We start from the raw sequence: 60948 nt of genomic DNA, 5'->3' as shown, positions 1-60948 counted from the left end.
GTCATGAAAATACTAACATCCCCCAGCTCTCTTCATAGAAATAGAAAAAAGAAACAATACCTGCATTCACATGGCATCACAAAAGACCCAAATAATCAAAGCAGTCTTACAAAAAGAGAACAAGCTGGGGTATCTATAGAACCTGAGTGTAAGACATATTACAGGCCTACAATAACCAAGAGAGCATGGTACTGGCATAAAATCAATACAGAAACCAAAAGAACATAATAGAGATTCCCACAAATAAGTCCACACATCTACAGACAAATGATTCTCAATGCTACAGCCAAGAAATACATTAGAATAAAGGCACTCTTTTCTCATGAATTCTGCTGGAGAAGCTCCGTATCCTTACACAGTGTTGGAAATGTGACCCCTATCTTGCTCTGTATAAAAATCAACCCCAAATATATCAAAGACCTAAAATGTTAGAAGAAAATACAAGAAACACTTCATCATATTGGCACAGGTAATGATTTTCATTGCGTACAAAATGTCAAATTTCAAAGCACAGGAAATTACGAAAACTATAGAAATAGTATTACATCAAACTAACAAGATTCTGCACAGCAAAGAAAGCAGTCATCAGAGTAAGAGACAACCAACTGAACTGGAGAGAAAATATCACTAAAATATGCATTTCAGAAAGCCCAGAGATTCAGAACATATAAGGAATTCAATTCAATGCAGAAAAACTAAATATGAGAATGGAAATAACCAAATTGAAAATGGATGCAGGACTTCAGTAAATATCTCTTTAAAGAAGGAAGATGGCAGAGGAGAAGCTGGAGGCTAAACAAGCTCTCACATAGAAAGCAGTTTTAGTGTTCCATTGAACAGTCCTAGGCCAGTACACCAAGTGTGCCATCACAGTACATAGAGTTTGGCCAGAGAGGGAAAATCCAGGCAAAGAGACAGGTCTGAGCACTTGCTGGCAGCTGTGGTGGCAGCAGCCGCGGTGGCTGCTGTAGCCATACCTGCAACACAGAGAGTCTGAGACAAAGGCGCCAGACACTGTGGGTGAGCAGAATCTACTCAACACCAGCAAGAACTGACAAGGAGCAGATCACAGACCAGAGATGACCCAGGAACCAAGACTCTGGCGGCGTGAGTAGAAGCCTGACATCCTCACTCCTTCTCAGGGAGCAGAGGAGGGAAGGCACCTATCCCCCACCCCACTACCGGAGATCTCCATTTTTTTTTTTTTTTTGGTCGTGGGACCTGAACTCTGGGCCTGGGTACTGTCCCTCAGCTCTTCAGCTAAAGGCGAGCACTTTACCATTTGAGCCACAGCACCACTTCCGGCTTTATCTGCTTATGTGGTGCTGAGGAATCGAACCCAGGGTCTCATGCATGCAAGACAAGCACTCTACCACTGAACCACCTTCCCAGCCCCATGGAGATCTCAAGCTTTGATACTGACAAAGGCCTGGCTGAGCTGCCAGCCATAACTCAGGCCTTGGGAGAAAACGAGAGAGTCATTTAGCAGGTCACAGGAACCTGCCCAGACCTGACAAGCTCAACTCCACCCAGGAAAAAGTCACCCCCAGGCAGAGGAAAATCTGCCCCCAGGAGTGGTATTCTTCACTGGGTAAACAGAGCCAGAGGCTGCCCCTCCCTACAGCAGCCTAGACAATTAAAATTCAGTAAACATAAATCCTGAGAATGGCTCCAGGCTGGGCTCTGTGAGTGTCTCAGAAGCTAACCCCTCAGGGAAAAGCTACTGTTCGCTGATAGGCCTCAACTCTACCAAGAACCTAGCCTCATCTCATTATCTCCAAACTAGAGGAAACAGCCATCTTCCTCTTTTGCGATACTCAAAACAGATCCCGCTCCCATTGAACTAAACTGGGAGGAGGATCACAAAATTCTGGGTAAAGCAGAGCATTTTTCTGTCTGCCCAAACAAACTGACTTAAGTAACCAATCAAGCCGCAAGAAAACCAAACACCACAAGCAGACCAGAGACCCCACCAAGGGACTGGTTATGGAAACAAGAGAAATACAGAATCTTCCCATCCCCGCCCCTCCAAAAAAAAATCAAAGAACTTTCTCTTTTTTTGTACCTTATCTTTAATTTTTTAAAATTTTTGTTTTCTATTATTTTTTTCTTTTCTTCCTCGTATAATTTTTACTTTAGGTGTATATGTGTGTGTGCTTTTTTTTTTATCTCTACTGACCTTTTGATCTTCTTTCTTTCTTTTTTCATTCTTTTCACTTCTTCTCTTTCATTCTTTTCTGCTTGAGTTAATTGCTCTTCTGCTCAACCTCAAATATACCCATCATTGATTATTAGATTTTATCCTCCATTGTGTACACACTTAATCCAGAAATTTATTACTCAATTCAAAACCACTTAGACTTAAATTCCTTAATAGTATTACCTCTTTATACCCATATAATATTTTAAAGCATTTTTATTTTTCTAGTTTTTCATGTCTCTTTTCTATCCCTCCCCTCCTCTCATCCCATCCCCATTCTTCTCTGAATACAACTCCTTCAAACTTGCAGTTTTTAAGGGTTTCACTTTTTAATTTTAAATTTTTGTTTTTCCATTTTTTCTTGTCTCTTTTTTCTTTTTCTTTTTCTTTTTTTCTTTTTCTTTTTTTCTCTCTCTGCTATCATTCTGTCCAATCCATTTCCCTCTTTGAGATAAGGACATGGTTAATTCCACTCTCCCTCAACTTCCCACATCCCTCTAATCCTATTTTTCCCTACATTTTCCCTAAACCTAATAATTTCGGTTGCCAATTTCTCCTTTGCTGTTCTTAGGCCATTAAGACATAGTTGTTTGATGTTCAGTAGATTGTATCTCTTGAACCAGATTGTATCTGCAGACTTTTGACTGTGCAACTACAGACTTTGGTTGATGCTTACCTTAAAATAGTGTTCTAGCACAAAACTGGTGTTATTCTCATCCCAAATGGGCAGAACAAGCCGGAAAAACACAAGAAAAATGGCAAGTCCGGGGATCTCAACTCCCACTCATGACAATAAGGGGACAGAACAGATAATGAATGATCCAGAGGAGAGCTCCCAAAAAGCTCTACAAACACAACAGGTAAACAGGGTAAATGAAAAGAGTGAAACCTGCAAAGGTCTCAGTGTGAGCATGATAGGGAAAGAGAGGAGGCAAACCAAAGATCAATACAGGAGTCTCATGAGCATGAGGAAGTTACTCAAAGATTGATACAGGAATTTCATGAGCAGATTGAGAACACTCAAAGAGAAATAAAGGAATTGAGTGAGCAGGTTGAGATCAGTCAAAGAGATAGACAGGAATTGTGTGAGCTGGCTGAGAACAGACAAAGAGAAAGTCAGGAATGGCATGAACAGGCTGAGAACACTCAAAGAGAACTACAGGAAATGCGTGAATGTGAGGATGCTAATCAAAGAGAAATACAGGAACTGAGAGGTCAGGATGAGAATAGACAAAGATCAATGGAGGCATTCATGGAATACATAAACAGAGAGCTGAAAGAAATCAGGGAGACCACAAAGGGAATGCTCAGTGGAGCCCAACAGAAGGAATGGGAGTCCAAGGAAACCATAACCAATCAACTTAGTGATTTGAGAATAAACACAGAACACCAAATTAAGGAAGTAAAGAAGTTATTACAAAATCTAGAACAAAATTCCAACAAAGAATTTGAAGCCATCAAAGCCAACCAATTGGAAAAGAAATAGAAAACAAAGTAGAAAGTCTTGACAGCAGGTTAGACCATGCAGAAGATCAAATCTCAGGGATTGAAGACAACCTAGATATTATAGAGAAAGAACATACAACCATCCAAGACAACTCCAAGAAATATGATAGATCTATTCAACATTTGGAAGACACCATCAGAAGGCCTAATCTGAGGATAATGGGTATAGAAGAACACCTAGAGACAGAAGTTAATGGTCTAGAAAATTTGTTTAACAGGATCCTAGCAGAGAACTTCCCAAACATGCAAAAAGATAGGCCTATTCAGATACAAGAAGACTTTAGAACCCCAAATAGACCAGACCAGAACAGGACATCCTACTGTTACATTATAATCTGCACAGGATCAATTCAGACCAAGGAAAAGATCCTTAAAGCTGTCAAGGAGAAAACAGCAATCACCTATAAAGGGAAACCAATTAGAATCACCTCAGATTTCTCAGCAGAGACAATTAAAGCAAGAAGAGCCTGGAATGATGTATGCCATGCCCTAAAGACAAACAACTATCAACCAAGAATACTGTACCCAGCTAAACTCTGCTTCATAACCGAAGATCAAATAAAAACCTTCCATAGCAAAGAAAAATTAAAACAATATATCTCCACCAAACCAGCCCTACAAAAGATACTTAAAGATGTCCTACACATAGAAAACCAACAAGGCCACAATAAAGGCCAAGAAACCGCACCCAATCTGAGAATCCAAGAACCATAGGAAGAACCCAGTTGCCGCAGCACCCAAGAAGGTGGATAAAATGGCAGGAACTCCCAAATACCTCTCAGTCCTATCTCTTAACATTAACGGACTGAACTCTCCAATTAAGCGACATAGACTGTCTAGTTGGATTAAAAAGCAAGATCCTTCTATCTGTTGCCTTCAGGAGTCACACCTTGCCCATAAAAACAAACACATTTTGAATGTGAAAGGCTGGAACAAAATCTACCAAGCAAATGGCCCCCATAAACAGGCAGGAGTTGCAATCCTAATATCAGATAAAATAGACTTCAAATTAAAATTAGTGAGAAGAGATAAAGAAGGTCGCTACATACTAATTAAGGGATCCCTCCTTCAGGAGGATATTACAATTCTAAATCTCTATTTGCCAAACAATGGAGAACCCAAATTTATCCAAGAAACACAACTTTCTCTCAAATCTCATATAGATCCAAAGACATTAATTGTCGAGGACTTTAACACACGACTATCCCCACTAGGTAGATCAACTTGGAAAAAAGTCAACAGAAAAACCGCAGACTTAAACAACTGCATAGATCAACTAGATTTAACAGACATCTACCAAATATTTCACGCAGCAGCATCAGAATACACGTTCTTCTCAGCAGCACATGGAACATTTTCCAGAATAGAACACATTTTAGGTCACAAAGCAAATTTGTCCAAATTCAGAAACATTGAAGTTATACCTTGCATTCTCTCAGACCACAAGGGAATAAAATTAGAACTCAACACCAAAAGCCACCAAAGAAAGTCCTGTAACACATGGAGACTGAACAACACACTGTTGAACCACCACCAGTGGGTCATGGAAGAGATTAAAAATGAAATTCAAGTGTTCATGATATTCAACAAAAATGAGCACACAAACTACCAGCCCCTCTGGAACACAGCAAAGGCAGTACTTACAGGCAAGTTTGTAGTTCTGAGTTCCTACATCAACAAATTGGAGAGATCTGAAACCAACAATTTAATGAGACAGCTGAGCCTCCTTGAAAAAGAGCAGCAAGATAAACCCCAATCCAGTAGACAGAAAGAAATAATTTAAATTAAATCAGAATTAAATGAATTAAAATCCAAAAAAAATACAAAGAATCAACAAAACAGAGTTGGTTCTTTGAAAAAATTAACAAAATAGACAGACCCTTAGCAAATCTTATCAGAAAAAGAAGAGAACATACCAAAATAAATAAACTCAGAGATGAGAATGGAAACATCACCACAGAAACAACCAAGATTCAGAACATTATAAGGGAATACTTCTCAAACCTTTTTGCTAATACGTTTGAGAACTTGGCAGAAATGGACATTTTCCTAGCAAATATCGACATGCCGAAACTAAACCAAGATGAGTTAAACCATCTTAACAGGCCCGTGTCAAGCATTGAAATAGAAAGCGCAATAAAAGACCTCCCATCTAAGAAAAGCCCAGGACCAGATGGTTTAACAGCGGAATTCTACAAGGCATTCAAAGCAGAACTCACACCAATACTCCTTCAACTCCTCAATGAAATTGAAAGGGAAAGTTCACTACCAAATTCATTCTATGAACCTATAATAACCCTCATCCCAAAACCAGGCAGAGACTCCTCAAAGAAAGAGAACTATAGTCCTATATATTTGATGAACATTGATGCAAAACTTCTCAACAAAATTTTGGCCAATGGACTTCAACAATTCATCCAAAAAAAAAATCATACACCACGATCAAACAGGATTCATCTCAGGGATGCAAACAAAGCTGGTACAATGTACGCAAATCAATTAACATAATTCATCACATCAACAAGAGCAAGGATAAGAACCACATGGTTATCTCAATAGATGCAGAAAAAGTATTTGACAAGATCCAACACCCCTTTATGATGAAGGTTCTGGAAAAACTAGGAACCATCCCCAATACAATAAAGGCTGTATATGACAAACCTACAGCCAGTATTTTACTCAAAGGTGAAAAACTATAGCCATTTCCTCTAAACTCAGGAATGAGACAAGGATGCCCACTCTCTACACTACTCTTCAATCTAGTATTAGAATGCCTAGCTACACCAATAAGACAAGATGCAAACATAAAGGGGATCCAAATAGGGAAAGAAGTAAAACTCTCCTTATTTGCAGATGACATGATCTTGTATTTAAAGAATCCCATGGACTCCACTCCCAAATTACTCAAGGTGATTCAAAACTTTGGCAAAGTGGCAGGGTATAAAATTAACCCTCAAAAATCAATGGCTTTTCTATATGCCAACAATGAGAAAAGTGTGGCTGAAATCAGGAAAGCAACTCAATTCTTAATAGCCCCACCAATAAATAAAATACCTAGGAATTAACTTAACCAAAGAAATGAAGGACCTCTATGATGAAAACTTTAAAAACCTGAAAAAGGATTTCAAAACAGAACTTAGAAAGTGGCAAAAACTCTCATGCTCCTGGATTGGAAAGATCAACATCGTGAAAATAGCAATACTTCCCAAAGCTATCTACAAATTCAATGGGATACCTATCAATATTCCAACCTCATTCTTCAAGGAAATAGAAGAGGCAATCCAAAAATTCATATGGAACAATAAATGACCCCGAATAGCAAAAACGATCCTTAATAGAAAGAACAGTGCTGGAGGAATATCAATACCAAATTTCAAACTCTACTAGAAAGCCATAGAAATCAAAACAGCTTGGTACTGGCACAAGAACAGACCTGAGGACCAATGGAATAGACTTGAAAACCCAGAAATGAACCCACAGACCCATAACCATTTAATCTTCCATAAGGGAGCTAAAAAAATTAGAATGGAAGAAAGACAGCCTCTTCAGTAAATGGTGCTGGCAAAATTGGTTAACTACTTGTAGAAAACTAAAGCTAGATTCTTATATATCACGTTGCACCAGACTCAACTCCAAATGGATCAAAGACCTCGGAGTCAAAGCAGACACTGAAAACATTACAGGATGCAATAGGAGAAACCCTAGGTCTCCTTGGCACAGGCCGAAATTTTCTTAATAGAGACCTAGAAACACAACAAATCAAAGAAAGGGTGGATAAATGGGATTGCATGAAGCTGCAGAGCTTCTGCATGGCAAAGACATAGCTAGCAAGATCAATAGAAAGCCCACAGATTGGGAGAAGATCTTCACTAGCCATACAACGGACAAGGGTCTCATATCTAAAATATACCTGGAACTCAAAAAATTGAATCCCCCAACAACAAATCCTCAAAGAAACAACTGCCCAATAAACAAGTGGGCTAAAGACTTAAAGAGAAACTTCTCTGAAGAGGAAAGAAGGGTGGCCAATAGACACATGAAGTAAAGGAAATGCAAATCAAAACAACATTGAGATACCACCTCACCCCATTTAGAATGGCTATAATCAAGAACTTTTAATAACAACAGATGCTGGAGGGGATGCGGACAGAAGGGAACCTTACTGCATTGTTGGTGGGAATGTAAACTTGTTCAACCACTTTAGAAAGCAGTATGGAGGTTCCTGAAAAGACTCCACACAAAGCTCCCCTATGACCCAGCAATCCCACTTTTGGGCATTTACCCAAATGATCACAAACAAGACCACACTAAAGCTACCAGCACAATTATGTTTATTGCAGCATTATTTACCAGAGCTAAGATATGGAACCAACCCAGATGCCCCTCAGTAGATGAATGGATCAAGAAAATGTGGTATATACATACACAATGGAATTCTATGCCTCCATCAGAAAGAATGACATTGCCCCATTTGTTAGGAAATGGAAAAACTTGGAAAAAATTATATTAAGTGAAGTAAGCCAGGCCCAAAGAAACATAGATCCCATGGTTTCCCTTATTTGCAATAACCAGTATATGTCTGAGTCAAGCAGAAAAGGTCAGATAAGTTGATGTTAGTGGAATGAACCCCAAGATAAATATTCAAATGTTTTTTTGTTTTTTTTTCCTTTCATGCAATTGTTTCTATCATATTTATAAGATGATTCCTATGTTGCTTTGTATGTTCCTCCCCCACAGTATAACCCATACTTTCACTGTATTTGATGTTGGTATAATTTGTGGAGGGGAAAGGAAAAAAACAAATCATTTAACTAGGGATATAGATGGACCCATTGCAACAATGAGATGTACAAGTCATTATGTGGAAAAACAAACTTTACAACTTTGGTGGGGGGTGGGGGATGGGGGAGGATTGGGTGGGGGGTTTGGGGGGAGGATTGGAAGGGATGGGAAGGGGAAACAATGAGGAGGCAACAATGCTTGATAAGAAATGTACTCATTATCTTGCCTAAGTAATTGTAACTCCTCTGTACGGTATTCTCACAATTAAAAAAAAAGATCTCGCCGGGCACTGGTGGCTCACGCCTGTAATCCTAGCTACTCAGGAGGCTGAGATCTGAGGATCGCGGTTCAAAGCCAGCCAGGGCAAGAGAGACCGTGAGACTCCTATCTCCAATAAACCACCAGAAAACCGAAAGTGGCGCTGTAGCTCAAGTGGTAGAGCGCTCGCCTTGAGCTGAAGAGCTGAGGGACAGCGCCCAGGCCCAGAGTTCAAGCCCCACGACCAACAACAACAAAAAAGAAAAAAAAAAGAAAAAAAGATCTCTTTAAAGAAGACACAAATGGCCAACAAATAGATGAAAAAAATGCTCAGGACTAGGTGAAGTGGCTTATGTATGTTACTAAACCGACTTAGGATGCATAGATCAGGAGTATTGCAGTTTGAAGCCAGCAAAAGCAAAAAGTTAGAAAGACTCCATGTTAATAAATAACCCAGATATAGTGGCATGCACCTGTGATCTCAGTTACACAGGAGCCCATAGACAGGAAAGTGTGCTCTAAAGGCAGCTCTAAAAATTGTAGGCCAGAGGTTCTAGAGGCATGGCACAAGTAGTAGAGTTTTTGTCTAATGAGCTTAAACCTCTGAGAATGCAAACTCCAGTACTGTAAAAAAAGAAAATGTTCAACATCATTAATCGTAAATCATAAGGGAAAGAAAAATCAGTGGTTTTCCCTAATCCTACTATGAAAAAAGCCTGAAGATGATAGATTCTGGCAGGAATGCTGAGAAAAGGAGTCTGTAATATTAGTGGGAATAAAAATTAGAATAACTACTGTAGAGAATAGTATGAATGACCCTCCTCAAACTATATGTTTACCATCTGTTCCAGCTGTCTCACTTCTAATTTATGGAAAGGAAATATAATCAAAATATTAAAGAAGAATACTAGCTACTCAGGAGAATAGGACTTAGGTTTACAGTTCAAAGCCAGCCTTGGCAGGAGAGTCCTTAAAGACTCTTATCTCTAATAAAACCTCAAAAATGGCCAGAGGTAGAGCTATGGTTCAAGTGGTAGAGCTCTGTATTAAGTAGAAAACCCAAGCTCTGAACTGCCCAAGTACTAAAAACAATTATTAAACAATCAATTAGAAGCCTGGCCCAGTGTTCATGCCTGTCATCCCAAATATTCAGAAGGCTAAGAATCGCTGTTCGAAGCTATACCAGGCTGAAAAGTCCATTAGACCCTTATATCAAATCAACCAGCAAAAAATCAGAATTAGAGATGTGATTCAAATTGTAGAGTGCCAGTGTTGAGTGAAAAAGCTAGGCAGCAGTACCTAGGCCCTGATTTCAAGTCAAAGAGAGAGATTCAATGAGAGGGAGGGAGAGAGAGAGAGAGAGAGAGAGAGAGAGAGAGAGAGAGAGAGAGAGAGAGAGAGAGAGAGAGAGAGAGAGAGAGGATGAATAGATCAAGAAGTTCTATACTGCCATCAGAAACAATGACATTGCCACATTCATATGGAAATGGAAAGACTTGGAAAAAAATATGTTCAATGAAGTAAGCCAGACCCAAAGAAATGTAGGTTGCATGGTTTCTCTCATTTGTAATAACTAGAACAAGTCTATGATATTCTTTTTTATTAATATACGTTTTTATTGTAAAGATGATATACAAAGGGGTTACAGCTACATGAGTAACTGTATCCTATCGAGCACTGTTTCCCCCTCCTTTGTTTATCCTCTAAATTTTAGCTTTTTTTGTCAGTCATGGAGCTTGAACTCTGGGCCTGGGCGCTGTCCCTCAGCTCTTTAGCTCAAGACAAGTACTATACCACTTGAGCCACAATGCCACTTCCAAGTCTATGCTATTCTTTTTTTTTTTTTTAATTTAATTTTATTTGTGAACATACTGTACAGAGGAGTTACAATTACATGGGCAGGATAATGCGTACATTTCTTACCAAGCATTGCAGCCTCCTCCTTTGTTTACCCTTCACATACCTTCCCAACCTCCCCCCTCCCCCCATCCCAATCCTTCTCCTTCCCCCCCTTCCCCCCCCACTGACGTTGTAAAGCTCGTTTTGGACATGACAACTTGTACTTCTCATTGTTGCAACAGGTCCACCTGTATCCTTAAACAACTGGTTTTTCCCCATCTACTCCACAAGTTATAATGACATCAAATATAGTAAAAGCAGGGTTTATACTGTGGGGGAGGGACATACAAAGCAACAAAGAGATAATCTTATAAATGCGTTAGAAACACATGCATGAAAGAAAAAAACATTAAAATACACATCTAAGGGTTCATTTTCCTGACATCACATTATCTGACCATTTCCGCTTGACTCATACATATACTAGATATTACAAATAAGGGAAACCATGGGACCTATGTTTCTTTGGGCCTGGCTTACTTCACTTAATATAATTTTTTCCAAGTTTTTCCATTTCCTAACAAATGGGGCAATGTCATTCTTTGTGATGGAGGCATAGAATTCCATTGTGTATGTATATACCACATTTTCTTGATCCATTCATCTACTGAGGGGCATCTGGGTTGGTTCCATATCTTAGCTATGGTAAATAATGCTGCAATAAACATAATTGTGCTGGTAGCTTTAGTGTGGTCTTGTTTGTAAACATTTGGGTAAATGCCCAAAAGTGGGATTGCTGGGTCATAGGGGAGCTTTGTGTGGAATCTTTTGAGGAACCTCCATACTGCTTTCTAAAGTGGTTGAACAAGTTTACATTCCCACCAACAATGAAGTAAAGTTCCTTTCTGTCCACATCCCCTCCAGCATCTGTTGTTGTTAGAGTTCTTGATTTTGCCGTTCTAACTGGAGTGAGGTGATATCTCAATGTTGTTTTGATTTGCATTTCTTTTATGGCTAGGGATGTTGAACATTTCTTCATGTGTCTATTGGCCATCCTTCTTTCTTCTTCAGAGAAGTTTCTCTTTAAGTCTTTAAAAATATGAAATGCTTCACGAATTTGCGTGTCATCCTTGCGCAGGGGCCATGCTAATCTTCTCTGTATCGTTCCAATTTTAGTATATGTGCTGCCGAAGCAAACAAGTCTATGATATTCTTAACAGGGGATCTCAATAACCCAATTGCTATGTGCATGGGACCATATATAATGAAATGTATCAATATGAACTCCAAGAATTGGAAAATAGAAGTTCTTATTATATTTTGTATGTAGTTATTTCTTTCTCTTTTTCTCTTTTTTTCCTTTCTCTTTTTTTTCTTTATTAGTTTTCTGTACCCTGTGTCTTGTATATAAGTTTATTTGATCCGTGGTAGGGAAAGGGAATCACAAAAACAGCAATACAAATGATGAGTAATGCACCATTGATATTCACTTGGCACTATGTTAGAAATGAACATTACAATGTAAAGGCTGGGATAACAGTTTGTAAAAATAAATGTACTGATTGCATTACTTGTGTAATGTAATCATCGCCTTTTTAATAATGATAAAAAATTAAAATCTTTTCACCTATGGAAAAAAAAACAGAAAAAAAGAAAGAGACCACTATTCACAAACATCAATATATGTTTTGTCTAGAGGTATTCATTGATGTGTAAGTAAAGCAAAACTATAACACACACACACACACACACACACACACACACACACACACACACACACAGAGGGGGGAGGAGAAGGGAGGAGGGGGAGAGGAGAGGAAGTCAAAGCCTCCAAACAGGGAAATGACAAGGAGGCAGAATTCCTTATTATACTAATTTCATCAGTACACACTTGATCCACGAATGGCAAATTCACACAGACACATTAGTACAATCAAGTGTTAAATAAAAGCATATGTATGTATGTATGTATGTATGTATGTATGTATGTATCTATCTATCTATCTATCTATCTATCTATATTTATATCTATATCTATATCTATATCTATATCTATATATATATTCAATGAAAAGTTATTTAGCCTTAAAGAGAACAAATTGTGTTGTGTCATCTTTGGCAAAATAGATGGACCTAGAAGGCAATAAATGAAGTAAACTACAGACAAATGGACAGATTTATCTCCCTCATAAGAAAAGCTAAAAGGACCCAGTGCAAGTGGCTTAAGTCTGTAATCCTAGCTACTCAGGAGGCATACATCTGAGGATCACTGTCTAAAGAGATTCCAGGCAGGAAAGTCTGTGAGACTCCTATCTTTAATTGACTGCCAAATATGCCAGAAGTGCAGCTGTGGCTCAAGTGATAGAGTGCTAGCCTTGGTCAAAACCGCTCAGGGACAGCACCCAGGCTCTGGGTTCAAGCCTCCTCAGGATTAGAATAAAAAATGAAGAAGAAGGAAAAGCTAAAGGCTGATATCAAAATAAAAGAAAGTGAAATAATAATTATGAAAGCTGGGATGGATAGGTGGCAGGAGCTATACAAAGATGTTCGACAATGGCTAATAAAACCTATAAATGACAGAGTAAAGAACTATTTGAGTATTATTAAACACAATGGATGATTACAGTTTAAAGTAACCTATACTTGTGAAGGTCAAGTAGAGAGGAACTCAAAGCCTCCAAGCAGGGAAATGACAAAGAGGTAGAAATCCTAGTTACATTGATTTCATCAGTACTCACTGGATCCATGGAGGGCAACATTATACCACATTAATAAGTATAATCATTAGGTGTTAAAAAGAAAAAGGAAAATAAAATGATAATTAGGAGAGGACACTGAGAAGACTTGGAAATGGAACAACATAATGCCTGACCTGTGACTGGGAACAGGACTTTTAGAGAGCACACAAGAAGGACAATATTGGGACCATCAGCACATGTTTCCTGTGGTCATGTGTTAGGGTTCTATACCACTTCAATATTCAATATTTTTCTTGTAATTACTGCATGAGATTTTCTAGAAGACTTTTTTGTGTGAGAGTGCTTGTCCTGGGGCATGAACTCAGAGCCTGTGCACTGTCCGAACCTTTTTTGCTCAAAGCTAGTACTCGACTGCTTGAGACACTACTCCACTTCTGGCTTATTGGTGACTAATTGGTCATAAGATTCTCAAGGAATTTTCTCTCTGGGCTGCATTCAAACCTCCATCCACAGATCTCAGCCTCCTGAGTAGCTAGGATTATAGGCATGAGCCACTGATGGCCAGGTTGAACACTGTTCTTAAGACAAACACTGAAATATTTAATGATAGTGTCTCATAACACTTCAAGTAACCCTCGTGATTCTAGATATAATTTAAAGCAGACCATTTAGTTCCCTGAATGAGAAGAGTTAAGTAACAATAAAAACTGTATTCTGAAGAGAGAAAGAGAGGAAAGTGCTGGAAATCATTAAAGAGGAAGCAGAACAACAGGAAAGCTCATAGTGGCCAAGAAAACAGAAAAACTGCAAACAGTTCCAAGTCCATCTCTGTTTTCACTGCAAGAAAAAGGAGGCTGACGGTGTGATTACAAGGTGAGATGGACAATGCAAAAGATTGGAAATTCTAGCAACACAACAAGCCCACATCTCTCATAAGCCTTTAACCTACTATGTCACTGGTGAGACAGACTGCTCCACTCTGGAAGGCTAGCCTCAGTGAAGAAAGACATTCTGCCATTTAATGGGCCTATGGCTTAAGACAGAGATGGTCTGGGAATGTAAAAACACAAATCTTCATTGCTCTGGGAGACTTGGGACTCCCTAGCCACTAATCTGTGTGAGAGATGGCCATGATAGTGGGTCCAGGAGAAAGTGGGTCCCACAGAGAAGTTTCAGCATCAGGCCACTGTGGCAGCAGTGAAGGGCACTTAGTGGTCAGAGGTCACACCCTTCTTGGCCAAAAGCAACTCCCGTTACAAAAAGTAAAAAATAAAAATAAAGCAACTCTCATTTTTTGATTGAGGCAGAAGCAAAGACCAATCTTCTGCTGGGCTTTGTCATCACTCTCCAGGGCCTGCCTCCTGGGTGCATGTGTAGAAGATGATGTGAGCCAGGGACCTGCCCCCAGACCTTCTGAATTCCACTATCGCCATAGCCTCCTCTTCTCCACAGGCAGGAAGACTGAGCATCTGTTCTGTAACTATGGAGACTGTAAGCACAGAGACCAGCAGGCAAATGATTTGTCACTCAGTTCTCCATCAGCCAGTACACAACTCCCTGCTGCCTCTGCTCTCCCAAGTTAGATGCCTTTTAGTATTACCTTGGGCTCAAATGCTTGATAGCCTTTAAGACAGAAGCCAGGAAATGTGTTGAATAAATGGGAGCCTAGCCATCCCCTAGGCTGTAAAAGTCCCTTTAACCAACAGCTGTTACCAGGACATAAGGAGTCATGCCATTTGCAGGAAAGGGATGGAACTGCAGATCAAAAGACAAATATGACCTGTGTTGATTTACATGTAGCATTAGAACTAAAATGCTACCAGTGATGATGCTATCTCTACTATTGATGATAATGATGATGATAAAGATGACTAGACATGAGTATAATTGGAGCCTGTCAATGGGCATCAATAGGAGTAAGGAGAAGGAAGGAGATGGTACTTGGTGGGGTGAAGATGAGTCAAGAATAATAGAAGAACTTTTGTGAAGATAGTCAGATGAAACTCACTAAACGCTGTCTGAAAAAGTAGAGGATGGGAAACAAGGGTTGAATGGAATATAAAAACTTGTTTTAAGTCTATTATATTGTACACATCTATAGAATTACTATAATGAAATACCCATGTAATATTAACAAACATTAATAAAAAATTAAAACACAAAATAGCCGTTACCAGTGGCTCAAACCTATAATGCTAGGTGTGAAATATTAGAATCCCAGCTTGAAACAAACCTAGGCAGAAAAATCCAGGAGGTTCTTATCTCCAATTAAGTAGCAAAGAGGCAGAAGTGAAGCTGTGGCCAAAATAGTAGAAAGGAACCTGTTAGTTAAAAAGTGGGATGACAGCTTGAGACCCACATTTCAAGCCCCAGTACCAGCAACACACAATAAGGATGCAAATGCATGAACGCATACACACACACACACACACACATACACACACACACACACACACACACACACACACACACACACACACGGAAGAGAGAGTGAGATAGGGATAAAAGAGTTGTAATAAAATGCTACCACTTGTGAAACTAATGTGTAGGAGGTAATTGCAATACCTTTCTAAGTATCCTGGAGGCCAGAGATTTTGAGGGAATATAGAGTAATATGACCACTTTGTTGCAACTTAAAAGTACAGAAATAGTCAAATATTCTAAAAATATCACTTAAAATCCTGATGCATGTAGGAAGAAAACAAATTATTTCATGAGCATAATAAAAATATATAAGTAGGCAAACCTTCTGTTGTGGCATGTGTGTTGTGGACAGTAGAGCTGGAATGAAATTTAGGGCCTCCTGTGCATCAGAAAGTACTCTACCACACAACAAACACAGTCCCTCAATAAATTTAACCAACAAATGACACATTTCCTCACTGAATTCTCAAGATATTCTCCAAACAAATAGTTTCACTTGAATCCTATAAAAATTTTAAAATAAAAGATCCTCTATATGCAGTAAGTAGTAGGAAGAACAATTATACCAAATCATAAGTATACCTTATGAGAGGAATATCTCTCGTCAATCACAAACTTCTCACATAGAAGCAAGAGCAAGAACCAGACTATCAACAAACTAATTCTCACAAATGATAGAACCAAAATTTGTGATATTGTATGACTAAATAGAAATTATCACTGTACACATTTAAATTGCTTTAGAAAATTAGACGTTTAATTCTGCACAATGAAAATTAGAGGCAAGCAAGGCACTAGTGACTCACATCTGTAATCTTAACTACTCCGGAGGCTGAGATCTAAGGATCCTGGTCCAAAGCTAGCCCAGTCAGAAAAGTCCATGAGACTCCTATCTCCAATTAATCACCAAAAATCCAGAAGAGGCACTGTGGCTCAACGTACTAGAGCACTCGACCTGAGTGAAAGGAGCTCAGCAACAGGACCCAGGTTCTGAGTTCAAGCCCAGAGAATGAAAAAAATATAGAGGTAAAAGAAAATTCTCATATTTAAAGAGGAAATTTCTATACCCATCTGAGATGTAATTCTTACAATCATGAATGCATATATATATCAAACAATAGTATTAAAAGGGTACTGCTATGGACCCACCACCAACATCTAGTCAGCATTTAAATTCCTTATGTCTTCTGAATGGGAACCTCTTTGCTCTATCGTTCAGCCCTAGACAATACTGGATTGGTTTCCTTCTTGGGAGCTCATATGGGACTTCTGAAGGTACAGGGCACTGTGGACCAGGGCTGCCAACGTTGGGTTTTATACTCTGAGTGATGGTTAGCAGGACTTGTACCCTCTAGGGCCACCAGACCTCCATTCCCATTACGGATATTAGAACAGTACACACTGGAATAACAGCCCAGGGAGGGCTCCCGGGGCTAAGCTGAAGGCCACAACTTACAGAATGGACCACTTCAAGCAGGTAGCTTTGTTTTTCTCTAAGAAGAGGATAAGGATAATGAGGAAATGTGGATGGGAAAAGGAGTTCTTGGAGGTGGAGGACAGATGGGCCTGATGTGGATGGAAGTCAACCAGGAATGTGTGACAGCAAAGACTAGAATATGTGAGTGTCACTTACTAGGACAATTTCCTACTGGGAATAGGGCCTCACAGATGCCAGAGGGAAGCCAGCAAGGCGCTGGGCCTTTGGATAGTCTGGGAGAATTGGTCTGACTCATTGTTGTTGACTGGCTTGCTGGCTTCAAGGACACTTGGGCACTAGCTGGAGACTCAGGAACACATCATGTTTTGTGCCAGCACAGTAAAAGATCACGTTGGGAAATAAAGTCCAGGGAGCCCGGGCAGCTGGTCCAGGTGGGACTTTGGGGCTCTACGGTACCTTGCACTGAGGGCAGGCAAGGCACATCGCCCAGTCAACCTCACTGTGTGCTCACTCTGAGCCAAATAGTAGGAGGCAAGGCAGGATCTGAACTGTATAGGGCAGTCCCATTTTCTTTGCCAGCCACTTGGGAATATTATCCCACATGTGCCAAGAATTAAAAAAGTTAAACAGACCTATAGCCATCTAATTTTCGATAAGGGAGCTAAAACAATAGAATGGAAGAAAGACAGCCTCTTCAGTAAATGGTGCTGGCAAAATTGGTTAACTACTTGTGGAAAACTAAAGCTAGATCCTTATATATCACCCCGCACCAGAATCAACTCCAAATGGATCAAAGACCTTCAAGTCAAAGCAGACATTCTGAAAACATTACAGGATGGAATAGGAGAAACCCTAGGTCTCCTTGGCTCAGGCCGAAATTTTCTGAATGGAGACCCAGAAACACAACAAATCAAAGAAAGGTTGTACAAATGGGATTGCATGAAGTTGCAGAGCTTCTGCATGGCAAAGGACATAGCTAGCAAGATCAATAGAAAGCCCACAAATTGGGAGAAGATCTTCACTAGCCATACAACGGACAAGGGTCTCATATCTAAAATATACTTGGAACTCAACAAATTAAATCCCCCAACAACAAATCCTCAATGAAACAACTGCCAAACAAATAAGTGGGCTAAAGACTTAAAGAGAAACTTCTCTGAAGAAGAAAGAAGGATGGCCACTAAACACATGAAGAAATGCTCAACATCCCTAGCCATAAAAGAAATGCAAATCAAAACAACATTGAGATACCACCTCACTCCAGTTAGAATGGCAAAAATCAAGAACTCTAACAACAACAGATGCTGGAGGGGATGTGGACAGAAAGGAACCTTACTTCATTGTTGGTGGGAATGTAAACTTGTTCAACCACTTTGGAAAGCAGTATGGAGGTTCCTCAAAAGACTTCACATAGAGCTCCCCTATGACCCAGCAATCCCACTTTTGGGCATTTACCCAAATGTTTACAAACAAGACCACACTAAAGCTACCAGCACAATTATGTTTATTGCAGCATTATTTACCATAGCTAAGATATGGAACCAACCCAGATGCCCCTCAGTAGATGAATGGATCAAGAAAATGTGGTATATATACACAATGGAATTCTATGACTCCATCAGAAAGAATGACATTGCCCCATTTGTTAGGAAATGGAAAAACTTGGAAAAAATTATATTAAGTGAAGTAAGCCAGGCCCAAAGAAACATAGGTCCCATGGTTTCCCTTATTTGCAATATCTAGTATATGTATGAGTCAAGCGGAAAAGGTCAGATAATGTGATGTTAGGAAAATGAACCCTTAGATATGTATTTTAACGTTATTTTCTTTCATGCATGTGTTTCTAATGTATTTATAAGATTATTTCTTTGTTGCTTTGTATGTCCCTCCCCCACAGTATAACACCTGCTTTCACTATATTTGATGTCAGTATAACTTGTGGAGGAGATGGGGAAAAACAAGTCGTTTAAGGATACAGGTGGACCTGTTGCAACAATGAGAAGTACAAGTTGTCAATGTCGAAAACGGGCTTTACAACGTTGGTGCGGGGGGGGGAGTATTGGGGGGTGGGGGGAGGCTGGGAAGGGATGTGAAGGGTAAACAAAGGAGGAGGCTGCAATGCTTGGTAAGAAATGTACGCATTATCCTGCCCATGTAATTGTAACCCCTCTGTACAATATGTTCACAAATAAAATAAAATAAAATAAAAAGAATTTAAAAAGTTAAACATCATCTTGTGTGAATTTAAATATAAAATACTGTTGATGATGATATGATGATAAGGACCTTGGTGACAACTATGGCTTTTTAAAAAGATTGTTTTTGTACAAAGAGGTTGAAATTCTCTATTTCAGGTTGTGAGTGCATCTTGATCAATGTCACCACTTCTTCTCCTCCATTTGTTCCCTTCCTGTCTCATAATATCTTGGTGAAAGGACACAAGTATTACTAAAGGACTGTCTGTTGAACAGTAAGAATGATGAGGAAAGGACAAGATACTGGTAGGTGATGCGGATCAAAATACACACATGTATTTTATACATGTATACATGTATATTCCTGTGAAAATGGTGGTGGTGGCAGCAACTGTGGACATGGGCAAGTGGCCTCAGCGGGGACAGTGAAGGGCAAGCTGTGGGAAGGGATGCTAAGATAGAGGCAATCTGTGGCAGGAGGAACAAGAAGCAGCAGAAATGGAGGTGGTGGGGGAGGGGCAGCTTCTGCAGCAAGCAGAGGCAGTGGAGGCAAGCAGAGCCTTCAGCTGCAAGCCACAGTACCATGGAGATGCGCCTAGTCCATAGCCTTCTAGCTGCTTCAGGCCTGCTGGGCCTCTTCTTGCTGCCCTGCTCTCACTGCACCTTGTTCCACTGACACCTCACCCCACCTCGCCCAAGCTGCACCCACTATGCCTGCCCAATAACGGAAAGAAAAGAATCACTGGTTTAGAAAAATTGGACAATGGTTGAAGGGGAATAAGGGAATACAAGAAAAAAGGAGAACTTGCTCAAAATACACTGTACTCATACCTGGAACTATCACCATGAAAACTCCCTTCTACTGTTAATGGATGCTAATCAAGGACTAAAATAATAATAATAATAATAATAATAATAATAATAATAATAATAATAATAATGTTGAAAATGAACTACAGTATACAACTTGTGGGTGAGGAAGAAAAAATCAAGGTGGATAAAGAGGGAGAAAGTAAGGGAAGTGGTAACATTGACCCAAAAAATAAATTCTTTACCTAATGAAACTGTAACTGCTCGATATGTCACCTTTATAATAATAACTAAAAAATTAAAAATATAAGAATTACTTAAACTTTCTAACAAGAGGGAAATAAAAAATAACCACCAAAAGAACAAACATTCCAATTAATAAATAGGAAAATGAATTGGACAGATCCTATCAGAAACCCAAAACCATAGTAAATAGTTAAATGAATAGTCAACATCCTTAGCCACAAAGGATATGCAGATCAGAACCACAATGTGATTCCATCTCACACAGGCAGAATATCCATAATGAAGAAAATAAACTCCTTGGCCCTAGCTGGAATCCCAGGAGGATATTAAGTTTTCTCCTAGTAAAATTAAAGGACATGTTGAGAAGCCAAGTCCACGGAGCCCTGGCACCTGGTTCAGGTGAGACTTCGCTTGGGCTACTCAAGGGCAGGCAAATGATACTGAAACACTGCCAGCCACACCTTGATCGGGTCCTTTGTCTCTGTGGTCTTGAAGAATGAGTCTTCACACACAACTGGAGAAGTAAAACAGCAAAGATTTATTGAAGAAAAAGATAAGCAAGCCAGGAGCAAGGAGCTCAAGTCTGTAATCCTAGACACTGAATGCTCAGGAGGCTGAGATTTGAAGATTGTGGTTTGAAGCTAGCCTATTTGGGAAAGTTCCTGACACTTCTGTTTCCCATTAGCCAGCAAAAGGCCAGATATAGAGCTGCAACACAAGTGGGAGAGAGCACCAGCCTTGAGCAAGAAAAAAAGCTAAGGTATGGCTCCCAGATCCTGATTTCCAGCCCCACTACCAGCATAAAAATAAAGAAGATAAGCAGAGTTCCCACTAGATGGGAGATGTCATAAGGGTGGGCACCTGGAGTGTGTGGTGGAGGGGTTAATAAGTTGTCTCCAGGAGAGAGCTACTTGGCTGTCAAGATCATTGCACAGCCTTCAGGATGAGTCTATGCCAAGTCAGAGGCTACACATAATCTGCATGAGCTCTTTCTGTGGCTAGATGCCCACTCCAGTGCACACCTTTGGGACCCACTCAATCTGTTGTCCATGGTCAGACCATCCAGATGCAATTATCATGATGTGATGCCCAGGGACCTGCACGTGCACCTGCACAAGGCCTTGGTGATGTGATGCCTAGGGGCCTGTGTGGAGAACTGTTCAGGCCACAGTGAGGGCTGCAGGCCTTTGCCCTGATTGTCTCGCCAGCCGGGCTCCTTTCCTACTCTCACAAAGAGCCCTGCCAACCTCACTCTGCACTCATGTGAGCTGAGTTGTATCGTAGGAGGCAGGACATGACCTGGGGCTCAGTAGGGAAGTCTCACTTGTGGCTGGGAGAGGACATGATGGAAAGGGGTCTAGATACAGAAAGAAGTGAGAGTTCCCACATCGTTCTGTCTCAGGAGGTCCGGATGGGCTACTCTCACCTGAGACTGATTCTGACCCTTACTCCTGTCCAGAACAAAGGCTCAGCTCAGACTACTGCCTGTGCTGAGCACCCTACAGTAACTTGAGAGTAGTCTGAATACGGTGCAAGGAGACCATGTCTTTGAAGGGAGATGGCAGGGCTGACAAAACTCGTTCCCAAGGATTCTACACCATCCTTGTCACCAGTTAGTAATTGCCCCATGCCTTCCAACGTAGGGCCCAGCCTGGAGCATAGCCTACTTGCAACTAGCCCAGAAGTCTGGTGGCAGAGCCTCGGTGCCAGAGTCTGTGTCAAACGACTTCACTCAGACATCAATCTTCTGTGTAACCTTTTGAGGAGTTAACCACCTGGAGAGAGGTCAGTCATAGCTTACATGATCAGGCCCACCTTTCTGGTAGAGGATTAAAGTGAATGGCTAATTTATTCTGGCTCTGAAGTGATGATTTGTCCTACCCAATATTCAGGGTGTGACTTTCTGAGACACAGGGACCAGAAGGGACACAGAGTGAATAGATAGGCAGGGTGGTACCGAGCCTGACCCATGCTCCAGGGCCCATCCTACCTGTTACCATTTCCCTCTGGGTATGGTGGTCTCCCATGGGAACATTCTACTACAAACAACAGGGGAAACAGCTGCTCTGAGGAAGTCAACCTGCACATCATCATGCATCCACCAGGAGGACTTAAACATCCCATTCAACCAAATATGCCACAATGCCAACATTTTGAAATCACTGAACTTCTCCTTGGGTTTGAAGACTTCAGCTTCATCCTACCCCATGCCTTTCATGTTTTATAACTTGGAAGTATCCACGGGTAAAAGACAGATGTCATCCACGCACCCAGTTGATCTCTTAAAGATTGAAAGCCCTGTCTCTACTCCCTGTCCTCCTGAATCACATCTTTCCCTCTAAGAGTGTCAAATTTTTATTCACAAGTACACTCATCCATGCCAACAGACCAAGCAACATGGAATGCTTGTCTTTTTATGTTGTTTGTAACCCCCAGCCTGTGGGAAAGCAAGGTGGCAAAACTGCTACTTCCCTCCTCCCCCTTGACTCTACTCACTCAGACATGGATTTGTACTAACTCTCAGATCTATACAGCCAGAGGCCAGGGCTGAGGAAGCCATCTCAACTGTCTAGTGGTAAAGGTGATACCAGTACATGGAGCTCAGAATAAACATCTGTGTCTAAACTCACATGGCTCACGCCTATAATCCTACTGACTAAGAGGCTGATATCTAAGAGTTGCATTTTAAATACAGCCCAGGAAGAAAAGCCCATGAGACCTGACCACCAATTAACCACCAAAACCTGAAAATGATACTGTAGCTCAAGTGGTAGAGCACTGGTCTTGAGCACAAAACTCAGGAACAGCTTCTAGGCCCTTTGTTTAAGCCCCAGGACCAGCACACAAAAAAGGAAAAATTTAAATATTGTCTGTTATAGGGTGAATGAATAGAGTGGTAATAGTGGGCAAAGATACAAACCTTGTATTAAACTGAAGCAGAGTGTTGTTCACTACTGACCAGGATGGAAAAAGGTCAATGAATGGAGTTAGGGCACATTTGTAAACTATCCTGCCCTAAAACATAATCCTGGTTTGAAGCCTTGATCCATAGCCAGTAGCTCTAGTGTTTGAGCAGTTATTAAATTTATATAAGCTCTGTGTTAAGGAATACAGTGATTCCCTGATGAATTCATAACTTGATGGCATTACTGGGAGATGGAAAAAAGTTTCATAGGTAGGGACTAGTTGGAGGTGGTTGGTTACTGAGGTTTTGTCTTAGAGGTTAGAATCTTTTCCCAGAGTCCTTTGTCTTACTCTTTTTATCCAAGATGTTATATGGTGAGGAGCTCTGCTTCACCACACCCATCAGGCTGTCCTTCAACACAGAAACCATGGAGCCAATCAGCCATAGACTGTAACTTCTGAAACCAATAGCCCAGATAAATCATGTAGATTGCTTCTCTGTGCTATGTGTCACACCAACCAAATAGTTATTACTTATGGGTACAGAGTTAAAATTAGACAGGAGTAGGAAATTGCAGTGTCTCATGGCAACTATAAGTAACAAGTATGGACTGTACTGTGTATCTAGAGAAACAAAAGGGACTTTGTTCTTGGCCACTGAGCTGGCAGAAACTGAGATGCAGCTGAGAGCATCATCTTGTGTTGCCCGGTCTGGTGCCCACATGGTGTTTAGGAAGCTCATCATTTGACAAGGAAATCCTAGGTAACATTACCTTGGAGGATAAGCAGTGTCTTGTTGTGCCCAACATTTCCTGTCTAGCACTGAAACTTTCTGGCATTTTTATTGACATTTATATCATCATCCCCCACCCCACCCCAATACACATATACTGTAGATTTTTGCAGCAGCTGCTAATGAATGTCTTGTTGGACCTTTGGTTACTTCTAGGGAGGAAAGTACTCTTACCTGGGTCGGGGGACAGGGTTATAGTAGGGATTGAATGTACAATGTTCATGCTTTTGTCCCTGTTTTAAAATTCAATAAAAAGAAGAGGCCCAAAGAGATCTGAAGTGTTACCTTCATGAAAGTGGTGAGGTGTACAGTGTTGCATGCTTTTGTCCCTGTTTTAGAATTCAATAAAAAGAAGAGGCCCAAAGAGATTTGAAGTGTTACCTTCATGAAAGTGGTGAGGTGTACAGTGATGCATGCTTTTGTCCCTGTTTTAGAATTCAATAAAAAGAAGAGGCCCAAAGAGATTTGAAGTGTTACTCTCATAAAAGTGGTAAGGTGAAACACAGTTACTTAGCTCCATTATTCCATTCTACAATGTATATGTACTCCAAAATAGCGTGCTAAACAACAAAAATACAGACAGTATTTGTGAATTTAATACATTTGAATAAGATTAAAAAAAGTGAAGCAAAGTAAGTTTTCCTTCTTCAAAAATATTGGTGTAGCCAGGTGCTGGTGGCTCATGCCTGTAATCCTAACTACTTAGGAGGCTGAGATCTGAGGATTTCAGTCTGACACCAGCCTAAACATGAAAGTTCATGAGACTCTTATCTCCAATTAACCCCCCCTCCCAAAGTACAAAGTGGAGCTGTGGCTCAAGTGGTAGAATGCTAGCCTTGAGCATACAGCACCCAGATCCTGAGTTCAAGCCCCAGAACTGACACACAAAAAAAATATACTTGTGTGATATATTGGTGCCCTCCTCAAGTATAGTATCCCCCAAATATTTCCTTGTTCCATTTTCATAGGTGCAAATAACCAATTTAGACACTATCAAACCTCCCTTACCTTCCCCACCAGCATGACCACCTCCAACTAGTCCTTATCCACCTACTGGCTATTTCTCTCCCTATCTACATGTTTCCCTCATATGTACTTAAAATGTATTGCAAATAATTCACACTCATTCGTTTTCCATTCTTTTCTCTCCCCAGAGCAATCTCTTAGCTTCGTTGATAATATGTATTCCATAATCTAAGTGATTATGTATATTATATACTTGCACATTTTTTAAGAAAGAAGGAAAGAAAGAAAGAAGGGAAATGGGAGAGGGAGGAACAAAGGAAGGAAGGAGCAAATGAAGGAGGGGAGGAAGGGAAGGAGGAAGGAAGTAATATTCTAGCTTAGATGAAACCAACTTTATTCCAATTTTTGGGTACCAGGACCGGAACTCAGGGCTTTATACTTCATAGCACATGATCTACCACTTGAGCCATGTAACTATCCCTGTTATCATCTGTTTCTACTACTTGAACAGACTAACAGGAACTGAGTAATTTATTAAAAACACAAATTTATTTTTGTTTTGAGGATGGAAATCACATGCATTTTTCCATTTCCTGTTATGCTATCTGTGATTGGATACTAATGAAGAAGTTTATTTTGCTTATTTTTCTGGAGGCTGGAAGTCCAAAGTCTGGTGGCCTCATTTGGTGGTTTGTTGTAAAAAGGCAGAAAAAAATTGCACTATTGGATGAATGCAAGGCAAAGTATGAGATGTGTCCTCACTTCATAACACTCTGCTCTCATGGCAACAAGTTCAGCACTGTGAGAATTAAGCCACTCCACACAAGGCACTAATCTTTTTTACCTACTTAGTCACCTCTCAAAAGCCTCCTTCCCAATACTACCTAGGGCAAAAACGATCAAATTTCAACATGATTTTAGGATAAACTATGTTCAAATAAAATCTGGATATCTGAGAAAAGTCAGAACCTATTAGGAATTCAGAAAATTCAATTCCAAAAACTAAACAAACAAAAATAACCAAATTAAAAATTGTCTCAGTACCTAAGTAGGCATTCCTCCAAAGATCACACACAAGGGGTTGGATGTGAGACTAACTTGGTAGAGAGCCAGCAAACTGAAAAAGCATCAGGTACTGAGTTCAAATCTTGGTCTCCCAACAACAAAAAGAAGACACACAAATGGCCAACAGGCATATGAAAAAATACTTAAGGCCAGATGAGGAGGTTCACACCTGTTATTCCAACTACTTGGGAAGCAGATCACCCATCTTAGTAAATAACCCAGATCTAGTGTCATGTACTTGTAACCTCGGCTACACAGAAGGCCACAGATGAAAAGGTTATTGTTTACAGTCAACCCTAAAATTAATCTGAAAGCACAAAAGGCTGGAGGTAGAGTGCTTGCCTAACAAGCTCTGAGGTCAAACCCCAGTACTATTTTTAAAAATGTTCACCATCATTAATCATCATTAATCATACAAAATTGGAGTACTCTCTGCACTGCTAGTGTGGGTATAAATTAGCTTAGCTACTGTGGAAAACAGTTTGAACCTTCCTCAAAACTAAGTTTATACCAGGTACCAGATGCTCATACGGGTAATTCGAGCTACTCGGGAAGCTGAGATCTGAGGAACATGATTCAAAACCAGCTCCGGCAGAAAAGTCCATGAGACCCTTGTCTCTAATAAACTACTCAGAAAATGCTGGAAGTGGGGCTCAAGTGGTAGAGCGCTAGCCTTGAGCACAAAGAGGCTCAGGGATAGAGATTAGGCCATGAGTTCAAGCCCCAGGACTGGCAAAAAAAACTTGCAAACACACCCAAGCCATTCCTGACTTCCTAGGACGGGAAACAAAAAATGAAAGTACCATTACTAAGTAGAATGAATGAGTTTGGTGAAAAACTAGCAATTCTAAATGCTAGATAAACAACACTCCTCATAGACCTTAAACCCATTGTGGGCATTAGTGATACAGTGACTGCTCCACTCTAGAAAGCTAGTCTTGGTGAAGAAAGACCTTCTGTCAATGCCCTTACCTCAAAGGTGATGGTAAACAACCATCTGAGAGTGGGTCTATGGATTAAGAAGAGGAACCAAAAAACAAGAAATGCTCATGGCTGAGGGCTGCATGGGACACTCAGACAAACCCTCTGTGTAAGAGACAGGTGAAAGGTGGTCCAGGAGTGGGAGAAGGTCCGATGTGCCCTACAGAGAAGTTTAAGACACAGGCAGAGGTAGCAGCAGTGACAGGCATGTTGGGGGTTGGAAGTCACACCCTTCCTGACAGGTCAGGAGAACCAAGGAGGAAAGGAGAGACTAGAGCTCTGGAAGGGGCTCATTAGGCTCCTGTGCAAACAGGGAATAAGATGGAAGATTCCCAGAGAAGGAAGGCAAGGGTAGGGAGAAGGCCTACGGGAAGATTGAGGAAATGTAAGTTTAACCAGGCCAAGTACATCCAGAACCCAGACTGAGGGAACCAAGGTAAGCCTGAGTGCAGGGCTCCACTCAGGGTTGGACCAGACTGCACTCATAAAGAGGGCTCATCCTATTATGCCATGGCACGCCTCTTTCACTTCACTTTTTTGAGACAGGACACCCCCTCCCCCACTATTCTCTTGTTCATATGACCCCAAACTGGGAGGGGCGATGGGGGAAGAGGTAGAGAGAAGAGGAGAGAGAGAGTGAGAGAGAGAGAGAGAGAGAGAGAGAGAGAGAGAGAGAGAGAGAGAGAGAGAGAGAGAGAGAGAGAGAGAGAGAGAGAGAGAGAGAGAGAGACTGGAGACCAAAAAACACAAAAAAAATATTTAATTTGGAACTTCTGTCAGCTAGGGTGAGCAGGGGACAAAAGATGGGGTTGAGAGGAGGAACTGGCTGCAGATGACCCCGATTAAACCAGCTGTATCACAATTCCTGGGCTCCACAGCACTGGCCACTTGTCTTGATTGAAGATGCTGGGTTCATACTATCAAGGAAAGCAGAGTCAGGATGAGCCAGAAATGTGTTTCAACAACCAGGGTTATGTGAAAGGTTAAGGTTAAGTAAGCACTTACCTCCAAAAGACTGGAACTTCTCATTGAGGAACTGAATAGCCGCTGAAACAGAGAAGCCTAAGTGGGTACTCCAGACAAAGGGATGCAGGAATCCATCCTGCCTCCCCACTGCAACCAGAAAACTAGCAGTCCTGCAAATTGACGTCTGTGTTCAAATGCTCTAGTTCTGACCCCCACCCACTCATCACCAGAACTGAGTGTAAAAATATCCCTCACACCACAGAAACCTGAACCAGTAGTTAGCAAGGGTGGAGCATGGCCATCAAGACATCTTAAAAACAATAAACATGTCAGGGCACTGGTGGCTCACGCCTGTAATTCTAGCTACTAAGGAAGCTGAGATCTGCTGATCATGGTTCAAATCCAACCCTGGCAGGAAGGTCCATAAAATTCTTATCTGCAATAAACTACCAAAAAAACAGCTGAAAGTGGGGTGTACCTTAAGTGGTAGAGTGCTAGCCTTGAGCAAAATAAGCTTAGGGACAGCATCCAGGCTCCGAGTTCAAGCTCAAGGACTGACATACAAAAAAAAGGGAGAAGGAATACCAAACAAACCACACCAACTAGCACTTATAGGGGAAAATAAAGGAGGCATCTCTGAAGGTGCTGAAAGAATATCTCTGGGATTTGTTAGCAGGGCACATGCTGCGATTCTTTGCTCATGTACCAGCTAGTCACTACACAGAAGGTTCCAGGCAGGCCTGGTTGTTGTTTTGTTTTGTTTTGTTTTTAATCCAAGGGGAATATTGGTCCTACCTGTAAGTGCAGCCAGCCCTGCCATAGATACCTGCTCCCATATACCCAGCTGTCTTTCTGTTCCAGCCCCTGCCTCTGTCCCTATTCCATCATACCTAGTTGATCCTTGAGCTTCTCTATTTCCTTCTGTAGCACCGGACACTAGGCCAGCAGACCCAAGAGAAAAAGAAATGATGATTAATGTGCTGTCCTCTGTCCTAATCCTCCCACCTGCCCTAGGCCTTACAACCTCCATGACCCACAGCTGTGTAGAAAGAATCACAAAAAAAGCCTCAATGGAAAGGAGATACCCTCTATCCATTGGGGTGCTTGATGGGGAAGAGTGCTTAACCTGTACACTGAGCCTACCACCTATATGGGCCAGGACTCTAGGGATGAAAGGAAACATTACCCGTGGACAGCCTTGTTCTCCAGATGGTTGTTGTGACCTTTCCGGATCTGTGGCATGTGTGAGTGGTTCCTGGTCACCTAAAAAGAACACAAAAATCCAGCCTCTTAAGAGTGAGAGATGAAAAGGATCTCATGGACTCTAAAATGGGGGCAACATCCCCCCCCTATGGCATCAACTTCACCCTTCCCTGGATCTGCCTTCCCTGGCCCTCAAATATCCTGTTACTGGATATAATATCCTAGTACTGTGGCTCTGGGGTTGATGCTAGAAAAGGCTCCCTTGTGCTGAAAGTCAGCTTCTGGACTGGAATTTGGGCACTGTTACTAATCACTGCATAAACCCCACCTACAGGGCACATTGCTGCTTGAGTTCAGCCCTGTCCATGTTCCCTTTCCTGTAGGAGCACTGTCTAGGTAGTCAGGGTAGCCTGGAAACAATGCTGAGTCCCCTTTTCCCTCTAGAAGTAATAGAAGTAGACATTTCCTTCCTCCTCACTCCATTTTTTCCACTGTTTTCAAAACCACAATACTCACCAGAAGGTGCAAAGCTTCTAGGGGTGATACTCCTCTGTCTCTGGGGTAAGGGCTGTGATATTTGTGAAATATATGGGGCTCCGGTGTGGGCATCGCCACTGCTGAGTTCTCCACGATGCAACAAGTAAGGTGGTCCTGGTCTGTATGTAGAAAGCTAAAACAAAAATTTCTCACTGAATATTTATTTATATGGGTTGAGGTCTGGGAGGGAAAACAGAGGGAACTGTAACATTGCAGTTATTTCCTCTCTATTTTTAAATATAATTTTATTATTAAGGTATTGTATAGAAGGGTTGCTATTTCACAATTTACATAATGTGTATATTTCTCTTTTGGACAATGTCATCCCTTCCTTCACTTTCCCCAGCTTACCTCCTGTTCCTGCCCACAAGTTTCACAGTTCATTTTCCACATGGTATATACTGAATACCATGACTGAATTTGTTTGCCCTTCCTCCCTCCCTTTCTGTGTCACTTCTCCCCCAAAAAGCAGAAAAAGAAAAAGGAAAAAAATCACATACAACATTTTTCTATTTTTTAGACCTGAATTATGTATAACTTTTTGGAAAATTTAATCTGATATCAAAATAGTCACTGAAATACGATTCTGTTGTAAAGTTGTACAGATAGTTATAGAGATTATATTGCAATGCTGGGACTAGGAGTGAGACATTTACCATTTGGCATCCAAGTTTAATGGTAATTCACAGTAATTCTGCCTATGGGAACATATAGATCCTTGACCAATTTGGGTCATTGCCACTCAAAAGTTCATGACCACAAATGTAGAGTCTTCCTCTGAGGATCAAAGCCTGAAAATAGAATTGTTTGTGGCAGAAAACTTGGTTGTGATACCATGAATAGGTCCCGTGCTCCTGTACAATGTGACTTAAACCCCCTTTCCTACAGCAATATGATACTGATTTGCAACTTGTGAAATCAGAGGGATCTCTTTTCCTTATTACCACTTAGATAAAAGAAGAAAAGAAAAAGAAAAAAACCGTGTGTCTTAAAATTTTTTTTCTATTTTTAGCATTCTTTTTGTTTTTTATCACCCTATATAATTGGACATGGGGTGTTTCATTCTGAAATTTCCATACATGTATTAAGATATTTCAGTCATATTCATCTACCTCCTATTACCTTATCTTGCTTCTGTTTTAAAATCCATTTCAAATCTCCTTAGAATTTTTCTAAGTAAGTTTCATTATGATTTTTTCATTCATACCTACAGTATACTTTAATCATAGTCTTCTACTACCACCTGGCTCTATTTTACCCTTCCTCCCTCAGACCATTACCTCCCAGTGGTTCCACATTTATGGTCATGCCCATTGTCTTCCCTTCGATCTAGCTTCTTCACATTAGAGAAATTATTCAGTATGTGTGTTTCTGAGTCTAGACTAAGTCACTTAATACAATGGTGTGTATGCATTTCTGTCCATTGAGAGAGGCTCATTTCATCAGCTCTTTCTGCCTCTGTTAGCTTCAGGTCAGGAGGCAGAGCTGACTAAGAAGAAACCTGGGGTACCATAAATCCCAAACCAGGCAACAGTGGTTCACACCTTTAATTCTAGCTACTCAAGAGACTAAAATTTGAGGATCAGAGTTCAAAGACAAGAAAGACCCTGATACTCTTACCTCCAATTAACCACTAAAAAGCCAGAAGTGGAGGTGTGGCTCAAGTGGTAGGGTGCTAGCCTTGCGCACAAAAACTGAGGGACAGTGCCCAAGCCCTAAGTTCAGCCCCAGGACCAGCGCGCGCGCACACACACACACACACACACACACACACACACACACACACACACACACACACACACACACACACACACACACACACACACACACACACACACACACACACTCCCAGGTTTGCAGAATCCCTGGGAGGGAAAAATCATTTGGCTGATGAAACAATGAAGCTGCACACCCCAGACAGTAAGCAATCTTCAGGCTCAACTCAGCACCCAGCCCTGCCTCCATCCTCACCCCAGTCTGTAGAGGCAGAAAATACCCAGAACATGCCAAACCCTGAGTTGTGTCTACCAAATTCTCTCTTAATATTCACCCTTACTACAAAGATCTGATTTTGGCAACCTAATGACAGTGGGTTTCCAGTGACACACCCTGAACAAGAGGCAGAGGGAACATGGACAAATACAATGTGTATTAACAGAGGTAGATGCAAGGAAGATGGTTTACTCACCTGGGCTTGAAGGACAGGATCTCTATTTAACTCATGATCTTCTCTGGCCACAGTCTGAGTCTCCCTTCTTCTCCAAGTCCTAGATCTCCTCAAAGTGCCATCTTGCTTGGACTGCTTCGGTCCAGGACTCAGAGATGAAGATGATTTGGAATTCAGAAACACAGGAACACATGAGATTGGAGGTAAGGAAGCTGCTTCCTGGTGAGGTGCCTTGATCCTTTGCCCCCAAGGAGGGAAGATTCTTCCCAACATAACACTAGAGTCACTTTCTGGGAATTTCTTCTCACAAGTCATCTTCTTTCTAGGATTGCTCCTGGACAAGTCACCTGCAGCAGCAGCCACTGTATAGGTGGGCCTGTTTCCTCCCTTAGCCCTGACAACAGTTGTTTTTTTCTTATGGGAAGAGGCTTCTTGCTCTCCAGCAGCCTGGTTTTCCCTGTTTGTGCTTAATTCCTGAGAAGTGAGTGGCATCCTATTAGGTATAGCATCAGAATTCTCCTGGTCCTGACCATCAGAGTTTCCAGCTCTGTCTTCTGATTCCTTGGGGTTGTCTAACTTGGTCTGATCTCCATGTTTCAAGCTAATGGTCACCCTCATTGGTGCTATCTCACTGGATTCTTCTGAAGTCTTAGTGTCAGAGGAGGGTGACTCGGTTCTCTGACTGACCGTTTTTCTAACTGCACAGCCTCTCTTTTCCCAAGCCCTGCCTAGCTCAGGTGTACTTGAGTGTAGGGAGGTGGTAGAGGCCTGCTGTGCTCCCACATGACTGGGGGCCAGTGTACCTCGCCCACTAGTGAGAAGCATGACTCTCCCGCCAGAAACCAGTGTACCTCTTCCCCGCAGCGAGCCTCTCCCACTGGGGGCCAGCGTGCCTCTACCACTGGAGACCTGTGGGTCTCTCCCCGTGGGGCCTGAGGCTACTTCTGCCCAAGTGGTGGCTAGGGTGGTTGTGCATCTTTCCCGTGCTGGGAATCTGTGCATGCCTCGGGCCACCTGATAGGTAGGGTGCTGCATGACTGTCTTCTCAACATTGAAGTCCGGTACGGAGGACTGAGCACCCCCCTTACCTTCCACTGAGGAACCAGATTCTTCTCCACCCTGCAAGACAGCTCCTCCCGCCTCTATCACCTCTAATTCAGAATCTAAATTGAACTCGCAGCCTTGGGACCTTGTAAGGTCTTCCTCTTCCTCATCTTTCCGTGGAGGAACAGGGTCAAAGACGAGGCTAGGCGCCATGGGTCCTCCATGGACTACCCTATAGACACCAGAGCGTTCCCCACCCTCTGCGCCAAAACCACCTCCCTGAGTGGATGCCTCACGGCTAGAGCTCATGTCTCCAGTGTCCAGCTTTGCTGAAGCCGTCGGCCTGGTCACCACAGGGTGAGCACAGCATATGCTGGGGCTTTTACCACACGCACCGGAAGCATCTGCACCAAACAACGTGAGGCTTTCGTGCTCACGAGAACACTGCACAGCCTTTTCATTGGCCTGTCTTCCACCAATCAGGTCACGTTTGGTGTCATGTCAGTCAAGGCCCTAGCCAATAGGAATGACACTACATACCTTTGTGGCCAACCCCCAGGTGGGCAGTGGGTAGGGGCGGAGCCTGGTAAGAGAGGGCGTGTCCTCCTTTTCCCGCTTCTTTTGTCTGCCTAGCTTAGAATAAGAGCCCCATCCCGAACAACGTCACCTGGCTCAGCGTCTTTCAAGTAATGGTGGATGTGGAGGCCCAGCTCAGAAAGGAATTTTGACATCCCACTGGCAGAAAACACCAATATAGCGCCATCATCATGGGCACACATCCACAGTGTGTAGTAACTGAGCCTTAGTGGTAAAGCCCCATTGCACTCAAATCCTAATGGGTTTTTCTGTTGTTTCCTTTTTGTTGTTGTTGTTTTTTTCTGAAGAAGTATGAGGATCAAGTCAGGTGCTAGTATCTCAAGCCTATAATCCTAGCTATTCAGGAAGCTAAGTTATGAGGATCATGGTTCACAACAAGCCCATGTAGAACAGTCCAAGAAGTTCTTATCTCTTAATTAACTGGCAAGAAAAACAACTGCAAGCTGCTTTGAGTGGTAGAGTACCAGCTTTGAATGAAAAAGCCAAATGAAAGGGAAAACCAAGTGAGAGTGTGAGGCTCTGATTCAAGCCCAAGTACCAACATACCAGCACACACATATGTATGAGGATCAGTCATAGACTGTTGGCTTACTGGTTTTTCTATATCAGTTTGATGTATTTCTGTGAATCAAGCTTGAAGCCCCTTTCACAGACTTGGTGACTGTCTCCCTCTGAACTGTCTCCCTCTGAACACACAGTCTGGTCTCTGCTCATATTCAAATTAAACCAGCACAATACTATTTTTTTAATTTAATTTTATTTTATTTGTGAACATACTGTACAGAGGGGTTACAATTACATGGGCAGGATAATGCGTACATTTCTTACCAAGCATTGCAGCCTCCTCCTTTGGTTTACCCTTCACATCCCTTCCCAGCCTCCCCCCTCCCCCCCAATCCCAATCCTTCTCCTTCCCCTCCTTCCCCCCCCACCCGTCCCCCACACCGACGTTGTAAAGCTCGTTTTGGACATGACAACTTGTACTTCTCATTGTTGCAACAGGTCCGCCTGTATCCTTAAACAACTGGTTTTTCCCCATCTCCTCCACAAGTTATACTGACATCAAATATAGTGAAAGCAGGGGTTATACTGTGGGGGAGGGACATACAAAGCAACAAAGAGATAATCTTATAAATGTGTTAGAAACACATGCATGAAAGAAAAAAACATTAAAATACATATCTAAGGGTTCATTTTCCTGACATCACATTATCTGACCTTTTCCGCTTGACTCATACATATACTAGATATTACAAATAAGGGAAACCATGGGACCTATGTTTCTTTGGGCCTGGCTTACTTCACTTAATATAATTTTTTCCAAGTTTTTCCATTTCCTAACAAATGGGGCAATGTCATTCTTTCTGATGGAGGCATAGAATTCCATTGTGTATATATACCACATTTTCTTGATCCATTCATCTACTGAGGGGCATCTGGGTTGGTTCCATATCTTAGCTATGGTAAATAATGCTGCAATAAACATAGTTGACCAGCACAATACTATTGTAGTATGCATAAAGGCAGATGGGACTGAGCCTTCAATCTCTAGGGAAGTAAGGAGCAGGTTCTGAGGCTCAGGTAAAAGAAGCCCATCTGGGCCCCATTGGAGAGGAGGAAGTTTACACCTTCTTTCTGTGTCTGTGTCCTTTTATCCTTCAAACTCCATACACATCCAAAATAAATTGCACTACCCTATCTCGTGCCACTCCACTCACAGTGAGCTCAGAGTGAGGTTGTCTGGTCTGTTTGCCTACCTTTAGACAGAGGCACTATAGAAGACCAAGCAAAGTCCCACCTGGACCAGGTGTCAGGGCTCCTTGCACTTTTATTTCCCAACATGACCCTTTACTTTGCTGAAAGAAAAAAATGGTTCCTGGGACTCCTGTTAGGGAAAAAGAAACCAAGGACCAGCAAGCTAGCCAGCACCGATGAGCAAAGTGGGCTCTCCCAGGCTGCAGAGAATCCTGTTACAGTGCTGTCCTCTCTCTAGGGGTTGTAAAGTGCCACTCACAGTAGGAAATTCTCATGGTAAGTGACATTCACAGATTCCAGTCTTGTACATCACAAATTCTTAGATGACATTGGGCTTCAGGCTTATCAGTCCTTAATCTTCAAGAACTCTTTCTCCCATCCACATTTCATCATTATTCATTTCCTTTAAGGGAAAATAAACTCTTCTCTTTGTGGGTAGAGGGGTCTGTCTTTATATATTGTGACCTTCAGGGTAAATACACAAATTATCTTTGTTTTGTTCCCAGGTGCCATCTTCTTATGTCCCAGTGTGAATGGCCACCTGTGGCTGTGTAGGGTGAATGTCCCAGTAACCACTTTTCAGAGCAAGAAACTTAAAATTTGCAACCGGGGTCACTGACATTTCTTCCTCTCTCCAGTTACTACCCCTCTCTTATGCCTCCAGGGGTCACCTGGGTTTTAGAGCTCCCCTAGCTCAAAGACTCACTTCCACTTAAAAAATTATTCATGTTTAATTAATAATCCTGCCCATGTATAAAAATTAACTATGTCAATTAAATGTAGAATCACCGGTACCAGGAGCACATAATTTCAATTTGGTAGATAGGTATAAAACAATCAAGCCAGGTAAACACATCCCTGGTCTAGAGGCTGTCTGAATGTCCATTGTACCTTCAGAAGTCCCATATGAGTTTCTGAGAAGGAAGCCAATAACATACTCTATGACTGCAGCCACGTGACTTGGAAAACACCAGAGTGAATCAGGGATTGCCAGCTCTTGAGGATTTAGCAAATTGGTTTCCAATCAGAAGACATTAAGAGTTTGGAGGATGATGTAAATGCTGTATAATTTTATTAACATGGTATGTCCATTAAAATGTGTTTATAAAACTATTCCTGTAAGTTAATTGTATGTCTACAATTCTGACTCCCTTAGGAATAATCTGTAACCAATCCATATTTAAGTTTTCTAATTACCTTTTTAAAATATGAAGATGATGTTTTCTTCCTCTGCTGTGTTCATATGGCAAAGTATTTTACTGTATTTTCTGACATTAATCAAGTTTGTATTCCTAGAATGAATCCCTTTTATTCATGGCATCTCAGGTACTTTCCTTAATGTATCCTATCCTGTAGAAAATCAGTTCATCAACAGCCTTTCTGTTGTTGTTTCTTTTTTCTATATCATTAGAGTGTAATGTTACTGTCCCTTCTTTTCAATTTCCTTCAGGAATTTCTGTCAAACTGAAGAAATGTATCCCTAGATTATTATTTTTTTTGGGGGTCCGGTTGTGGGGCCTGAACTCTGGGCCTGGGCGCTGTCCCTCAGCTCTGCAGCTCAAGGCTAGCGCTCTACCACTTGATCCACAGCGCCACTTCTGGCTTTTTTCTTTTTGCTTATGTGGTGCTGAGGAATTGAACCCAGGGCCTCAGGCATGCAAGGCAAGCGCTCTACCACTGAGCCACCTTCCCAGCCCTCCCTAGATAATTTTTAAAACATTTTTTTCCAGTCCTGGGGCTTGAACTCAGGGCCTGGGCACTGTCTCTGAGCCTCTTTTGCTCAAGGCTAGCACTCTACCACTTGAGCCACAGCACCACATCTGGCTTTTTCTGTATATATGGTACTGAGGAATCGAACCCAGGGCTTCATGCATGCAAGGCAAGCACTCTATCACTAAGCCACATTCCCAGCCCTGTTTTTAAGAATTTGATAGGGAATATTCTGGAGTGTGTTTTTTGTTTTGTTTCTAATAGTTGCCTGATAGAGATCTCTCATGGTAATGTAAGGATGCAGGACTGCCAATCCTTCTTGTATATGTTTTCTAGAAATCGATGACCTTTTATTACCTCTTCAAGTTGGTTAAAATAAAATGGTTGAGGCCCAGAATGATTGTTACTGCAGTGCCCACCACCTCTGGCGCCAAGGAGGTGGTGGTAGCAATGTGTATGGCCTCACTCTGAGGAGCGGCCCAGGCAGCCTGATGGCCTATAAGCTGCAAGGGCCCAGTCCAGGCCTCGTTTGTGCCTTGGAGGTGGAGGGGCCCAGGTGGATGTGAAAGAGTCCCACCCAAACCCAGGGAAGATGAGGCATCACGTGACTCCTGCCCTCCCACTCCCTACTCCATCTCCCCCGCCCCGACACCCCACCACTGGTCCTGTATCTGCCTCCTCCTGCCTGGGCCCCAGCCCCTGCTAGAGAAGCAGCTCAGTGCAGCATGGCATGTGCACCCCAAATGGCCAGACATAGCTGCAGGGCATTGCCAAAGGAGTTACTGTTACAGTTAAGTCAGGTGAAGACTTCCTTCCTTCCTTGCTTCCTTCCTTTGTTGCTTCCTTCCTTCCTTCCTTCCTTCCTTCCCTCCTTCTTTCCATCCCGCCTTCCCCCCCCCCCCACTCTCTCTTTCTTTTTTGCTAGCCCTGGGGCTTGAACTCCAGGCCTGTGTGCTGTCCCTGAGCTTCTTTGGCTCAAAGGCTAGTGCTCTACCACTTGAGCCACAGCACCACTTTTGGCTTTTTAAAGTAGTTTATTGGAGAAAAATGTCTCACCAACTTTCCTTCCCTGGCTGGCTGCCAGCTGTGATCTTTACATCTCAACCTCCTGAATAGCTAGGATTATAGGCATGATCTACCCATGCCCAGCCAACAGTACATTTCTTTTTGGACAATGTTACCACTTCCATCAAGCTCTCCCAGTTTTTCCCTCCTGTCCCTACCCACAAGTTGTATAGTTCATTTTCAACAGTGTCTAGTGAGTACCACCACTGCATTTGTTCACCCTTTGTCCCTCCATTTCTGTGCCACCCTTAAAAGACAGATAAACGAACAAACAAGACAAAAAGAAAAGAAAAGAAAAGCCATAACAAAGAAAAAACCCTCTTGTTTCCATTTTCTGAAGTTCATTTTGATAAATACTATTTTATATGATCAGAGGCATGGAGGCATGCACCTCTATGTTCCTCCCTAAGAATGTTCTCCTTTGGTCTTACTGTGTGTGAATGCCTAGATTCTTATAAAATTTATCTTGTACTTTAAATCTAACTTCTGCATATGAGAGAAAAAATGTGCAGTTTGTCTGTCTGAGGTTGGCTTACTTCATTTAACATGCTTTGTTCTAGGTCCATCCATTTCCCTGCAAATGACATATGACTGTGTAAAATTCCATTGTGTATAGGTACCACATTTTTTTTGGATTCACTCATCTATTGTAGGGTATCTAGGCTGTTAAGACAGACCCTTGTGTGGATTCTATATCCTTTTTCCCAGCTTTCTGACTGGAAGAATTTCAACACTTCAAGATAAAATTATTGGTATGTTTTTTTTTTTTATCTTTCTGGGTCTGGTTTATTTCACTTAACATAATGATTTCCAGTTCCATCCATGTCCCAAATGATGAAATTTCATTTTCAGGCTGATACACTTAGCCAATATACTTTAGTTCTATTACTAAAAGAGAACCACATTTATTATATCTTTGACAGATTACTATATGCCACACACATTCATAGGTTATATAATTTTGTGATTGCAAAAGACTTAACATATTGCATGAGATTGCAAAAGACTTAAAATATTGCATGAGAATGAGATTATTATGGATTTAAATGTTTGAGAAGGATGCTGCCATTTTCTTTTTGTTTTTTTCCGATTGCATTTTTTTAAATTTTTTTTATTTGTGAACATACTGTACAGAGGGGTTACAATTACATGGGCAGGATAATGCGTACATTTCTTACCAAGCATTGCAGCCTCCTCCTTTTGTTTACCCTTAAATTATTGGTATGTTTATTGATAGAGATCCAGCAGCATTTTAAATTTTATTTGGACAAAAGAACTTAAGGGGAGCAAATGTAAATGTTCTCGGATATGAAGCAGAATATTATGGAAACGCCCCTTAATAAGAGGTTTTCTGAAGTGGTGCTGTGGCTCAAGTGGTAGAGCGCTCGCCTTGAGCTGAGGGACAGCGCCCAGGCCGAGAGTTCAAGACCCACGACCACCAACAGCAACAAAAAGTGCCGGGCACTGGTGGCTCACACCTGTAATCCTAGCTACTCAGGAGGCTGAGATCTGAGGATCATGGTTCAAAGCCAGCCCAGGCAGGAAAGTCCATGAAATTCTTATCTCAATAAACCACTAGAAAACTGGAAGTGGTGCTGTGGCTCAAGCAGTAGAGCACTTGCCTTGAGCTGAAGAACTGAGTAATAGCACCCAAGCCCAGAGTTCAAGCTTCATGACCGACAAAAAAAAAACATTTTCTTTTATGTGCGGAATAGGAGGGGTCATCTTGTGGCAGTATCCTTTCTTATGGTTATTTGCTCCTATCAGGTATTCCTAGTCATAAAATAAACAACACAGGAAGATCTGCTAATTCTAGGAATGTACTAAATCCTGCGGAAGGGGAAACTCACTGGAAATGGAGAAGAGACTGTTAGGCTGGGGTTTCCTGCGGGTCCACAGAAAATGCTGATAGTAGCTGGCCACCACAACTGGATTGTAGCTGCATAAGCATGTTTTTATGTATGTTTCAGACTCAAAGAATCTTCTGGAGGGCAATAATTATTCACAAGCCCATATTTGGATTGGACTTTGAATGCAAAAGTGATTAAAGATCCACATGGAGACAAAAATAGTTGCTGTTGCCTTAAAGTAGCATTTTCCTGTGGAGTGTGCAAGATGAGGGAAGTGGAAGGGAAATTGGAATGTTCAGCCTTGGTGTTCCTGTTATGCCCTCTTTGTTGGTAACCAGTTAGTAGCCACCAGTCATACCAGCAAAGTGGGAGTGTGGAATGCCATCACTCAGCTCTGGCAGATTCAGAATGTCATTCCTATAACTAATTACAACACTGCTGGATTATTCCTTCTGTTGGGGTGCAACAATGGATCAATATATTATAGATATGCAGAAGTTCCCTTGGCAAATGAAGGATAATGATCTTCTTGTTACTGAACTCTACAATCATCGTTTCAGTGATGAAATTACTGCTTTGAGCGTTTACCTCACACCCAAAACAAGTAGTAACTGGATCAAGATTGCCTATTACAAGCTCTGATTACATGGCATCCAGAAACAGTTGAGTCAGGTGCTCAACTTTGTTAGACCTTCACAGTTCACCAAATTCCTGTTATGAAAATCATGCTGTCAGACAAGCATCTTTTGTCTGTCTGTACTGATAATAATCATTTCTGGACATGGACAGTGACACAATTTGGAGGCATAATCTCTACTCTACCAGCTTCCAGTCTTTCAGTCTAATTCAATATACTGTCTTTGGAGGAGACAGAAAGTCATGGCAGCTATTCTTGATGATCAATAGATGTAGGAGAGCAAGATGATCAATAGGTGTTTATCCAGAAAGTTGTTCCAATCATACACAAACTATTTGTAAAACTCTCATCTAGTGGGAAAAGAATATGTGAGATTCAAGTTGTAGACTGTAATTCAATATCATCATTTGCAATGAGAGAATATTAAGGATCCAATAGGATGGGCTCAGAGCCAACATGCTACTTGTTTTTTTTTTTTGGGTCCGGTCGTGGGGCCTGAACTCTGGGCCTGGACGCTGTCCCTCAGCTCTTCAGCTCAAGGCTAGCGCTCTACCACTTGAGCCACAGCGCCACTTCCGGCTTTTTTCTTTTTGCTTATGTGGTGCTGAGGAATCGAACCCAGGGCCTCAGGCATGCAAGGCAAGCATTCTACCACTGAGCCACCTTCCCAGCCCAACATGCTACTTGTTTATAGGCGTAAAAATGGCAGCATTCAAATGTGTGATCTGGCCACTGCTATGGATATAGTGAACAAAAGGGAAGGCAAGGATGTAGAAGGTCCAAATGAAACAGAGCTACTCGAAATACTAGATCAGTGTGATCTAAGCACATCTTATTGTGCTATTCCCAACATTAGTCCAGCAACTAATGTGGTTCAGCATAGCTGACTATGAAAATCAAATTGTAGCCTCCAGCTTCAGCACCATGAAACCATTCATGATACATCTACTACTTATAGCTCAAGGAGGCCTTATAGAGTCTTTTGTTAGCCAGAGCAAGAAGAACAGAGTTTTCACAGTTATAGGTGTTAGCGTAATCCCTACCTCTGGTCCTCAGCTCCACCCAGACCTGAGTTCCTCCCTGCCATATAGCTGGCCATTCCCTATCTTCCCCAACCTGCATACAACTTACCCCAGAGCTACCCGTCTGGATGGGGGCAGATGCCATATTGCTTCCTCTCCAGGGGGGATATATGGCCCCTCTAATAAACTTTACAATAATCTTTCTTCTGTGTCTGCCTGCCTCCATGTGGTCCCCTGGGATGGTCATGATGGATCCTAACAATGGACTTCCAGACAGTTATTTTGAACAGATGTGGCAAGAGCTATCCCTGAAACTGGTAAAGTGAGGCAAATACAAGCTGAAATAAAGGGGACAGCAGGGGAACGTAATGTATCTGAGAGAAAATCTGGAACAGAAATAAAAGTTCTGAAATCATAAGAAAGTGGACCTGAAGTACATAAAACAACTGAAGGGATTTTTTGTTGCTTTTTATTTAGAATCCAAGAAAAGGTCATCAAAGACCACTCTGTCTCCTCAGCGTAAAAAAAGTGATTTTTCAGGTCAGCTTGGCAGGGCACTGGTGGCTCATGTCTACAATCCTAGCTACTCAGGAGACTGGAATCAGAGGATCACAGTTCAAAGCCAGTCTGAACAGGAAAGTTTATGAGACTCTTATCTCTGACAAATTACACAGAAAAACCTGAAAGTGGCACTGTGGATCAAATGGTAGAGTGCTAACCTGTAGCAAAAGAAGCTCAATGACAGAGCCCCGCGCCCAGAGATCAAGCCCCAGGACCAGCACAAAATAATTATATAGTTCATTTCCAATAGTCTGTCCTCTCTGTATCCTTGGGGGAGAGAAGGGATAGAGGGATAACAACAAGGAAGGAAGGGAAGGAGTAACAATGATTGACAAGTAATGTACTTATTGCCTTACTCATGTAACTGTAACCCCTCTGTACAGCATCTTAACAATAAAAAAATTGTACAGATTAAGAAAACTTACCTAAATGAATGGTAATTTTGTTATAGCTAGAGGAAAAATATATTTGTCCTGGCTTTTGCTTCATTAGGTTCTTTACAGGTGTTACCAAGTCAGGTGATGAGTATATTTCTATTGGGGCAATGTCATCCCCTCCATCCCAGTTGATGCACTAGTTTTTACACTAAAACTTTGCTAACTAAAATTGGACTTCATTAAGTTTTTTAGCAGAATTAAAGAAATAAAGAAATACAATTTCATTGAAGAGTTGGAGGAGTATTGGTGTGAGCTCTGCTTTGAAGGCCTTGTAGAATTCCGCTGTAAAACCATCTGGTCCGGGGATTTTCTTAGATGGGAGGTCTCTTATTGCTGTTTGTATTTCAATGCTTGAAATGGGCCTGTTAAGATGGTTTAACTCATCTTGGTTTAGTTTCAGCATGTCGATATTTGCTAGGAAAAGGTCCATTTCTGCCAAGTTCTCAAACTTATTAGCATAAAGTTTTGAGAAATATTCCCTTATAATGTTCTGAATCTTGGTTGTTCCTGTGGTGATGTTTCCATTCTCATCTCTGAGTTTATTTATTTGGGTGTGTTCTCTTCTTTTTCTGATAAGATTTGCTAAGGGTCTGTCAATTTTGTTAATTTTTTCGAAGAACCAGCTCTTTGTTTTGTTGATTCTTTGTATGTTTTTTTTTTTGGATTCTAATTCATTTAATTCTGATTTAATTTAAATTATTTCTTTCTGTCTACTGGATTGGCGTTTGTCTTGCTGCTCTTTTTCAAGGAGGCTGAGATGTCTCATTAAATTGTTGGCAATCCCACTTTTGGGCATTTACCCAAATGATCACAAACAAGACCACACTAAAGCTACCAGCATGACTATGTTTATTGCAGCATTATTTATCATAGCTAAGTTATGAAACCAACCCAGATGCCCTTCAGTAGATGAATGGATCAAGAAAATGTGGTATATATACACAATGGAATTCTATGCCTCCATCATTTGTTAGGAAATGGAAAGGCTTGGAAAAAATTATATTAAGTGAAGTAAGCCAGGAACAAAGAAACATAGGTCCCATGGTTTCCCTTATTTTCAATAACTAGTATATGTCTGAGTCAAGTAGAAAAGGTCAGATAAGTTGATGTTAGGGAAATGAACCCTAAGATAAGTATTCAAATGTTTTTTTTTCTTTCATGCGATTGTTTCTAACACATTTATAAGATTATTTCTTTGTTGCTTTGTATGTCCCTCCCCCATGGTATAACCCCTGCTTTCACTGCATTTCATGTTGGTATAATTAGTGGAGGGGAAGGGAAAAAACAAATCGTTTAACTAGCGATGCAGGTGGACCCATTGCAACAATGAGATGTACAAGTCCTTATGTCAAAAAAAAACTTTACAAATTTGGTGGGGGGGAGGATCGAGTAGGGCGGGGGGGGGGGGAGGGATGGGAAGGGATGGAAAGGGGAAACAAAAGAGGAGGCTACAATGCTTGATAAGAAATGTACTCATTATCTTACCCATGTAATTGTACAGTATTTTCACAATAAAAAATACAATAATCATAAGCTCTTGACATTTTTTGGAATTATTTTCTTTTTAGTTTTACAAGCATGTCTAGCAGATCCTTTGTAAAATAGGAGTCTACTTTATTCTTTTAAGTTTTATTGTAAAGGTGATATACAGAGGGGTCATGATTGCATGATTCAGGTAATGAGTACATTTCTTTTTGAAGTTTCACCTCTTCTCTTGATTTCTCTCAGTTTTTCCCTCCCGATTTCCCCCTCCCCAAGTTCTATAGTTCATTTTCAGCATATTGTCTGGTGAGTATCACTGCTGCATTTGTTCACCCTTTGTCTGACCATTTCTGTGCTCCCCTTACCCTCACCAAAACCAAGAAATTTACATACAAGCAAAAGGTATAGAAATTTTAAAAAGTGAGAAAAGGGAAAAAACGGGAAAAATCCACAATAAGTAAAATTAAAAAAACACTTCTTGTTTCCATTTCTTGGAGGTCATTTCAATAAGCATCAATTTATATGATCATATGCATGTAGCTATGGAGTTTCATTTCACATCTTACTAGGACAGTGCCCATGAGATGAGTACTCCTTAACCGTGAGAGTTGAATGACTGTACACCTAATCTTCATATGTCTAAGCCTTGTCTTGTGATGCTTTCTTAAGTGAATTATAATTCTTGGAAATTATTGTGACTGCAAAGTATTTACTATGAGTTTGATGAGGCGTTATGTCAATGAAAAAATATGTAATTCAAAAACACTAATGAGGGCTGGGAATTTGGCTCAGTGGTAGAGTGCTTGCCATGCATGAGGCCCTAAGTTCAATTCCTCAGCACCACATAAGCAGAAAAAGCCAGAAGTGGCGCTATGGCTCAAGTGATAGAGCACTCGCCTTGAGCTGAAGAGCTGAGGGACAGCACCCAGGCCCGGAGTTCAGGCCCCACAACTGACAAAAACACTAATGATACTAAATAACAGATTCCAATGTGCAGTAAAATCTTTAGGATCATTTTACTTTAATTGTAGGTTATTTTCTGAATCTTATTGTTGGGAGTTCTTAAATCTTAGCATGTATAACCAATACTCAAAGCTAAAAATCCATGAAAACATTCTTCTAATTGGAGCAATGGTCTGTATTTTAAAAAGTGAAGTAAAAATAGTAAAGGAAAAGCTGTGAGTCCTCAGAAGGGAAAATTCTCAATTGCTAATTTCCCTTGCTTTAGGAGCCACCATATATTTTTTCACTAATGATCAAGATACGTAAATATGGCCATTTTTTATATTTAGAAACTATAATTCTGAATTTTAATAATAGGTTTTAACTGTTATAAAAATGTTATTTTAAATTCTAAGAGGAAAATAATTTTTGTATATCTTTCTTCATTTAAATTGTAGTGCTTTTCAAGTTTCTGAAAATAGGGTAAATATAAATTTAAGCTACATAAAGTTTTTGTTGGTAGATAATGTATATATTCCCATTCAAAGAAGTATAATTAGTGAGTGAAACAAATAAATTATTCAAAGTTTAAAAATGAAATAAGTAAAATAAAATGGTTCATAATATCCCTATTTACCCCAGATTTTACTTTCAAAACATCTAACCTATGGAGGAGTGAGAAGGAAAATGCAATAAGCCCCCACCCCCTATATTTTTCCCCTGGAACCACTGATTGTTATTTTTTTGTTTGTCCATACTGGCAGTATTGAACTTTTAGACCTTGAACTTGCTAGGCAGGTGCTCTAACACTTGAGCCATAATCCCAGACCCTTTTTTGCTTTATTTATTTTTCAGATAATGTTTAAAGTTTTGTCTGAGGCCTGCTTCAAGTCCAAATCCTCCTACCTGTGGCCTATCAAGTACAATGGATTGTCACCAGACAGAGGTGTTTAGTGAAGCTTCCCTTTAAATGTAGGAACTTTTCACTTAGAATCCTTGACTTCTATCACAGAATAAGGATTTCTGGACAAGTTGTGATGGTAAGATAACTTGGCAGGGCTTCATCAAGTAAACAAGCAGGCAAGCAGGCAGAAAAAAATACACAGGGCTGGGACACACTCTTAACAGTGTGGGTGCTCTTATAGGGAGAGACACACAGCTCCTTGGGCCTTTATAGGATAAAGGTCTGGCTTCAAGTTATGTAAAGATAGGTGCTTTGTCTTTGCTCTAATCACACCCAGTGTTACTTTCTGAGTTTCCAGGTAAGAATGCATCCTGCCAAAAAACAGATCCTTATCCTTTAGATAGGAAGAGCCCTGCTATCTGCATTTTGGGGCAAGTGGCTTAAATTTGAGGAAGGATTTTTCTCAGGAAGGCATACATCCTCTCAGATAACTGTTCATTCTTGGGGTGAGGAATGCATCCCTCAGGAAGGAATGCATCCTGTTGTCTCTCTTTGAAGCAAAGATGGTACTTCATGTTTCTAAATACCATATTTCTGAGTTGTTTTCACCAGGCCTTAGTTTCCATAAGTTATCCTGCTTCATTTCCCCTAAAATGAATTTTGTTCCCTTAATCTTAAGGGAAGTACATGAAGAACTATCTCCTATATTTGCTGTAAGCTGACCATTCCTCATTTTCCCTAGTCTATTCTGCTTCATTACCCCCTAAAGTAACTTTGTTTCCTTAACTTTAGGGGAAGTATATGAAGCAATATATGAAGCAATATCTCCTATATTTTCTGTAAGCTGACCATTCCTCATTTTCCCTAGTCTATCCAGCTTCAGGATGACACCACCACACCCTTTTTGTTGAATGAATGGAACCATGACTATCTGAAACATTTGCCCTTAGTTTTTTTCATTGTACCACTTGAGCCACAACTCTACTTCCAGCTTTTTGGTGGAAAAGCCTCAGACTCCTGTCCCGGCTGACTTTGAATCTTCATCCTCAGATGGCAGCCTCTTGAGTAGGTATGATTACAGATGTGATCCACTGGCACCTGTCCCTAAAGACTTGTTATCTTCAGATGAACAACTTCCAAAAGAAAGTTTTTTAATGAAGGGTTAAAAATTCCTTGTGTAATTTCTACAACCACAAACTTTCTGTTTCAGTATTATACAGGAGACCTGTTGCAAGAGAAGCTGCTAAGTTTAAATTTTATTTTATTTTTGTGCCAGTACTGGACTTGAATTCAGGTCCTTGTGCTCACACTGGCTTTTTTGCTCCACACTGGTGCTCTACTACTTTAGCTACACCTTTATTTCTGGCTTTTTGCTGGTTAATTGGAAATAAGAGTTTCTCAGATTTGTCTGCCTTGGATGGCTTCAGAGATCCTCGGATCGTATCACTTGCCAACAATTTTGTATCTTTCAGTTTTTCACTGTGAGTTTCTGAGATTGAGTTGTTTGAATCAATAAAGGCTGCAATGGTAGTAGTAGTAGTAGTAGTAGTAATAGTAGTAGTAGTAGTAGTAGTAGTGTGTGTGTGTGTGTGTGTGTGTGTGTGTGTGTGTGTGTGTGTGTGTGTGTATTGAGGCTTGAACTTAGGGCCTGAGTGCTGTCTCTTAGCTTTTTTGCTCAAGTCTGGGACTCTACCACTTGAGCCACAGCTCCAGACTTCTGCCTTTTTGATGGTTAATTGGAGATAAGAGTCTCATGGACTTTCTTGCTTAGGTTGGCTTTGAACTGCTATCCTTAGATCTCAACCTTTTAAATAGCTAGGATTACAGGCATGTTGCTGGTGAGCACCTGGTGTGTTTTTGTGTTGATGGGCTGCCTCTTGCCTTTTTTGATATTTCTAAACACTAGTCCTCCCCTTCCCCTCCCCCCCACCCCGCATCCCCACTCCTAAGACAAGTCTTTTCTAAATCTTTGTTCTCCCCATATAGAAACTGAGACCACAGATATGCTAGACCAGGCAGGAAGTCCTGTCAGGCAGAGACCAGCAGGTGGCTGTGCATAGCTCTTCAAAGCCTAATTGTTAGTGGGGAACAATGCTAAAAAGAATTTTTCTGAAAAATCAACCTCCAAGACAGGCCCACAACAAATCTTTTGTTTCTAGTCATGTGCTCCCTGGACAGTGTGAGTGAAGACTTCACACTGGTCTGTGATAGTAATAGGGTCAAGTGGGAAGAATGTATGGTTTGTTTGTTTTTTTTCGATTGATGAAATAAAAATGCTTCTCTGGATCACCTCTTTCTCCTAAAGATAAGTAGAATTTCCTGTTAAAGTGACTGCTTCATTTTCTGACTTCATCAGTTAGAAATACAGATTCTGTAACTCATCCACTTACTTAAGGATGGGCTTTGAAGCAAGAAAAAGAAACTTTAAGTGAGTACTTAAATATTTAAAGAGTCATTTCGAATTATTTTTCATTTTCAGTTTTTGGAGACAGATTTTTGCTGACCAGGCTAACCTCAAATTTGTAAGCCTCCTACCTCATACTTGCAAGTTTTGCAGTTCTAGGGATTGAATTCAGGCCCCTATACCTGCTAGGTAACTGTTGTGCTGAGTCATGAGCAGTCCTTTTGCTTTTAGTTCATTTTTCAGATAAAGTTCCATGCTTTTGCTCTGGACTAGCCTCAGATTACAGTCCTATCTGTGCTTCCTATCTTTTCAGATTCTTTTTCTGAGATCAGGACTCAAACTCAGTATCAGACACTCTCACTCATGGATTAACACTCTACCACCTGAACCATGCCTCCAACCCCTTCGGATTCTTATTAGGGATTTTTCATCCCTTTAAAATACATTGTCTTTACTACCAATTCTACTGGAATGCTAGAAGGTATTTTTTAAATGTCTGTAATTGTAGGTCCCAAATAGCTCCACTGATTTTTTTCTCCCCTCCATCCTTCCTGCACTAGAATCATGCAAACATAGAATGTTAGAGCTTAGAAGAAGTCTTAGGGAAATCTAACTGGACAGCATTCCAATAAGGAGACTGAGAGCTGGAAAGGCAGTACCCTGTCTAGGCAACATCAAAGAGCTCAAGGTTGTCCTCTTAAGTATCTATTTTGTCATTCAGCAAAACTTTCAAAGAGGAGAAGCTGCTTCATTCCCCACACTCAGGCCGTGTGTGGATTGATAGTAGAGTTAGTGCTGCTCTTTCTCGGCCTCTCTGCTTGTTTTTTGGTTGTTCTTTTTTATGGTAGTGGTGGTGGTGGTACCAGTACTGGGCCTTGAAATCAGGGTCTGGGCACTGTCCCTTAGCTTTTGTGCTCAAGGCTAGTACTCTATCACACGAGCCACAGCTCCACTTCTGACTTTTTGGAGGTTATTTGGAGGTAAGAATATCACAGGCCTTCCTGCCTGGGATGGCTTTGAACTGTGATCCTAAGAGCTCCCCTCCTGAATGGGATTACAGGTGTAAGCCACTGGCACCCTGCTTTCCACTGTTTCTAAACTCTAAAGTCTATCATATTCACTGTCAGTTACAAACTACAGTCTGGTGCAACTAGACAAGTATCTCAAGTGCAGAAAGAAGCTTTCTGCCTTACCCCAGCATAGGCTCTGTGATATGCTGGCTCTCTCAGGATGGCTGCCCCGTGTTACTATAAGGTTCATCCTGGGAAAGCAAAGCAGGCTCCTCCCTCCTGTTGGCTAAGTCTCCACCTAGTACCTGTGTCACCTAGGTAACTGGCACATCTGGAGATCACATCCTAGGGCACCTCCTCACACCCTTCCTATTGGACTAGGAACGGGTCCCAAGCCCTGAGGTTACATGGGAATCCAGTGTGACCACAGCTTCCCTCGCCTGGCTGCACATTCTCCCCTCCCCTTCCCTTCTTTTTTTTTTTTTTTTTTAAATTGTATTTTATTTTATTTGAGAACATACTGTACAGAGGGGCTACAATTACATGGGCAGAATAATGCATACATTTCTTACCAAGCATTGCAGCCTGCTCCTTTGTTTACCCTTCACTTCCCTTCCCCGCCTCCCCCCTCCCCCCACCCAATTATACCCCCCTCCCCCCCACACACCGACATTGTAAAGCTGGTTTTGACATGACATTTTGTACTTCTCATTGTAGGCCTGCCCCTTCCTTTGGCCATGTGGTCTCAACCTTGCATGGTGGGGGGGGGGGGGCAAAGCAGTTCAGTAAAATAAACTTCTCTTCCTGCCCGAAGGCACATCGTGCTCTCTTTGCTGGCTACTTAATTAAACCTACATATTTAAATACCTAACAGTTACCTTAAGGTTCATGACAAAGAACCTCAATGAGGTGCATGAACTTCCTGGAGTTATGTGTAAAGCATGGAAGGAGATGTGTGAGTGTTCTGGGGAGAGAACTCAGAGTTTTCATCCAACTTTCATCAGAACTTTCATCAACAGGACTTACAGGAGTCCTATTATGGACTGTACTGTGTCCCCCTATAATTCCCATGTTGAAGCCTATAACCCCCAAAGTGATTATATTTAGAGGCAGGGCCTTCAGAGAGATAATTAATGTGGGTAAGGCCTAATCCAATAGAACTGATACCTTTATAGAACAAAGAGATGCTAAAGCTAGCTGCCTCTCCTCCATGTACAGACACAGAGAAGCTAAGCCTGGGAGAGGAACTTTGGAGAGTATCTCACCACTGACATCTTAATCTTGGACATTGAACCTCTAGAACTGCAAGGAAAATTTTTCTGTTGTCATCCAGTATTTAGTATTTTATTATGGTGGCTCAAGCATAACCAAAGATGATTCAGAGCTATCGAATTTTCTTGGCCCCAAACACCAAGCTCAAACATTCATCTTTTATTGCATATATTGCTAGATATTTTCCAGATTTCTTGATATTTTATTCTTTTTTGCATACATACTTAACATAGTTGTAATTTAAGGCATAAACAAATCTGTTTTTCCTTTATAAAATATACTGCTCAGAGCCAGGCGCTGGTGGCTCATGCCTATAATCCTAGCTACTCAGAAGGCTGAGATCTAAGGATTGTGGTTCAAAGCCAGCTCAGGCAGGAAAAACTGTGAGACTCTTATCTTCAATAAGCCAGTAGAAAACCGGAAGTGATGCTGTGGCTCAAGCGGGAGAGCGCTCACCTTGAGCTGAAGAGCGCAAGGACAGTGCCCAAGCCCAGAGTTCAAACCGCATGACCGACCAAAAACAGAAAACAAAAACAAACAAACAACAATAACAAAATATATGTGTGTGCATATATATATATATATATATATATATATATATAGAGAGAGAGAGAGAGAGAGAGAGAGAGAGAGAGAGAGAGACACTGCTTGGAGCAAACTACTTTATACAGAGAGATTTTTTAAATTATCTCCTCAGGTAAATTTCTTGGAGTAATGTAAGTAGTATATAATAAAAGATTGTCCTTTTCAATTTTGTGAATTTTTTTTTGGGGGGGGGTCCTGTCATGGGGCCTGAACTCTGGGCCTGGGCGCTGTCTTTCAGCTCTTCAGCTCAAGGCTAGTGCTCTACCACTTGAGCCACAGTGCCACTTCTGGCTTTTTTCTTTTTGCTAATGTGGTGCTGGGGAATCAAACCCAGGGCCTCAGGCATGCAAGGCAAGCGCTCTACCACTGAGCCAACTTCCCAACTCCAATTTTGTGAATTTTTTGACAAAGGATATCAGATAGTCCAGGCAGCCTTGAACTTTCAATCTTCCTACTTCAGCATCCTGAATGCTGGGACTACAGGCATGTATAACCACATTAAGTCTTTTCTTTCTTTCTTAAACTTGGAATTTTTATTCTTTTCTTAATGAAACAAGTTCAAGTATTTTTATTCAAATCTAGTTTATATTTATTTAGGTTAGATCATTCTTGTGCATATATATACAAAGGAAAACAAACAAAATAAGTGAGTTAACTGATTTTGAGAAGTATATTTCAAGTCTGCATTATGGAGTTTGCACCCTGTAAGGTCTGGCCTGGAAAGGCGAGACATGCTCCTCCCTTCTCTTGGCTATGTCTCCACTCAGTACCTGTATCACCTAGGTAACTGGCACTCCTAGAGGTCACATTGTGGGCTGCCCTCATTCATGCCTCCCATCCAACCAGAGGGAAAGTCCCAGGTCCTGAGGTCACACCCATATCCAGTGTGGCCACATCTTCCCTCACCTGGCCACACCTTCTCCCCACCCTTTCCCTACTGAAACCAAGGTCAGACCTCAGCTCACCCCTTTGGCCACGTGGTCCCCACCTTGCACTTGGAGGCAACAGTTTGGTAAAACAATACACTTCTCTTCCTGCCTGAATGTGTTCTCTTTATTGACTACCTAATTAAACCTACCTATTTAATTTATATTACACACCCAATGCTAACCTTTGGTGGTACTGATCTACTAGGGGTTCTGGATTTTATTCCAAGCTGCTGATATCCCTATGTGCACCTGTTCAATGGAGATACTCTCGTGAACATTTCTTTTTCAGTGATGAGGCTCAAACTCAGCTATGCCAGATAAGTGCCATAGCACAAAGTTACGCAGCCAGCCAGCTTTCCCAATCCTATAGGAGGGTTTCTTGTAGTTTCATGCATACTAAATGATAAGGACAACCTTCACTGCCTACCAGAAGCATCCAGGTGTTAGAAAAAAGAACAGGTGACAATAATTTCTGTCAAAATCAATGAAATATGCTAACACATCACCTCCTTGAAAACACACACACACACACACACACACACACACATACACACACATACCTTCTGATAGATCTGGTAGGACAGTACTGGGGATTGAACTCAGGGACTAGCATCTGCTAGGCAAGTGCTCTAGCAATTGATCCATAACCCAGCTCTTTTTGTTTTAGTTTATTTTCCACAGTCATTTGCCACGCCACGTACACTTGGTTGAAACTTTTGGAATGAAAGGTTTTGGACAGGAGTGGAGCCTGGCATAGACTCAAGCCCCAGGCATTCCCCAGGAGTTGGTGGAGAACTGGATTCCCTAAAAAAGACAATCTGGTCAGAATTAACCCGTTGTTCTCTGAGAAAGAGAAGTTCCAGTGTGACTGCTGCTCACCACAGTGACCCAGGGCCCAGTGGCAGGATGCCTGCCCTGTGCCCTGACAAGTCCCACCTGGGAGAGCGTCTGTCCTGTCTCCAGGCCAATTCAGGCCTGCCATTGTGTACAACTCTTGTTTCCTCCTCTAACAAGCAGCTCAGTATCCAACCACCATGGGAACCCAGTCCGAGAGGCACAATGGAGAGGAAGCTGCCGAAGCAAGCGTTTGGAAAGGAGCAGAGATCACAGCAGGCAAAGCAGCCATGAAGATGTGTCTGCAAGGAGTCCTTAGCTGGGTTCAGCAAAGAGAAGCCAGCACAGGTGGGCGGAGCACTTTCATAAAGCTGCCTGTGGTGGACAGATGGCTTCTGATTTGACCTCGACAACAAAATAAGGGACTACAAGTTCAATGAATAGTCTCTGGCCAGAGAAACAAGGTCAAACACTTAAGTTTCTTCATTTCCAGTGGTTCCTGGTATTTCCAGCTGAGTGGACATCTTTCTGTGACCAATGGGTGCCACGCCACCTTCTGTGGAGTCTGCGTGAGAGATTGTGTTGGACAAAGAGCTTCAAGGAAGCATGCCCCCAGGAAGGGGGTGTTGGTTCAAGGCTTCCCATACACTTGGCTGTACCTTTATAGCCTCTACCTTTATTCTTACTATATTCTTCTTGGCTGTACATTCGTTGTCTTTATTCTCATTTTGGCTATTTTTCCATTGATCCGTGAACAGAGCATGTTGTATTTTTCCAGTCCAATAGAGATGGCTTCTCTAAAGTAATAAAGACTAAGGCCAAAGATTAAATGTGGGCAATCCCCCAATCAATCTATCATCTGATGTGACGTTGCCTCCAGAAACTCCTACAACTTCACAAGCGGTTTTGCAGCTCATAAATAGTAAATATAAAGACTTAAAATTTCTAGATATGTCTAATAGACAAAATCAATGAACTAAACTAAGTTAGAAAGAGTTATTCCAGTAGTTTAGAGAGTTCTAAAAAGAAGGGACCTCTGATTATAAAAGAAAAAGAAAGATTCTCCCAACAGTTATGATTAAGTTTAGTCCAACTTACATTATAGGGAATAGATGGTGTTTTCACACAAAATATAAAGCTAGTAACATATTTCCTGAACCAACCAAGAACCATTTCCTTATACAGGAGCTTATAAAGATGAAATTAGTTGGATAAAATTAAAAAGAGTATAATGTAAGTACAGCCCTGTCTTAGGTTTGTTAATTATTAAACATAAAAAAGGCTGAATAGATGACGTATTCTATTAAACAATATGCTAGACTTGTTTCGCACCACTTAGCTTAAACAGTTGGTGGGATAGTCATTAATTTTCATGTAATTCATCAATGCTTTGCCTTTTAAAAAACTGATTACGTGCTTAAATAAACAAAGAATCTATGTCACAATCACACACTGTATAAAAATGTTAATTCTCCTTAATAAAGATACACTCAGATGCAACTCTTTTGAGTCTGTGTCTGTTTGTCACTTCGCCGACTCCTTTGCCCACCTATCCCGAGATCCCTGTCCCGTCGGTCCCAGTGCTCCGGCCGAGCTGGTCCGTCGCAGTCATTTGCTTTTGCACAGGGCTGGCCCCAAGATCTTCCTTACTACATTCTCTAAGTACCTGTTATGGTTTAGGTGGTTTTGTTTTTGTTTTATATGCCAGAACCAGGGCTTGAACTCAGAGCCTTATGCTCTTACTTTACTTGTACACACATAGCTGGTACTCTACCATTTGAGCCACACTTCCATTTCTGGCTTTTTACTACTTAATTGTATGTGAGGATCTCTTGAATTTTTCTGCCCAGGCAGCTTCAAACCAGGATCCTCAGATCTCAGCCTTCTGAGTAGCTAGAATTATATATGCTAAGCACCAGCACCTGGCTCCCAGCTTGGGTTGTGTATGTGTGTGTATGTGTGTGCATGTGTGTACGTGTGTGTGTGTGTATGCATGTGGGGGGAGGATCCTGGGGCTTGAACTCAGGGATGAGTGATGTCCCTGAGCTTTTTTTGCTCATTCTACCATCGGAGTCACAGCTCTGCTTCTGGCTTATTGCTGGTTATTTGGAGATAAGGGTCTCACAGACTTTCCAGCCCGAGTTGACTTCTAACCATGATCCTCAGATCTCAGCCTCCTGAATAGCTAAGATTCCAGGTATGACCCACCAGTACACAGCCAGTTCACTTTTAAAATAGGATCTTGTTAACTTTTGTCCAGGCTGGCCTCAACCACAATCCTCCCATCTCCAATGTCTATATAACTGGGATTACAGAACAGTACCACCAAGCCCAGCTAGAATTTTTAAAATCGATCTTATTATATGTAAGCATTATGCACACCTTTGGTACTCAGCTCCACCCAGACCTGAGCTCCTCCCAGCTCTGGAGTTCCTGCCACACAGCTGGCTTATCCATCTTTCCACCCAGACCCACCTGAGCTCCCACCTACCTCACTTCTTGCCCCCAGACCCTAGACAGGGACAGGTGCCATGTGTTCCCTCTGGGGTGAAATATGGCTCCTCTAATAAACCTTATAAAATTTTTTCTCCTGTGCCTGCTTGCCTCGGTGTGGTCCCCTGGGATGGACGTGAAGGATCCTTTCATTGGTGGCCCATACGGGGATAGGTTCCTGGTGGATTTGCTCCCCCCTCCATTTCAGATGGGGGTCTGACCAGCTGCCCTGGGACCTAGCCTGAAGTCCTACACTCCTGTCACCAGAGGACCACCAAGGTAACTTTCTCCTGACTGAGCACTCTAACTGTTGGACATCCAACACTGACTAAGTCCTATCCCAGGTAAGTGTCCAGTTGACTGGAGTTCTGGGTTTCCAATTTCTGTATTTCTGTAGTAAGGCCACCTGGGCCTTCCTGGGCTAACTGAGCCCCCCCCCCCTCCACCATGTGACCAAAATCTTGGCCAAGTGCCCCAGTAGAGAAAACATGATGACATGTTCCACTGGCCGCCCCCTCTCCTCCCGCTGTTATGAGCCAATTTGCACTGCTGAGAATGCTCCATAGCAAGCTGTTGGTTCCAGGTCACTTACCATGGAAAGGACACAAGTAAATTTCTTTACATTAAACCTGTGTGGGCCTTGTTGGGCTGCTAAGTCCCATCAGAGGTTAAGGCCACCTGAGCCTTGGTGGGCTGCTGAGCCACCATCAGAGTCAAAATTTGGCCCCAAATTTAAAACTCCACTTCTGTGAGTGCTCGGCAGGTAAAACTCTCTCCTCTCTCTCTCTCTCTCTCTCTCTCTCTCTCTCTCTCTCTCTCTCTCTCTCTCTCTCTCTCTCTCTCTCTCTCTCTCTCTCTCTCTCTCTCTCTCTCTCTCTCTCTCACTTTCCCTTAAACTCTGTCACTTGTTGTTACGGGTTAAAATTAGCTTCTGGAAACCCCCCTTCTTCCAACTAAAGGTATTCAAAAGGTCAATTGATAGGTAAAATGCTCTAGACAATTGGGACAAAACCAGAGTGGAGTACTGGGTGGATCAAATTTGAGCTCCAGGGAATCCCCACCCAGCTTTCTTCAATACAAGTATTTGATATCCTAAGTGCCTTGGTAAAACAAGTAAGCCCTGGAAAAAGGTAGCCCAGCAATAATTTGTTTATACTTGTTAAAATAGAGGAATGGATGAGTTTAAGTTTAAACTCCCCCAAAAAAGTCAACAAGTTTGGTTATTACCAAAAATGTAAAAGAATTATTACATTGTTTTAAAGAAAAACTTTAGCTAAAAGGTTTTTAAGCATGGAGATTATTAAATTCTGGTAAGTCTTCTCTCTAGCATTGACTATGTGGCAGATGCACCATCTTGGCATTGTGGTAGCTCAGCTGCTGTTTCATGCCAACTGATTTCTCACCAACTTGACTTGATTCTGTGACCCTCCCCCCTGACCTGACCAGCCCAGGCACCACATTATGCCATGCCACATGTCTGTTTACTAAAAAGTTTCCTGTTGTTGCCAAAGTTTTGTGTTTTGAACTGACTGAGTGGTTCCATCATAATTAGGCAAAGTAATACTACTAAAATTCCAAAATCTTTAAACGGCCAGTTTTAAAATCTAAGCACACTCCACAATCTGTGCACAAACATGTCTGTCTGTCTTTTTGTCTATTTGTCTATATGTAAAATATGTAAACGGTTCTGGTTCCAAAGTTACCAAGTATTCTGCTTGCTAAAAAGTCTTTGTCAACGGAAACCTACAGCCAGCATTATACTTAATGGTGAAAAACTATAGCCATTTCCTCTTAACTCAGGAATGAGACAAGGATGCCCACTCTCTACACTTCTCTTCAATCTAGTATTAGAATGCCTAGCTACACCAATAAGACAAGATGCAAACATAAAGGGAATCCAAATAGGGAAAGATGAAGTAAAACTCTCCCTCTTTGCAGATGATATGATCTTGTATCTAAAGAATCTCATGGACACCACTCCCAAATTACTCAAGCTGATTCAAAACTTTGGCAAAGTAGCAGGGTATAAAATTAACCCTCAAAAATCAATGGCTTTTCTATATGCCAACAATGAGAAAAGTGTGGCTGAAATTAGGAAAGCAACTCCATTTATAATAGCCCCACAAAAATAAAATGCCTAGGAATTAACTTAACCAAAGAAGTGAAGGACCTCTATGATGAAAACTTTAAAAACCTGAAAAAGGAAATCAAAACAAAACTTAGGAAGTGGAAAAACCTCCCATGCTCCTGGATTGGAAGGATCAACATCGTGAAAATAGCAATACTTCCCAAGGCTATCTACAAATTCAATGCGATACCTATCAATATTCCAACCTCATTCTTCAAGGAAATAGAAGAAGCAATCCAAAAATTCATATGGAACAATATAAGACCCCAAATAGCAAAAACAATCCTTAACGGAAAGAACAGTGCTGGAGCAATATCAATACCAAATTTCAAACTCTACTAGAAAGCCATAGAAATCAAAACATTCTTGTACTGGCACAAGAACAGACCAGAGGACCAACGCAATAGAATTGAAAACCCAGAAATGAACCCACAGACCCATAACCATTTAATCTTCGATAAGGGAGCTAAAAAAAATAGAATGGAAGAAAGACAGCCTCTTCAGTAAATGGTGCTGGCAAAATTGGTTAACTACTTGTAGAAAACTAAAGCTAGATTCTTATATATCACATTGCACCAGACTCAACTCCAAATGGATCAAAGACTTCAAAGTCAAAGCAGACACCCTGAAAACATTACAGGAAGGAATAGGAGAAACTCTAGGCCTCCTTGGCACAGGCTGAAATTTTCTTAATAAAGACCCAGAAACACAAAAAATCAAAGAAAGGTTGGATAAATGGGATTGCATGAAATTGCAGAGCTTCTGCATGGCAAAGGACATAGCTAGCAAGATCAATAGAAAACCCACGGATTGGGAGAAGATCTTCACTAGCCATACAACGGACAAGGGTCTCATATCTAAAAAATATACATGGAACTCGAAAAGTTAAATCCCCAACAACAAATCCTCAAAGAAACAACTGCCCAATAAATGAGTGGGCTAAAGACTTAAAGAGAAACTTCTCAGAAGAGGAAATAAGAATGGCCAATAGACACATGAAGAAATGCTCAACTTCTCTAGCCATAAAAGAAATGCAAATCAAAACAACATTGAGATTCCACCTCACCCCAGTTAGAATGACTATAATCAAGAACTCTAATAACAACAGATGCTGGAGGGGATGTGGCCAGAAGGGAACCCTACTGCATTTTTGGTATGAGTGTAAACTCGTTCAACCACTTTGGAAAGTAGTATGGAGGTTCCTGAAAAGACTCCCCTATGGCCCAGCTTCCCTATGGCCCAGCAATCCCACTTCTGGGCATTTACCCAAATGTTCACAAACAAGGCCACACTAAAGCTACCAGCACGACTATGTTTATTGCAGCATAATTTACCATAGCTAAGATATGGAACCAACCCAGATGCCCCTCAGTAGATGAATGGATCAAGAAAATGTGGTATATATACACAATGGAATTCTATGCCTCCATCAGAAAGAATGTCATTGCCCCATTTGTTAGAAAATGGAAAGGCTTGGAAAAAATTATATTAAGTGAAGTAAGCCAGGCACAAAGAAACATAGGTCCCATGGTTTCCCTTATTTGCAATATCTAATATATGTCTGAGTCAAGCAGATAAGGTCAGATAAGTTGATGTTAGGGAAATGAACCCTAAGATATGTATTCAAATGTTTTTTTTTCTTTCATGCAATCGTTTCTAACACATTTATATGTCCCTCCTCCACAGTATAACCTCTGCTTTCACTGTATTTGATGTCAGTATAATTTGTGGAGGGGAAGGGGAAAAACAAATCATTTAAATAGGGATACAGTTGGACCCATTACAACAATGAGATGTGCAAGTCCTTATGTTGAAAACGAACTTTACAACTTTGGTGCGTGGGGGGGGGGGAGGGAGGATTGGGTGGGGGCAGGGGGAGATTGGTAGGGGGAAATAAAGGAAGAGGCTACAATGCTTGATAAGAAATGTACTCATTATCTTGCCCATGTAATTGTAACCCCTCTGTACAGTATTTTCACAATAAAAAAAAAAAAAGAAAAAAATGTGGTAATATATACACAATGGAAGTCTATGCCTCCATCAGAAAGAATGACATTGCCCCATTTGTTAAGAAATTGGAAAGACTTGGAAAAAATTATACTAAGTGAAGTAAGCCAGGCCCAAAGAAACATAGGTCCCATGGTTTCCCTTATTTTGCAATAACTAGTATATGTCTGAGACAAGCAGAAACAGAAGATAAGTTGATGTTAGGTGAAATGAACCCCAAGATAAGGACTCAAATGTTTTCTTGCTTGTTATTGTTTCTAACATATTTATAAGATGATTTCTTTGTTGCTTTGTATGTCCCTCCCCCACGGAATAACCCCTTTTCTCATTGTATTTGATGTAGCTATAATTTGTGGAGGGAAAGGGCAAAAGCAAATCGTTTAAATAGGGATACAGGTGGACCCATTGCAACAATGAGATGTACAAGACGTTATGTCAAAATACAAACTTTACAACTTTGGAGAGGTGGGGGGGGGAGAGCGCAGGCAATATGGGAAGGGATAGTAAAGGGAAACAAAGGAGGAGGCAACAATGCTTGATAAGAAATGTACTCATTACCTTGCTGATGTAATTGTAACTCTTCTGTAAGGTATTTTCACAATTTAAAAAAAAAAATCTTTGTCAACGGAAGCTGTGATTTAATCTGAATCGCTTTAAAACTTTGTGACCTGACTACAAGCCAAAGAAAAAAGAGGTAGTTTTAAAAGGCCTTGGGAAAAGAGAAAAGATGGCTTCCTTTGCAAAGTAAATGAAATTGGTAATTAAGTTGTCTGTGATTTATGTCATTCCTTATATCCATCTGTGCTAAGAGTTAGATATTTTACCTCTGACCATGACTAGTAAACTAAGGCTAAGGTTTTAATTCTCCGTTTTCTCCCCTGTGCTCTTATCAACTCCCTTTAAGATCAAGGGACCAGAATGACTCAAGATGCAGTGTGCTCCTATGAATGGGAAATGCCTAGGAAACAAAACAAAGTTGCCACAGGTGCCTAAACCAGTGGCACCAGCCTGCAGAAGCCAGTGTGAACCAGGTCTTTAACCAGTATATGTAGAAATTTTTCAGGTAACCAGCAGGAGGTGTGACAGTCCATACACACTGGGAGATGCCACAGACTCGCCCAGACTCCAGCCTTGCTCCATCACACATGACCAAAAGCCTGCTAATTTGGGGTAAAGAAAAAAAAAAAAACAACACTAGCCACGTTAGATATTTGTTTCTGTAATGTTAATACCCACAAGCTAGACCATAAGGGGTGTGTGAACAAAGGATATAAGTTGACTTCTATGCTATTTTACAATTG

General features: G+C 41.3%; 1 protein-coding gene, 1 non-coding gene and 1 pseudogene across 2 annotated transcripts; 1 reads left to right on the top strand and 2 right to left on the bottom strand.

Annotated features, from left to right (window-relative positions):
* Positions 1-11678: 11678 nt before the first annotated feature.
* Positions 11679-11783, bottom strand: LOC138840610 (U6 spliceosomal RNA). The gene has a single exon (XR_011376162.1). It is a non-coding gene; the product is annotated as a U6 spliceosomal RNA (small nuclear RNA).
* Positions 11784-27988: 16205 nt separating this feature from the next.
* On the bottom strand, positions 27989-33236 carry LOC138839855 (uncharacterized protein CXorf49 homolog). Its single transcript, XM_070039365.1, has 6 exons — positions 32001-33236; positions 29792-29945; positions 29259-29335; positions 28963-29008; positions 28112-28153; positions 27989-28023 (listed from the first exon to the last, which is right to left on the bottom strand). Exons 1-6 carry the CDS (start codon positions 33234-33236, stop codon positions 28019-28021), a joined length of 1560 nt encoding a protein of 519 aa, XP_069895466.1. The 3' UTR covers positions 27989-28018.
* Positions 33237-33549: 313 nt separating this feature from the next.
* Positions 33550-42611, top strand: LOC138839853 (BTB/POZ domain-containing protein KCTD3-like; annotated as a pseudogene).
* Positions 42612-60948: the final 18337 nt, after the last annotated feature.

This window comes from Dipodomys merriami, unplaced genomic scaffold (genome assembly GCF_024711535.1).
Source record: "Dipodomys merriami isolate MVZ:Mamm:240054 unplaced genomic scaffold, mDipMer1.0.p SCAF_3, whole genome shotgun sequence".
In the NCBI taxonomy this organism is placed as follows: domain Eukaryota; kingdom Metazoa; phylum Chordata; class Mammalia; order Rodentia; family Heteromyidae; genus Dipodomys; species Dipodomys merriami.
The sequence above is the reverse complement of the archived record's forward strand: the minus strand, read 5'-3'. Positions and strand labels throughout refer to the sequence as shown.

Excerpts from the sequence above, each read along its gene's own strand:
- LOC138839855 (XM_070039365.1), bottom strand. The coding sequence starts at position 33,236 with ATGGCGCCTAGCCTCGTCTTTGACCCTGTTCCTCCACGGAAAGATGAG. Across the intron at positions 29,946-32,000 it reads ATCCTGTCCTTCAAGCCCAG|CTTTCTACATACAGACCAGG; the intron begins GTGAGTAAACCA and ends TTTTTGTTTTAG. Across the intron at positions 29,336-29,791 it reads TAGAAGCTTTGCACCTTCTG|GTGACCAGGAACCACTCACA; the intron begins GTGAGTATTGTG and ends TGTTCTTTTTAG.